The sequence below is a fragment of the Ambystoma mexicanum genome, chromosome 10 (assembly GCF_040938575.1).
Source record: "Ambystoma mexicanum isolate Mex_15411 chromosome 10, UKY_AmexF1_1, whole genome shotgun sequence".
Classification (NCBI taxonomy): Eukaryota; Metazoa; Chordata; class Amphibia; order Caudata; family Ambystomatidae; genus Ambystoma; species Ambystoma mexicanum.
The window spans coordinates 749293901-749365989 of NC_090932.1; positions in this window are offsets into that span (position 1 = coordinate 749293901).

Sequence of the window (72089 nt, forward strand, 5' to 3'; positions counted from 1 at the left end):
GAATGAGCATGGTGCCAAAGGCGTCGGGACTGGCTCCATGAAAGCCTCTGAAAACGTTTTGTGGCCTTTAAAGCCCCAATGGATGCCTGCATATTGGCAAGGCTGGTTTGGCCCTGAAGACTAGGCCATGCATCTTATCAATCATGTATGCTAATATTACATTACAATAACGATCCTCACTATTAGTGGAAAGCGCGATATATGTTGTTTACTTGCACCTTAATCACACTGCTTACAATTGCGACAAGGTCTCTATGGTCTATCTAAGAAGAGGTCCGGCTCAAATGAAGCAAGGCTACACCATTCCCCAGTCCCTGCAGCCCAGCCACAGCCTCTACCGCCATCACGTTTTCCCGCTGAGTAAACACGCACACTTTCCTTGCGTCCACTGCCAATGTAATTAAAAATATTAGTTGGATTTGGGTAATAGCTCTACACTCGATATTCAAGCATAGGAATGAAACAAGTGTCAGATTACAGAAACATTACAACAAAATGATGGCCTGTGTTCAGAAAGCCTCACGTAATGTTATGTGGGTCAGAGAGGCAGAGGCAGCACCTGTTGCCCTCTACTCGCCCATGGGCAATCGCCACCAACAGTGAAATGTCTCCTCCCAGGGCAAAAGCGCCCCACGGGCAATTGAGCCCCAGGCAGCTGCTCACTTCGCCGGGGCCAAGAAACGGGCATGGATCCAACCAAGGGTTCCAATCATTCAGGTACTCACATACAGCCCTCTGACAGTGGTAATCCTCTGGATAAAAATAGTGGGCTGGTGGTTATATATAATTTCAGTGTAGGGCACCTCTCCCAGAGCCTCAACGACAGAGAAATTGCCGCTCCTGGCATCAATGTCATAAAAGCCACTGCAGGACCTCAGTGTTAGAGAAAAAGCTTCTCCAGAGCCTTGGAGTAGTTTTTAGGCGAATGGCACTGCAGCTCAGTCCATCGGATCCTCCATGCGTGGTGAGAATCAGATCACACGCTCCCTCATAGGTTTTACGGCGCCGTTAACCTATTAGAGCCAGGGTCGTAATGAGGCCCCATATGTGGTAGAACTGGGAGAATTAGCTGATTCACACAGCCGGGTTGCTTTAGTAAGAACGCAAGCAGCTAATTTAGTTTGGAACCATGACACAGTCTATGGGACTACATTTGACACTCTGCAAATTCACATATTTAGTTTGGACCATTGTGACACCTATAATAGTCTAAACCATTGCATTAAAATACTGAATCATGTGTACATGGGGAAACGGCTTCTGACAAGCGGTACACAAGAATGACATTTGAGGAGGGACAGAGAGTATATTAGGTGTTGTTTGGTTATTGATCCCTCCCATTCCATGCCCCTCGCCATGCAAATCCATATGGCTAAACCCAACCATTCCTGCCCATCTCAGAAATCTTTGAGCTCTGAGCTCTTCCATGCTGGCAGCAGGAGTGTCTCCTGCGGGCCCTTGGAACTTCGTGAGCATCTTGGGGCTCAGTGTGCAGCTTAAATTGTTTCAAGTTTACATGTGGATCGATATTTAAACTATGAAATTAACTCCAATAAATGTGACCTTGAATGGGAGGGTGTCTGCTTCGCTCCCCGTTCTGTCCCTGCATTCACTGCCAAGAATTTCCATGCTAAAGGCTTTACTTCTTTTTCATTCGTTTCTTTTTTAATAAGGGAGACCAGCATTTTTAAGTTTAATGCAAAGTGTTTAAAATGTGACCCTTCATCACACTATGAATGTGTTGGTTTCTGCTTCGTTCCACCTAATCTCCCTACACTCACTGCTTTGCATTCACGGTTCACTACGTTGCTCCTACGTGTAACACACCCCTCCCCCATACCTCACTGCTCCCCACAAAAGGTGGAGTCTGTGTTTATAACATACTGCTGTTGCATTTGAAAAAGGCATCAAGAAGACGACACGGAACAGTTTGGTCTCACAATAAATGGGAAGCGCACCTCTTAAACTACAGCACTCTATACCATAGCCACCCCACATTAAACGGTAAAAGCAGACGCCATAGCAGTATACGTGACTTAAAGGCTCTGTGACTTCAAATGAGGGTATTTAAATGGACCAAGGTGCAGTTGTCTGATTGCAAGGTGTTGAACACAAACAAAGAATGCCTGAAGAGATTAACAAGACACAAATGCCCTCTGATCTCTTCTGGCCTCAAAGTATTAATTACCCAAAGAGCACTACTTCTGCCGAAACAGCAGACAGAGGCTGCAGCCACGCAAAGTGGCGCACAGCATCTGCAGCCAATGCCCACAAAAACCAAAACCACACGGGTCCAGATAAAATACATATGAGTAAGAGTGTGATATTTGATAAGAGCAGCCAGAAACCATAGAGTTGCCAAAGAGTGGTGAGCCCCATAAACACTGGGGATGGTCTAATTGTTAGACCTGTGTGCATTAAAAAGACAATGCGGCCGTAGTAAATTCCAAATTCGCCCGCCCATCTCGTAATGCAATCTTCCCATTATTATGTATTCCCTGTAGTACCTGGCTGAAGCTGTTACTACAAAGTAAGTAGAGAACAAAGTGGGGATTTCTCCATAATGGACAAGCTCAGAACATCTAGAAAATGAGGTTTCCTCCATTTGTCTGGATATCCTCTGGCTGCCACATAATCACCCTACAGTTTTCAGGCCAACAGCCCGATGTCATTTGGGAGGTGGGAATCTTGTACTTTTGTAGTTTGGGCTGTTAGGTGGAGCTTGCAAGCTGAAACTATTGAATTGGAGTACAGATAGGAAGGAATGGCATATGAGGAGGGATACTAAGGCCATTCCCACTCATTCCTGCATCTGCCCTCCCAAAACGCCTCCTCATGGGAACTCTTTGACCTTGCTTTACTCAAGCCTTACCATCAGACTTTGCATTCAAAGTGCCTGCCAGTGTTTGTTCAAAGCAGTCTTCTGAGAGCTAATGACGTAATTGGAGTTTTAAACATGCAAATGGTGTAATAAAAATGTCTTACCAGGCCTAGCCTCAGCCACTCGATTTATAAGCACTCTGCGGGTCCTTCACTGAAGTCCTGTTAAAAAAAGCATTGGCAAAGCCACAGAAGTCCCGAAAAGCCCAAACTGTTAGTATTGCCTATGCTTGTTATGATTCATTCATGGATCTGGAAAGAAAACCAAATAACAAGCCTGAGCTTCTTCAAAGAATAGAAGCAGACAGCTTGCAAATAGCTTTACCATGACACAGTAAATCTGGCGAGGGCCATACAACGGGGCACTTTGGCAACTTTTCCAAATTCGCATTTTTTGATTGTTTCAATATTGTGCTGCTGAAATAAGTCAATGTCCCATTTTTTGCAACAATGTTTACTTTTTCATGGTTGTACCATTAAGTGGCACCATGAAGAGTTTTTGTCACGTATCCTCACAACACTGTTGTGTCCTATGGTAAGCATTCAGGGCCACAGGGGTAGTGGTTTCCCTTGCAATAAGCACTGCACTCCCGTTCTCCCTAGAGCTTTACCTTGGCTACAGTACTATTCTCAGCGGCAACACCAGACACAGCCCCAGGGTTTGCATGTAGACTGCAGTAGGACTGGAGTTTGGGCTTGGTCATGCAGGGTATGATGAAAGTCATAACAGTGCATACCTTTCTTCCGGTACTTATATAGGTTACCTTCTTGTGAAATGAAATCTCAAATATTCGTAAATGGATCATGCCAAAACAGTTTTCAAATGATTTCCAAGTGATCCCATTTCTGACTAATGCTTTAAAAAAAATATCTCCTGAAGGGCTGTCGTGGAGATTCCAGTGGAAATGTTATTGTAGCAATCACATTTTTCCAGATTTTTTACTGCACTTTGAATCACCAAAAAAGTTGGATCATGTCTAGATCTGCTGATCTGAATTTGGCAGGATCCCTGGATCCTACAGGACCGGGAATCGGTGGCGGTAGCCCAAACTCTCTGTTATCCTGGCAGGCACAGCACATATTCTGGCTACTGGTGCTGAAAATATGCCCTTGCCAGCTGCGGAATTACCCTTTTTAGTCTTTTTCCACAGCATTCTACTACACCGGATCTACGAGTCTCAAACCTGACCCACATATCAAATCTGGGAGATTTTTAAAAGTATTTATGGAAACATCCGTCAATCAAAATGCCACACATATGGTAACACGGGGGTCCACTTATATATGCGGATATCCTTGGATCTGTGCCAAGACAAACAATTGTGTACTTTCTAGTTTCAAATTCGGATCTGAAAGCGTAACTGCCAAAATGCACATAAGTAGAAAGGCTCCACATTTTGTTTTTATATATGAATGTATGATTCAGAAATCCCACTGGAGCAGTAATCAGCATTTGCTGCCTCATCCTTTTCACCTGAAAACATGGTGCCTGTTAAGATGGGTTTCTAAAATCTACCCTGGCGGGCAGATTTTAGGTGGCCACCTAATTTATGGTGAACAGGGAGGCTCTGAGAGTTTAGGCAAAACCCAAAGCTAGAGCGGAGGGCAGTCAAGACTTAGGGCCTCATTACGCGTCAGGGGGAATGGGTTAACAGGGTCCGCTAATGGGTGCGGACCCGTTATTCCTATTCCACCGGATTACGAGGTCCCCTCGCGGGACTCGGTAAGGTTGCCTGGTAAAACCAGGCATTGTTACCGGGTCCCGCAAGGGGACCAGGGAGCTAACAACGGGCCGGTCGTAATCGGCCCGTTGTTAGCTCCCTCTCCCATTCCCATTGAGCCCTATGGGGGCTCGAATGGGAATGGGGAATGTCCCGGCCCGGGTTCCTTGAGGGAGGAATTACCTGGCCCTCCAAACTCGGAATGGCTCAGTAATTCCCCATTCAGAGAAGCCCGGACCCGGTTTTGGAGGCAGCCATGCCGGCAATAGCAGCATGGCTACCGCCAAACCCGTAATGAGGCCCTTAGTCTCAGGAGAGTGGGAGCAGGGTCAGGGGCCCCAATGAGTCTACACAGAATAACACACAATATAATTCAGTTTATACAGTCAGTCATAAACATACTGTTATTTAGTTAGGCCTTTAAGAACGCACTAAGAAATTAAACAGGTTGGTAGTATTATGACACACAACCATATAATAAAAACATATACATTCACCAGTAGGTTTACTTACAATAAATCACTTAATAACTAACCAAGTGAAACAGGTAAGTACTCAGATGTAGGAGCAATTAATAGAACCAAGAACATGCACAATTCCCTCCACTGAAGAAGTCCAGCCCTAAGATGTAAGGGGCTTAGTGCCCAAAAGTCACAGATTCCAATACAAGGTTTCTCCAGGGTTGCAATGGGCCCGTGGTGATGTTTCAAAACAGTTTAAAACTATTTCAAAGTCCAATAACAATTTGTCTGAAGGCAGGTACGCTCTCCTGCCTCTTCCAGACTCAAGGATAACACAGGGGCAGAATACTTGACCCAGGGTCGATGAGGCAAAGAACTTTGCACCCAATGTTATCCTATGTAGGACAGAAGGGGACAGGCACAGGTATGCTTACTTTCCCCCTGACTTTGATTTTCCCAGGGTTTATGGTGGATCATCTGGGGTTTTCTGGGAGTGCAGTCTTCCATCCTTTGTTTGGTTGTTTGGTTGAGAGGCGCCCATGGGTTGCAGGTTTGAGTGCACCAGGGATGTGGACTGGGACTAGACAATCCTAGGCATCTTCCTGGGGCACACATACACAAAGGCTCACTAGCCTGTGAAAGGAGTAGATTTACAGGCAAGTGCATGACCTTATATGTATTTCCTGTGCTGTGATGGCAGGAAAAGGGCCAAACTACAATATTGCCCAAGAACAAGAAGAAAACCTAGTGGTGCAGCCATTTTAGGGTGCTATCCACCATTAGCAGCCATTTGCAGTAAACTCGAACGTGCACAATTCTGATAACACAAACATGGTAAAAATGTAACTGCTGCCACCCAGTTGTCTTTAGGCACATATAAAAGTAACTAAAAACACATAATATAAAAAGTTAGGGATATACAAAAGTATCCCCATTCCACTGTACTGTAAGGTGTAGCGTGCAATTAAAAAATATAAGAATTCAAAAGCAAAACTAAGTTTCTCGATACTGACAGTCTGAAGAACTAGTCAGTTTCCCTATAACAAAGGAGCAAGTGGCAAGGGAAGTGAAACTGAAGTTATTACTTCCCTTAATAATTTCAAGGCAGGATCAAAAAGAAAGCAAAAATAATGGGGTCCCAAAACTATGGATGGAAAGTTGTAAAAAGAAAATCTTTCTTAACACTCACACCACCAGACTAGGGACAGGGTAATCTAGTCCACCCATGGATGGGTTTCCTGTTCCAGTTGATTATACATCCTGAGAACAGGGCCCTGGCAAAGGGAATCCTTCAAGTCTTGAAAGTCCTCCTCACTCTCCTCAGACCAAGTACATTTCTTTGGTTTATTTAGCAGCAGCTACGGTGTCATAGTCTGCCATAAAATTCCTGTAATACTCAGTGAGGCCTAGCAAACTCTAACCTGTGTTTGGGTGGTGGGAGGTGTCCAGTCTTGTGCAGCTTGTACTTTGCTGGGTAGAACATGAATCTTGCCCCCAAGAATCTCAAATGTGAATCTTGCACAAGGTACGTCCCTGACCCTTGAACAGTCTGACACTTAGTAGCCTTTCTGGTCAAGTCAGCCTGCTGAAGGGCTTGCATTATAATTCCTAGCTGTCTCACATGATGTTCCTGAGTAGGGCTGAAAACTGCAATATCGTCCAGCTATGCCATGCAGAATTCATCTGTCCCATTCAGGACATGGTTGCCTAACCTCTGTAAAGTGACAGGTGCATTCATTAGACCAAATGGCATTACAATGAACTGGTAAAGTCCCTCAGGAATTGAGAATGCTGTCTTCTCCTTGGCATTTTCTGTCTGGTCCAAGTAGAGCCTGAATCTGTGTTCCACTATTACCAAACAACTGACAAGTAGTGCAATTCCTACAGTCTTTTTCTTCCTGAACTCCCATCGTAGGTCAGTAAAAATGCATGCTTAACCTCTACATTATCTTCTTGATACCAAGATGATCTGCAAGGGGGGCTTCATGCACCGACAGCAAGAGGAAAGGCCTCACATGCTGAGTGACCACCAAGCTCCTATGGTCTTCTACAGTGGACTCTGTAGATTCATGTCACGACCCACACTCTGAAGACCCCCTGGCCAACCTATGGGCCAGGGAGAGTCTTGATTCCAGTCCCCACTAAACCCAAGAAATTGCAGCCTAGGCCTTCTTGGGGCCAGTGCTGGGGCCTTTGGCACCAGGCTCATGTTTGAATATGGACTTGTGCTTGGGAACTACTTTTCATTAATGCCAGTCATGTGGAGGCATCCTCATAACCTGGCTCCTTGAAACCAGGCTTGCAGTGTAGTGTTTTTGGGTGTGGTACCATGGTGACTATTTTACCTGGACTTCTTTCTTGAAGCTATTTAAACCACACCCGAACAGACTGGCACGCTTCACGTTAGTTTGCATTTCTGCAACGTAACGCTCACCGTGTTCAGCTTCAGCCATGAACCTTGGAAGAACAGCACCTGCAAAAGAATGGAGAAGACATCATGAGAAAAGGCAGCAGCTTACCTAAACTTCATCGCCAGCGGTCCGCAGCTCTCCCGACCATCATCCTGGAACTAGCGCTCCTTCGGATCGACAGACCTGTAAAAGAGAAGAAACAAGGCATTAGACATTGTACAATTAACGAACTGTGCCGAAAGGCTTACCTCGCCAGCCACTCCTCAATCAGCATCACTACGGAAATTCCATACTCCGGCCGAGTACTGCGACCTGTGGAGAGGAAAAGATAACAGTTTAGCAAAGGCAAGGTATCTTAAGCGCAGCGCATAGCGCCTACTCACTGCATCAAGGCGCTCCAAAACCGCCCATACTTACCGGCAAAATACAGATTCCGCCTTGCCACATATTGGACTTCCGCGTACCTAGGAAGAAAAAGACATTTTTAAAAGGCATGCAAGAACAGCAATATTCACAGCAATAAGACCTACCTGAAAGACTCAAGACGGGCCGGCATCAGTGAAGCAACTCGATCGCCATTGCCCACCAAGCACAACGCGCCCCTGCCAAGACAGCAGGATGGAGAACCCGCCAACATCTAAAACAAGGTGAGGAGAAGTCCAGAAGGGTCGCAGACCTACAGGGAGGTGGGAGGCTGTTTACCCTGGTTGCCCAGTCCTGAACATAGCTTGCCTGAATTCCAGGCAGAACTCTTCCGCTGGTCGCATCTGGGCATCGCAAGTAGGGACATCTGAACACCAACTGCTGGGTGGCGCTCCCGTGGAACCAGGTGAGCGTAACAGAACGCGAAGCCTCCAAAACTAAATCCACCTGGGCGCCATGGAAACCTCAGAATTAGACCAATTGGCCCAACTAATAGGAGAACTGCACGCTGAGGTTCATTCTGCCCGTCAGGAGACTAATGCTCTCCGAAGAGATTTAATAGTGACTAAGGAGAGCACTGAAGACATTAGCAGACAATACTTGCAATCACAAGCGGGCCAGACCCCCCTACCGGGAAGCAACCCAACAATGCAGAATCCTACCGTTCCATCCACCTCTTCTACTCCGGTGCAAGTCATGCTACCAGGAACAGTTGCCTTGGCCCCACCGGAGCGATTTACAGGTGATCCACGGAAATACGCCACATTCATGAATCAATGCCGCCTTCACTTTCTTTGTAGGCCTGGAGCATTTCCAAACGACCAGGCTCGGGTTGCCTTTGTCTTGTCATACCTGAGCGGTAGCGCAGCAGACTGGTCAGTTCCATTGGTGACACATGATGATCCTTTGCTACATGACTTTGGGGGATTTCAGAGGGAAATTGAGAAAGTTTTTGCTCGTCATATCCGAGAACAAGCAGTGGACAATGAACTCCTTTCCCTCTGACAGGGAAATCAGGACCTGTTAACGTACATTGCTACTTTCAACAGATTGGTCGCTGAAGCTAGGTGGCCTGAAAACAAAAGAACCACGTTGTTTCTTTTTTTTCTTTTTTTTATTTTTTTATTTTGATTTAGCTGTAAAATACAGCCTTTCAAAAAGAGAAACAAAAGAAACTAGAAAAGGATTATACATTACATCATTAGATTACAATGTACAAAAGTATTTGATATGCCCAATTATTATTAAAACATGTAATAACATTAGAAAATTAGGAAGTTCAATTTAGCAGCAAATCACTAAAACATGTCCACATCAATCCATTTCATTATGTAATACCACATATTGAAACAGCATGTTGGACCACTTGTGTCATTTAAAATTAAAATTAAAATTAAAATTGTATCACTTTAGAGTTGAGATTAGTAGTATCACTTCAGTCTGACAAGGCTAGTGATTCAATAAACATAACACTTGCAATGTTCAATTTAGCAGATTGACTATTAAACAAGATCTTCCAGAACATGTCTTCACTCAAGCTGGACTCACTCTCGAACAAATGTTTAAACATTTTACATCTTTGTTGTAATAAGGCAGGGCATTCAGAGAATAAGTGTTTTAGTGTCTCCATTGCTGTTGTAACAAGACAAAATCTACAATTGGCATTGGCTGTTTTCTTTCTCATGAATTTCACTTGATTCGTATGGCAAATATTCAATCGTATTCTCATATATGTATACCTGGATTTGGCATCTGGGAACTTTGTTAAGTAGTTTTCCATTACATGAAGTTTTTTGGTTGCAAAAGCTTGTTGTGTAAACACTCGTAGTTTTATACATGCCTCTCGAGTTCTTATCCAATCAAACAATTCATGTTTCATTTTTGCCCTCTTTGGGTTGGTAATGAGTAGCTCAAGATCAATACCAGATATATTCATTAGTTCTTTTACCCACTTTCTCCATTTCTCAATTTTGGGGTTCACTGATTCTAACATATGTCCTCTCATTGTATACATTATTCCATTTTCTCTAGTAGCCATGTTATATTTACGATACAGCATCAAGATTTTCCATGTATAAATTGCATACAATGATACTAGACCGAGTTCATGTCGTATTAAACACATAGAGGTAGACATTGGAAGGCCACAGATTTTTTTTCCAATAACGACCCTCAAGTTTTAGCCACACATTCTCTGGAACGGTCTCTCTTGTTTCAGCACCATAGGTTATTATCGGTGTGACCTTTTGCTTATAAAATGTGATGGCTGGAAGTAATGAAAATTTGCCAAATTTGCCTTGTATTATCTTAGACTGAGCTATACCAGTATTCACCTTGGTTTCGACACCACAGAAATATGGTTTGTCCTGTTGGTTATTGCTAATTATCACTCCCAAGTACTTGTAATCAGAGATGACACCTATATTCACGTTCTGGATTTGCCACTTTCTGGTTTTGGAGATTATTTTTTTTTCTTTGGCTCAAGTATCATGATTTTTCACTTGCCTTGATTAATTGTAAGCAAGTTTGCGTCAACATAATTGCTTAGTGTATCTAGGAGTGCCTGCAAGCCCCCTGGTGTCTTCGAAAGCAACACTAAATAGTCAGCATAGAATAGCCAGGGGACTGCATGCCCTCCCAAACGGGGAGCGTCAGATGTTGTTTTCAAAAAATCATATTGCACTGCCGACATAAAGAAGTTAAACAGGGTACTTGCCAAGATGCATCCTTGTTTTAGTCCCCAAAATGTTTCAATTGGGTCCGATAGGGTGCCATCTAAGGCTAATCTGATTTGTACTGTAGTTTAAGAGTGTAATTCGTTGATCCAGTATATAATATAATTCGGACACTTTGCTTCCTGTAACTTATTGATTAGCCTTTTTCTACATACTGAATCAAAGGCAGCTTGAAAATCAATAAAAGCCATGTATATTGCCTGCCCCCTCTGATACTCTTGTTTCTTTAATACTTCCAAAATATGCAGATTAATGGCTGTCCCCATTCCTGGCATAAAGCCAGTTTGATTTGGGTCTCTAATTCCCGCCCCGTTCAGGCAATTATTGATGTCTCTCAATAATGAACGGGCAAAAATTTTACCCGGTATATCCATGAGAGATATCGGTCTATAATTCTTAGCTTGTTGATTATCCCCTTTCTTGTGGATAGGGATAGTTATGGATTTTCTCCATGAATCTGGAATGGAGTGAGTTGACACAATTTGCCTAAAGATGGTTATTAGAATTTGTGCCCATGCAGTTGGATTTTTTTTTAGCATGAAGTTTGACAAACCATCTGGGCCCGGAGCACGGGATGTAGACAATTTTGCAATGAACAATAAAATGTCGTCAATGTCAAAAACAAGATTCTCTGTCCTGCTTGGTTCAAAATTCTCTTGATATGTAGTAGTGATAGTATCAGCATATAAAGTTTTATAAAAGGTAGACCATACTTCTTGGGGAATAGGGTTCATTTGGTTCACTATGTGAACTTTTATCTGTGTCTGTTTTAGAAGTGACCATATTTTAGCTGAATTTTTCTCCCGAAGATAATTTAACATAACCTCTGCATCATGTTGATACATAAGAGCTTTCCTTGCTCTTATCCAATTCTTGTGTTTGCATTTTAATGTATTCAGTTGTCGTGAGCAGTCCAGAGAATTTTCCTTTATGATTTTCCTTCTATCAGCCCTATATCGAGATTTGTGAGTAGCTACCTCAATGTCAAAGGTGTGCAGATTTTTAGGCTTGCTACTATATTGATCATTTCTCTTAGTCCTGAAGATCTGCATTTCTTCGACATAAGAAGGACAGGTATTAAAGCCATGAACTGTGTTATTATGCTGGGACCGATCTAATGTTTCACATAGGAGTTGTAAAGATGCTGGAGTCCAATGAAATCTATTTTGAGCTGAATTAGTCATTAGGTTACAAGCTAGAGATGAATCGTATAGTTTGTCATCAATTTCCCAGGTCCATTTTATGGACTGGATGTCATGATCACTTATTTTCTGGGATATAATTCGAAATTCAGTTATATAATTGAACAGGTCTCGGGTTATAAAGGTGTAATCAATTGTTGCTGTTTGTGAACCTCTATGCCACGTGGTGTTAGATGGCATGTCACCTTTTTTGGCACCATTTAACAATACAAACATTTGTTCCGCCATATAAGCGTTCCATCTTTTAGCTATCGGCGTCAGAGGTGTTCCCATTTGGGTTATACATGTTAAATTCAAATCCCCAGTAATTATTACATGCTTGCAAATCGGATCTAGGATTGTTAAATTTAGTGTTTCGTCCATAGCTTCAAAGAAATCAGATTCGGATATTCCAGAATGATTCCAGTAGATGTTTAATAATCCAATATCTTCGGTCTTAAATTTAATCCTTACCAATTGTAAAAAGCTGTTAGGAGAAAACCAATGTTCCATTTGCATATTGGGGGATGTTTTTATAGCTACCATTAAACCTGCCATAGGTCTACCTCTGACTGGCATGATAGCAGGATCTAAAATTAACACATGATTGTCCCACACTGGAGCCTTTGCGAGCCAAATTTCCTGGAAAGCCAAAACGTCATAATTCAACAATAGGCTATTTTTGGATTTGGTAAGATGCTTAAAGCCTCTTGTATTCCAAGAGGCTATCACTAGGGTTTTTAGATTTTGGACTAGTTATTTGCTATTCATTCTCAGCTCTCTCTCCTCTACCATTTGCCCATTTGAACTTGAGACATTTGATTGTGAATTACAACTTTGGCCTTTCTGGTATACATTTACTTTGGGCACAGACTGGTTTCTTGGGATAGGTGGTTGTTGTTGTTCCCACAAGGCTGGGTTTATCAAAATAAAACCCAATTCATAGAGATCATCTCGTGCTTCCCATACTGCATTTTTGACAAAGCTGGATTTCATCCATAGCTTTACCATGGATAGGTCGTTTCGGTGAGGGAATTCTATCTGGTCTATGTCACATGAACTTATCCCTTCAAGAGTCTGGACCTCAGCAAATATATTTAGCACAGATTGCCTATTTAAGTCAAAACTTTGACAAGGCTGAGGTCGACATTGCATTATCAGACATTTTGTATTACCGTCTCTGCCTGGCGTTCGATACCCAGCTTTAGTTGCGTAGTGTGTTTTAGGCTGAGGTTGATTGTGTCTTACCATGTTACTCACAGGTATATGAACTCCCCCACCCAAATCAGTTCCCATTGGATTCTCATTCATATTTGCTTTAGCAATGATTCTTTTCAAGGATTGCTCTATTTCTGATTTCCATTCTGACATAAGTATCAGCTTATCCTGCTGCTGTTTTGTAGAGTCATTACATTCAACACCATTGCTAGCCTTATCCTGTTTCTCTCTTATAGGCTGATTCTCAATGTTATTCAAGCCATCATTGATCTGGTTCGCTGGTTTATTTAGTGCATCACTAGCTTCACTACTACTCGCCTCACATAATAACTCTTAATTGGCATTGCAAATTTCAACTTCCTTTTGCTGATCAGCCATTTGAATTAGATTATTTAAAGGTTCATAATCTGCGGGCGTATTTTGTGTCATTCGTCCTTGGCTCGCTTTTTGGGATATCGCTTTCCGATATTTATTTGTGATAGCCGTGCGAGCTACAGCTGCCGCTGTTTTCGGCAAAGTTAGGGTACGTATAAATTGCTTTGTTCCTGTGATTTTAGAGTTACCACCGGTGGGAACATTTTTTGATTTTTTTGTAGTAATTTTGACATTCGTGTTGGATTCTTTCTTTCTTGTGTCAAAGATGTTGTACACCGGCGTATTTTCATTTCCTGCTACCCCAGTAATAAGTTGAGTATCACTATTTTCTTTCTTTATTAGGGGATGCTTGTCAGAGGTCTCCAAGTTTTTTGCATTGTCTTTCTTTTTTTTGGAGCAGAATTGTCCAACTATGCACTCTTCTTTTTTTTCTTCCATACTACTTCTCATAGAGCTTTCCTGATCGTCCACATTGATTAATTTATCAATTGTATGTTCCTCCACTAATTCTGTTGAGCTTCCTGCCTTTGTATTTTCATTTTTGTTTTTTACCCCTAATTGTAATGCAGACAATTGATCTTGAGTACAATCGATTATAAGTATATCATCAACCTGTAATTTCGTATCTTCTGTTCTTGATTCCAGACTTATGATTCGATTGTTGTGTCTGTTCTTTTCCTCCTCGCAGCATCCACAACCGGACTCTTTTGCTGCGGTTTTTTGAAGCAGTTTAATTAATAGGGAGTGTTGGTCGTTCATTTTCATATCTAGTGTATCATAGAGGCGTGTAAGTGAAGAAAGAGCTGCATTCATAGTTTGCAAAGGGGTTTCAAGTCCTATAACAAAGCTTCCCGGTATCGCCTGAATCTTTTAATTTGGGGCAGAGTGATTTCGCCACGGGGTTGGTTGGGCAAAGGAACAGGAAGAGACAGATGAAGCATTATTTGTTGGAGAAAACATCATTGGTGACTGGTATAGCTCCTGCCTATCTATGCTAGCATTTAAGTCTCGTTTAAAGTCAAAAGGCTGGTTTGTTTCTGGTGAGCTAACTTCATTTCTATTAAGTGTGTCATCTAAACTCACCACTTCAACATTTCCGTTCTTCGTATTATCAATAAAAACATCTTGTTCTTTTTCATCCTTACTTAAGACTGGAGTGATTTGTAAGCCCAGTACGCTTTCTACCACCTTGATTTGGGGTTCCACCCTCCCTTCTCCTTGTTGGTCAATTACATCCAGTAAACCTGCCGCAATCAGCGAGTCAGGTAAGGGCACATGAATTTTCTCACAACTCTCTTGAGTATCTTTGTCTGTTAAATCCAGTTTAGTTGACAATTCATCATGCCCAACTGCTTGAGCACTCTCACTATTACTTCCACTTTTATTCCCTATAGCACAGTATTTTCTAATATCGGCTACTGCCGAACAGGCTCTCAAGCTAGAAGTTGATTTGCTAACCCGTGCGAGATTTATCGTTCTTGAGGACGTTTTGGGAGTGGAAATGGCATCATGCACACACACGGTAACGGCTTCCTTTGACGGCATCCTGGTGCGCAGCGTCATTACCATTTTATATCAATATATTATCTTATAACAGTAATATCTTAGTGTTAACTTATGACAATTACTTATGTATGTCCCCTTTTTTTTTTTCCCCTTTCCACAAGAATATAATTCACTTTCACAATAATATGTGCAAATCTATCATTCAGTGCACGTTTTTACCTGAAAAATGACAGATTGCAATTGTAATTGTCTGTAGCCCCCAGCCCTGAGACCCTCAGCCAGCAGACAGCCGACAGCACTTCGCAAATGCACTTCCTCCAAATGCGCGCGCGCCAAATACGCGCGGCCCGCTGTTTAAGAGGATTTTGGGAAGAAGGGGCGGGGCTTAGGCTCGTTACTGTGGAAATAAGTAGAACAAGAGGGTATAAATAACAATTGGCACTAGAAATAGTGTCCTTAATAAGTCTCTTCTTTCACAGTATGTTTACCAAGTTAAAGTTTGTAGTTTCTTGTCCACAGAAAAAACGGGCATTTGGGCTCCTCCAAGGCCGACAGCACTTCGCAAATGCACTTCCTCCAAATGCGCGTGTTGTTTCATCGGAGTTTACGAGGCGAATTAAAAGATGTTCTAGCTCAAGTAGTGGACCCTCCTAAAGACTGTTCGGAGTTCATAAATCTGGTTGTACAATTAGACCACCGGCTGCAAGACCGAAAAGCAGATCGCTCCAAAATGGATCCACGGGCGGTGTATGTTTGGTCTAGAGACAATGTAACTCATGCACAAGAAAACCCTGCTGGGCCCATGCAACTTGGAGGAGTGTGACCCCCATTAACAAAACAAGAGCGAGATAAAAGAAGGCAACAACAACTTTGTCTGTATTTTGGAAAATCTGGGCACTTCCTGAAGGACTGCCTGGTGAAACCCCCTAGGAAGGTCGTTGGGGCCACGGAAAAAGATCAAGAGAAAGAATATCAATCGGAAAACTACCCAGCTCGGCAAACGTAGAGGTCAGTTTGTCGAGTGAGGGAAAGGAGCCACCGACCTCATACTTTGCAATACCAGTGATCTTGATCAATAACCAACGGTCATCCAGAATGCATGCCATAGAAGCTTACATCGACAGTGGGGCGGTCAGGAATTATATTGATCAAGATCTGGCTGCAGAGATGGAACTTCCCTTATGTTCCAAGCCGATTACAGATAAGACGACTACAGTGGATGGGACTGAAATCACTTCCGGACCCGTAACCCAATGCACAGCTGAGATAACAATGCTGTGCCAGGACGGGCATAGGGAACTCAATTCGTTCGACCTCATCAAGGCACCTCAATTTTGGCTTATACTAGGGATGCCATGGTTAGTCGCTCATAATCCTTCAATTAACTGGTGAGCCAGGAAATTAACCTTCCCCAGTGACTGCTCTCCAGCCTGTTACTATCAAGAGCAGAAGACTGCTTTCAGTAATTCTACGACTCCCGGAACCACAACATCTATCTTAGGTGTAACCAGTACTTTACCTGAGGAATACTGCGATTTCCAGGATGTATTCCAGAAGGACCATGCCAATACCCTGCCGCCCCACAAGCCCTACGACTGTCAAATTGACCTTGTTCCTGGTGCCCAAGTCCCCTGTGGGAAAATCTATGACTGAACCTGAGAATCTTCATCTGAAGTCCTATCTAGACCAGTACCTCGCAAACGGATTCAGCCATCCATCGAAGTACCCGGCAGCCAGTCCTTTGTTCTTCGTGCCGAAAAAAGAAGGGGACTTAAGGACCTGTATTGATTACCGGGCATTAAACCAGATCACGGTGAAGAACCGTTACCCTTTGCCACCTATTCCGGAAATGCTGGACCAGGTCAAGGACGCTCAAATTTACACCAAATTGGATCTTCAGGGAGCGTATCACCTGGTTCGGGTCAGAAGCGGCGACAAATGGAAAACCGCTTTCCGTACTAAATATGGGTTATTCGAATATCAAGTCATGCCCTTAGGGTTATGCAACGCACCGGCAGCATTCCAATACTTCATGAATGATGTCCTGATAGAGTTAATTGATGTCTGCGCCCTAGTGTACATAGATGATATCCTGGTGTACTCAACTTCTAAACAAGATCATATCAAGCACGTCCGTTCAGTCTTCGCCAAGCTCTGTGAACATTGTTTATTTGCCAAGCTGGAAAAGTGCTTTTTTCATGTAACCGAAGTGGAGTTCCTAGGCTTCATCCTTACTCCCAGAGGCATCAGGATGGACCTGCACAAGGTCGACGCCGTTCTGCAATGGCCATCACCGACGTCTATAAAGGGAGCACAAAGTATTTTAGGCTTTGCAAACTTTTATCGTCGATTCATACCAGACTTCTCCCAAATCGTACACCCAATCACTGTGTTGTTACAAAAAAATAACAAGAAATTCACCTGGACCGAAGTCGCAGAAAAAGCCTTTCAGGAACTAAATAAAAGATTCACCTCAGCACCGATCTTACGACATCCACGTCCAGACCTCCCATATATCGTAGAGACGGACACTTCCAGTATAGCAATGGAAGCTGTCCTCTCACAAAGAAATCCCGAAACTGGCCAGATACATCCAGTGGCCTTCTGGTCAATGAAGTTTGCACCTCCAGAAATTAACTACGCCATCACCGACAAAGAACTCTTGGCAATCAAATCCGCCTTCAAAGCCTGGCGACACTACCTTCTGGGAGCCAGACACGCCATTACAGTTATTACCGACCATCGAAACCTGTAGTATCTTAAAACAGCAAAGGCCCAATCTTCACGCCAGCTGCGATGGCTGTCTTCTTGGCTGAATATGATTTTGTCATAACTTTTCGACCAGGCGTCAAGAATGGAAAGGCTGATGCACTTTCTCGTACTGGAACAGATGACTTGGTTTTTACAGCCCCAGATCCAGTCCCCATCATACCTGAAGAAAAGCTCTTAGGCCTGACTACACCCTTAACACACATGGAACTGAAAAAGGAAATTCAACAAATCATGAATCCGGATACCTTCCTTGCATGGCAAGCGCAAGGAGAGCATTATTCCATCCAAGACCGCTTACCCCTTTGTAAGGGCCACATATACATACCCACCAAGAACCTACAACAGCAAGTCATCTCAGGTTACCACGATTCCCTAATCGAAGGGCACCCTGCAATCACCAAGACCTTAGCCAAGGTTAAACAGAACTTTTTTTGGCCTACCTGGTGGAGAGATATAATCCAATACATTCAATCTTGTGGAGTCTGCGCACAAAACAAATTGCAAAAACACAAACCATCTGGTCTTTTGAGACCTTTGGACATTCCTCCAGTGCTATGGCACACCCTTTACCTCGACTTCATCATGGATCTGCCTACCAGTCAAGGGTTTAACACCATTCTTGTAGTCGTGGACCTATTCTCGAAGATGGCCCACTTTATTCTACTCAAAGGACTTCCAGATGCATACACTCTAGCCAAGGTATTTCTGGACAACATTGTTAAAATACATGGATTCCCATCAGTCCTGATCTCTGATCGAGGTAGTCAGTTCATTTCCAACTTTTGGAGAAAGTGTTGTGTAATGGCGCAAATTGACGTCCGGTTATCCACTAGCTATCACCCCCAAATGGACGGTCAGACCGAAAGGACCAACCAGAATCCTTGAGCAATACCTACGGTGTATGTTGCATCACGAGCTGAGAGACTGGAAGGACTTACTATGGATATCTGAGCACGCATATAACAACTCGTTACATTCCAGTACTGGGCAAACACCTTTTTATACCTTATATGGTAGACACTCGCGTACCTCAGAATTGGATCTCCCAACCAATTTGGAAATGCCTGCGGTTAAAACCCTTCACACCAGCATCACTCAGGCTTTCAAAAAGGCCAGAGAACATCTGATTCACGCCAAAGCCAAGCAAAAACAATTCGCCGACCAACACAGGACAAATTCCCCCGATTATCAAGTAGGAGACAAGGTTTGGCTAGCCACCAAATGTATACCCATCAAAGGAACTCGGACCTTTCAACCCAGGTATTTGGGACCCTACACCATCAAGACGATTATCAGTACAGCAGCCGTCAACTTTACCATCCAATTTACGCATCCATCCGGTATTTCATGTGTGCCTTTTAAAACCAATGCAACCTGGTACACGGATTGAAGCAGCTCCGAAACCCATTCTTGTCGACGGAGAACTTGAATTCGAAGTTAAAGGCATACTGGATTCCAAGTACTCAAGGGGGAGACTATACTATCTAATAGATTGGAAAGGTTTTGGACCCCAAGACAGATCCTGGGAACCCTGTGAAAATGTTCACGCACTGCGTCTGATCAAAAGCTACCATCAAAACTTCCCAACTAAGCCTAGGCCGGACAGAAGGAACACCTTGTGAGGGGCCTTGGGGGGGAGTTCTGTCACGACCCACACTCTGAAGACCCCCTGGCCAACCTATGGGCCAGGAGGGTCTTGATTCCAGTCCTCACTAAACCCAAGAAATTGCAGCCTAGGCCTTCTTGGGGCCAGTCCTGGCGCCTTTGGCGCCAGGCTCATGTTTGAATATGGACTTGTGCTTGGGAACTACTTTTCATTAATGCCAGACATGTGGAGGCATCCTCATAACCTGGCTCCTTGAAACCAGGCTTGCAGTGTAGTGTTTTTGGGTGTGGTACCATGGTGACTATTTTACCTGGACTTCTTTCTTGAAGCTATTTAAACCACACCCGAACAGACTGGCACGCTTCACGTTAGTTTGCATTTCTGCAACGTAACGCTCACCGTGTTCAGCTTCAGCCATGAACCTTGGAAGAACAGCACCTGCAAAAGAATGGAGAAGACATCATGAGAAAAGGCAGCAGCTTACCTAAACTTCATCGCCAGCGGTCCGCAGCTCTCCCGACCATCATCCTGGAACTAGCGCTCCTTCGGATCGACGGACCTGTAAAAGAGAAGAAACAAGGCATTAGACATTGTACAATTAACGAACTGTGCCGAAAGGCTTACCTCGCCAGCCACTCCTCAATCAGCATCACTACGGAAATTCCATACTCCGGCCGAGTACTGCGACCTGTGGAGAGGAAAAGATAACAGTTTAGCAAAGGCAAGGTATCTTAAGCGCAGCGCATAGCGCCTACTCACTGCATCAAGGCGCTCCAAAAACGCCCATACTTACCGGCAAAATACAGATTCCGCCTTGCCACATATTGGACTTCCGCGTACCTAGGAAGAAAAAGACATTTTTAAAAGGCATGCAAGAACAGCAATATTCACAGCAATAAGACCTACCTGAAAGACTCAAGACGGGCCGGCATCAGTGAAGCAACTCGATCGCCATTGCCCACCAAGCACAACGCGCCCCTGCCAAGACAGCAGGATGGAGAACCCGCCAACATCTAAAACAAGTGAGGAGAAGTCCAGAAGGGTCGCAGACCTACAGGAAGGTGGGAGGCTATTTACCCCGGTTGCCCAGTCCTGAACATAGCTTACCTGTATTCCAGGCAGAACTCTTCCGCTGGTCACATCTGGGCATCGCAAGGAGGGACATCTGAACCCCAACTGCTGGGTGGCGCCCCCGTGCAACCAGGTGAGTGTAACAATTCACTATACAGTAACCCACCTTCCCAATAGACTCTATGCTTCCCAGGGGATTCATCCTCCAACTGGGTACCTGTCAGTCTCTTGATGCCTTCAAGTGATGGATACTCATATTGACTCATATGGAACCCATCCTCAGAGGGACCACCTTCTGCAAGAAAACGTTACAGTTCAGGGTGCTCATGGTGACTGACAATTTCTGACAACCCTTCTTCCTCTTCACGTTCTAACGTTTTGTCAACTACCTCAACCTCAGTCATATGTATGAGAGGAGGAGACTCTTCTTCCACTTTCACCTGTTTAGCCTTGGGCTTCCCCTTTGGTTTAGGCTGGCTCTTAGACTTGGCTAAGGCAGCCTTGGTTTGGGACCTACTGTGTGGATGTTCTGCAGTGTGCCCCACAGGACCTAAGTCTCTGAGGTCCCTAACAGAACGTTCCCATGAACTTGCCTCTGTACACTGGCAGGTATCCTGATCACCCCTCCATTGACGGCTAGAGTGTCAGGCATAACTGGAAAATTGAGAGGGGGGCATCAGCCAATTTGGTGGGCATCAGAGGAGCTCTGGCCGGAGCCTCTGAGTTTACCAATGTGGAAACCCCCACAGTTTGACAGGCCCAAGTGTCCCTGATATCAGAGATGTCTACACCATTGGCTAGTACACTACCCCTAAAAAAATGCTTGGTGTTGGCAGGTTTGGAAGCATAGACTTCAGCAACACTTGGTACCCGGGATCCCAGTGAAACTAAGACTATTTCAGGTCCAATGCCACTGGGCAAGGAGTCTTAAGAGAAGGATGCACAGAATGGACCCCAAAGGTCTTACCCTTACATCTGGGATCGCCCTTCACATGATCACTTGCTCCACAGCTTACACACGATCTACAGGACCTGTGTATGTAGGGAGGCTTATAATATCCAACTTCTTGCTTTGGATTTTGAGTCCCACTACCCTAAACATGATCATGTGACTTACCACCTTTATTAACATTTTGTGGGCCTTTTGGGATGAAGATTTATCAGAAATCCCATCTCATTCTCTTTTGCTCTTTTCCCCTCCTCGTACTTACCAGAAGCATTATTGTACTTATGGAACACTCTATGAGATACCCAAAGGTCAGCAGCAATTGCCATTTTCTTAGGATCTAACTCGTCTGCTGTCAAATGCTGCTTCAAAACTGTGTTCAAGAATCACCAAATTTCTCATGCCTTCAAATGTGTTTTTTATGGCCATTAACCCAGCCACACAAGTTCTTCAAAGAGTAATTCACAATTGTAACCCAAATATTACCTTCTTTCTTTTTGCAGTCTCTGAATCTCTTTAAGTACTGGGAAGGAGTTTACCCAAACTTTAAGAGAAGAGTCTGCTTGAAGTTTTCAACATATTTCCTCTCAGGCTTTGATAACTCCGTAATGGCACTGAGGCCAATCTGGGGAAGTCTGCTGGGCAACCATGCAGTCTTCTCAGACTCGTTCACCTTTTCCACCTCACAGGCAGATTCAAAAGCAGTTAACCAATCTATAATGTTATTTGTTTCATCATGCATATTCAATAGATCCTTTGGCAATCTAGGAGGAGAGGAAGAGCCCTAGCCATTTCCAGACCATCTAGAGGTGTCTTGAGACCTTTGAAGCCTGACCAACTCCAGTAGGAATTTTTTGTCCTTGTGTTTCTCAAATCTAATCACTTCCAACTTGGCTTTGTTAAACTCAAGTTCTTTTTCTCTGAGCCTCAGCTTTTCCTTCTTTAATTCAAACATAGCCTCAGCCTCAGATGTGGAAATAGAGGCTTGAGAACCCCCCTTTTCTTGCTCCCTTGGGTTTTCACTCAAATCAGTTACAGCAAGACCATTGCTATTACTAGGCCCACCCCTAGCATTAACTGAATCACTAGAAACATGTAATTTTGTTATCCTAGATTCTTGATAAGCCATCAGTCTCTGTACAAGATAAGCATTTACACCACAGGAGGTCAATCACCTCTCAGTACACATCTTTTGTAAGTAATCCACCTTGAGAGTAGCACAAGTGGTGCTAGTGTATGATTGCATTATATGCTACAGGTAGGTCACTTTTTTTAAAGAATTAAACTGTATTGGCATTTGAATTATAATAGTACAAACATTTGATTAAGCCTGACTGACTTGCTCTGACCTGCCCCACTATTTGAACTCGAGTCCAAAACTGCACCTCAGGCAACATTCAAAGTTCCCACAAACTTCCCTGAGTCCTTTTCCATACCCCTGCCTGCCTCACCCCCCCTGGTCCCCATAACCACCTGACCCACTGTGCCCTAGCCCCACCCCCCAATGCAGCTGCTGGACACCCTCTTCACTAGGCTCCCACCCCAAAGGAAGCCCTGCACCACACGCATAGTGTTGTGACGCCATAGCCGAATCTGCCTTCATTCCACCCTCGGTTTATGTTTGACCCGGGTTCGCCCCGTTCATGTCATTCCGGGGCTGGATGATGAAGGATTCCGCAGACAGGTGTCCTCAAACCCAGCCATCTTTCCCCTCCCATCACTTCACAGCCCCCCACCTCTCATTGTTCATACTTTTTGAAGAAAGGCACCCATAGGCTCTCAATATTGGTTCGGGACTCGTCAAGTAAATGTGTAAGGAACTCCATGTCATATATGGCTCGCACCTTGGTTACCCAGTCCTTCTTAACCGGCACCCTCAGACTCTTCCACACCTGAGCCAGGCAGCACCTGGCTGCTACCAACATTACCTTTACCATGTGTCCGACCTCCCCTTCGTCAGCCTCCAGTGTTACCCCGAAGAGGAGCAGCCACTGGGAAAATTCCCAATTCATTCCATCGACCCCTTTGATCCATGACAAGACTTCCAGCCACTATGTTTGTACCTTACCACAGCCCCCGTCAATATTGATGCAACCTTTGAATGATAAGAGTAACCTTGTTAAACCCCCTCCTGTTCCCCTCAAGTGTTGAGCTTCTGAAACTTTCTGGTGCCCTGAATCCCTGAATCCTACGGCACCCCTGTGGCATTCCTAATATTGACCTTTCACCGGCCTGGCTGGGCCTCTGCTCTTCATTGGTCCTGCCGCTTTCTGGGTCATGCCCCATAAATTCCTCTGTGGCCCACCTAAGGTCCTCCTCTGTTACCACCTGGTCCCACTCACCCTCCCACTCGAAGATAAGTGCAAAGGGGTATCCCCATCTGTACTTTACTCCTTTGAGCCATCTGGTTAAGGGCCCACATTACTTACGCCTCAAGAGCGTCTGGGTTGAGAGGTCCTGGTAAATAGCCACCTTTGAGCCTTCATATTCAATGTAATTCATGCTTGTTTGTTTGTTTGTTTATTAATTTGTAATGCGCACCGGACACTTAGGTAACTGGGCGCCACAGCATACAAGGTTACTTCAAGCTTAGTTACATGGTGAGGAAAGATACATACATACAAGCAATACAAATTCAGCGAGTCTAGGTAATGAATAAACATGAATAAACATATGTACATATATACATAAGGATGGATACAAGAGGGAACAGTGGTTTAGATGATAGCTGGTGTAGTGTACATTTGTTAATCAAGGAGGTCGTTAGAATGTAGGCATTTGAGGATGTTACGTCTGAAGCTGTAGTAGGATTGATCTTTTCTCAGGTCAAGTGGGAGTGCGTTCCAATACTGGGCCACCTTAACAGAGAAGCTACTTCCTCCTGATTTTTTTTGTCTAAATCTAGGTATCTGAAGAGAGTGGGAATTGGCAGCTCTGGTGGGGCAGGTCGACAGGGTCGGACTGGGACAAGAGATAGGCCCGGACACCCAAAAAAAAGTGGCCCACCGCTCGCCTCAAAAAGTGGCCCACCCCTCGCCTAATCAAAAGTAGCCCTCAAACCATCACCCGTGAATCGCGTCAATTCACGACTTTATAGAAAATGCTACTTATGGAGGGTTCATGTGACTGTTGCATGTTATGTTTTGTGTAAACACTTGAAAAAGTGATAACATTCCTTTTGTTCTTTTTTTAAAAAACATCATCATCACATAGCTTAATACTTATTTTGCAGAACAAAACTCAAAGCATGTCTACTCATTGCCACCAGTAATGAAAATAGAGTTGCATTTAATAAGCAGTACTATGTACTGGAACAACTCCTATCTTGTATGTAATAAAACATTGACCTTTCTTAACATCCCCAGTGTGAAGGGTTCATTCCCGTTGCTCATGCATAATGTGACAAGACAAGACTAAGAAAAGCGAATGAAGCTAGCTGAAATTACTAATGCTGGTACTGTGCCATCAAATGGGAACTGGACCTGTTCGGAATTCTTGTTGGCTGCACGCACTTGATTGGCTGCACGCACTTGATTTACGTGCACTGAGCCACCCGCTGGCTGCACTTTTGAGTTACCTGCACTTCTCCCTCCACCCCTTGCTCAGAACTTCTACCCTTCCACCTCCCTGCACTTGCGCGATCTGAATATCACAGGGCCTATTAACATCATTGTTTTGTCCTCCCTCAGTTTACCCCTTCTTGTCTTGTCGCACCTAGAAACACTTATAAATGCCATATCATGTGTTATGATCATATCATGTTGAGACTCCATCAGTAATCAGTCCCTGTCAGTATCAGCAACCCTACCTTTGGCTCTCCAGTGGTTTTGGACTGCAACTCCCATCACCCAAAGGCCATTTAGACAATGGTGAGGGATTATGGGAGCCATTGTCAAAAATATCTGGGGAGCCACATGTTACAACCCCCCTGCCTCTGGGTGCCACGGATGTAGGACTGGGCTTCACTTCCTCTGTGAATAGTATGTATATGCACCTCACTGTGCATTATTCTAAATGGCACATATGATCTGCTACTGTTCCCATCCCCCACACTCACTGGGTCTGGGATGTTAGCTAATATACATGGCATGAAGAATTTCTGAAAAATCGACATGTTTTATCAGTGGCAGTTGGGCAGCAATCTAAGACTGCAGGCCCTCATGAGTCCGTACTGTGTATTACTACTGTATGAATGTCATGTGGAAATCAAAAGCAGTCAGAGCACACATCCGCAAACCTAGTCACTGGGGAGCGGAGCTGTCTCGCAGTCTCCTAGGTTACACCCAACTAGTACCAACCAGGCTCTCTGTGCAATTATTTGCCCAGCCCAGGATGAGGATCACAAGACTGCACTGCACTGTAATGCATCCCAGTACATAACTCCCTGAATGCCAGCCCATACCTTGCAAAAAAAACCTCTTATTGACTGGCATCAAATCCGGCTTCCACCACCCACGAGTGACTCCATAATCGAACGAACGTTACGCTACTTGTGCAAATCGCCCCGAAACAGGAGGCAATTCTAACAACATGCTGCTTGAGTGCCCCACAGGTGCTGAACCAGTGAAACAGCACTTGTAAGGACTGTGATGCAGGTGGGCACTTCAATAACACATTCAAGAGTGCCACAGTGCTTGCGCCAAAACAATATTGTGCTGCAATTTGAGCGTCGTAATGCCGCATATTTTAGAGTGTGCCGTGTAAGAAGGGCTGACTAAGCTGTGAAGTGAGTGCAGTAGTGCTGCACATATAGGAGTCCCCCATATGCACTCCCGACAAGTGTCATGCTGCAATATAGGCACTGCAATGGCGCATACAGAGGAGTGCCCTATAGGTCTCTTGCCTGGCGTAGTTTAGCAGCGTATAGGGTGCAGAACCAAAATGTCATGGTTTTCATCCACGTTGTAACGTGACGTGAGCCCGGCCCTGTGCCCAGGGCTCGTGCAATTTCAAGGAGTGCGCCACCATGTGAACACTTCAATAAAGGGCCGAGCGGCTTCCCGCTCAGCATGCATTTGCCACCAGACTCCTACCTCCTCACATTACTTCACCAGCACCATACTGGGGGTAGAGAGCGCTTGCCCTGCAGAGCCCTTCAGCAGCAGGGTCCAGACTCCCCGAGCCCCACAGCAATCCCTTGGGAAAGACAGATAAGGTGTAGAGGTGTAGAGGAAAAACAACCTAGTACTCCCACATTATGCACACTGGAGGTATAACGGTACATTGTTTATAAATGCTGAGAAAAAGAAATGCTACACCGGTACAGATTGATTTATAGTAAACCTGAGGCCATCACTCTGTGGCACCACTACAGAAGTAATAAAGTGGAGATGGATGGAACAGATGTTCACAGTCTTGTCATATTCACATTCGGAAGTATCGTGGGTGGGGAAAGAGGGTAAGAGTCAAGCAGGCACAGGCCCAAAACAAGACTATGTGCCGGGGGACCCAAGAGACCCATATTTCATATTTATAAATAAAACCAACTGAATACTCACACACAGTACACCAGCTTATTATCTCTGTGTAGTTTGGTTGCAAATAAAGTAATTGCCTCTCTCTTAGTAATTACAGGGCGCCTGTAAGCCGCTTACATTGCAGGTGGAGGCACAATTTACAATGGTAAATTACCTCTGCTCTGCTCCACTCAGATAACATATTTCATCTCTGGGGATGTTGTGTTCCCTCCTCCATTAGCAGAAGGTTAGTGCCCTGAAGCCCCCCCACCCCTGGCATGGAAGTCCCTTGTATCAGCAGCAACCTTTAAACACATGTCCTGCACTATCCCCCATTCAGACCTCTATACGAGGCCTCCTGTAGACCCATTGCAATACGCCTCTACAAGGCCCCATATGAACACTCTGCATTACACCCTTATCTCCCTCTACAAACGCTGATCAATCCACTCTCTCTCTCTATACTCCTCCCGTAGGGAAACGTACTGAGTAACACGGGTTAAACATGACAGTAGTAGAGGCATTTGTGGCTGGCTGCATCTGGCATGGCATGTCTTACCTCGGGTCCAGTGTGTGTGTCCAGTTAGAAGAACTTCGTTCTCCAGTCGAGTCTTACTCTGAGCCTGGGTCAGCTCTCAGGACAGGTGGTCAGTCTGCTGCTGCTGCTGTGTTGTGTTGTCAGTCCGTGACCCACTGACCGTGACTGGGCTGGCTGCTGCTTGCTGCCTGCTGCCGGTGTCACTGTGGCCAAGCCCAAAATCATCATGCCCAGGGTTTGGAGGAGGCCCAACTCTATCCTCTCTCTCAGAGAGTCATGTCACTGCGGCGACGCTGAGTCTGCGCGCGCGGCCTGAGCTGCACCCCCATTCCCAGGGCCCTGCCCAGCCCCCCAGGCACAAGTAACAAGTTGCTTTCAACTTTACAAAGGAGGGCAACACATTTGTTGCTGCTACTTCCTGCAAAGTTGAAAGCAACATGTTTTGATAAGGTGCCGGGAGGCACTTCAGAGCGAGCCGGGGGCGGCCCGGGCCCGAGGCGAGCACTCAGCACCAGTGTAGTGGCTGCACGGCCGCCACTGCGGCGCGGCCCTCTGAGCTGAGGGCGGGCTGAGCAGCAGCTCTGAGCCTCTAATCATGCACATAAAGCATGATGAATGCAGATGCATTAATGCATGCATGCATGCAAATGATTTATCAAAGCAAGGTAACAAGTGTTAGCTTGCTTTGAAGAATAATTATGCAATGCTGTACAGGCACAGCGTGACAGCCCTGCCCGCCCCCCTGTTGCAGAGTGCGCCATGGTACTTCCTCTGACAGCTGTGAGGCAGCCGCCAGAGGCGAGGCGACTCGCAGAAACAGCAGGGAGAGGCCCAGGGCCCTGCTCTGAGCTCTCGCTGACTCGCTCAGAGTATTTAATATTACATTAATAAAAAATTTAAAAAAAAAAAACCCAGGGCTCAAAAAAACGGCCCGGGTCCGGCTCAAAAAACCAGCCCAGGTCCTCAGATCGTATCGGCCAGTGGCCGATGGGCCGAGGCCACCAGTCCGAGCCTGCAGGTCGATGTTCTTCTAACTATTTTTTCCACGAGTTAAGGTGGGCCTGCATTATTAAGGCACTTGAAGGTCAGCGAAGCTGTTTTGAGTGAAATTCTGTCTCTGATTTTTAGCCAGTGATGTTCTCTTCTCATATTGGATACATGTTCTCTGGTGGGTAGTTTCAGGGCCGTTCCAAAGGCATTATTTTGCAATATCTGAATTTTGTCTGTGATGTATTTATTGGCTCCTAAGTACAGGGCATTACAGTAATCTAATCTGGAGAGTATAAGGGCATTGGCGAGGATAATGCAGCTAGCTTGTGTTAAGAAGGCTCGGCATGCTCTAATAAGTTTCAGGTATAGGCCGTGGAAGATGCTAGAGAATTTACCTGTTTTTTCAGTGTTAAGGTAGAGTCAAGGTAAAAGCCTAACGTTTTCACCTCTTTAGCTACTGTGATTATGTTGCCATCAATGTTAAACGCGGATAACCAGGGTTGAGTTTTTTTAGGTTGGCAGCAGAGCCGAGGAGCAGGATCTCTGTTTTGTCGTCATTCAGGCAGAGGCCATGGGTTGCCATCCATGCCTGAATGATGAAGTAAGTTTTGTTTACCAAGGCCGTATCGGGGACAGAATTGCCCCAAAGGGGAATGAGGATCTGGGTGTCGTCTGCATAGTTAGTGCATCTGGCCTTCTCCAAAAAATCTGCCTTATCTCTGTAAGAGTGCATCCGGGCAAGGACCGAGCGAGACCCCCTGCCTCCACCCCCACACTGTATACTCTGTCCAGGGCTACTGTCTCCCCCTCCTTAGAACCCAGGTTTACCCCCATAATCTCCTGAATCTTGCGCTCCAGCCCAGCCGCAGACTCCCCATCAAGTTCCTGCAGGGCAAAGAAGTGGAGGTTGTTACGTTGCTCTCTGTTTTCAATGTAATCCACGTTAAGCAACAGTTCCTCCTCTCGCCTTTCCACTTCTTGAGGTAGGCCCCTCCTTGTGTCTCAAGGATCACGGTCAAGGTGTGATTTGCCTCCAGGCCCTCCACTCTGTCCTCTAGGGTGATCACCCTCACCGAGGGGTCTGCCACTTTGTTTCCAATATCAGTTTTCATGCCCCGTGGTCGCTTGTATGTCAGCCTTGATGGGACCAATCTCTGCGGTACATGGATGAGGTCCTCCATCCCTCTTTACTTTTGTCATTCCCTCTCTTTCCAGGTACTGAAATCGCGCAAGTTCCTCCTTCCAACTCATCCACTCGGACTGTCCTGCCCCAGTCCACTGGCCCCCGCCTTGCCACGGGTCTCCCCACACTTGTGTCCTCTCCCAGTCCAGGGGGTCCGCTTTACTCAGTCCCCAGCTCCAGATCAACTGTCTCGGTGTCCAGCCAGTGATCACTCTTACTGAGTGGGTGGATCACCCCTGTACCTTCTCAGCTACGTTCAAACAGGGCACCATACGTGTGCCTGGGATCTGTGCCCTCAGGCTCTTCTGTTTTTCTAGTCTCCTTGCACTCCACCAGCCCGAATGTGCTGCTCCTACGTGCACCTGCAGAGGGTTGTTCGGGTGCCTGGGTCATTCACCCGGTGCCCCAGATGGAGTCTAGTCACCGTGATGCCCTGTACTTGCTTTGACTCACAGGAACTCAGAGTGTCCCCAGCTACTATGCCGCCCACAAGGGGTGATAGTCTCAAGGCCCGGCTCCCCACATGGATTCTATGGCTCCTCGCAAGGCCCCCCACCCATCACTCACCCATCACTCACCAGCCGCACCTTGAAGGGGTCACTCTGTGTCTCCTTGTCAGGTCCCCCCTGCAGCTCCTCCGGGGCCCAAAGCTACATCAGCAGCCACCTCACGCTTGAACTGTCACTGAACCCAGCCACATCTTTGCGCCAGTAGCTCTGTCTCCTTATTGGCCCCACCAGCACGAGCAGAGGCCTCTCCTCTCAGCCTGCCCCTCCTGCGGGCACCACGACCATACGACAGGAGGGTGAGAGCGGTCGCCCCCTTCTCGCATTCCTTGCTGCCTCTGTACTTCCCTCATGGCAGGTGGGGGAGCAGCGGCACCTGGCCTGCAGCACCTCACCAGGGCTGCTCAGATCCTCCGGAGCCCCCAATGTCCACCGACTGTGGCACTCCTGCAGGCCGCTTCACAGGCTCCCCATGGCCCTCTCCACTGCCTACATACTTTCTTCGTGGTGGATGGAGGAGGGGGCACAGGATCTATTATCCGGCAACGCTGCTGCGGAAGTGGTCCGCCACCCCTCAGTGCCCCCAGCAGCCGCTCGGGTCTTTCAAAGCGCCTAATTCCCACTGGCTATGGCCCTACTGCACCGGGCTGCTTCATGGGCTGCTCTGCTCACCACCTGCCTTGCGCTACCGGCCTTCCAGCCCAGGGCCAATTCTGCTTCAGTATTTGGGGTCGAGACTCGTTCAGCACCCCAACAGTGGCAGCACGTCTTCTACCTTCCTGGAGCCGTTGTGGTGGTTCCCGGGCATTCAACTCCACAGATGCTCTACGATATGCCAGGGAATGGATCCTAACAGTCAGGCATCCATCTTGGCTGTGCCCACTGGTGGTCACCCGGTAGGTAACTTTTTACAGCTTATCAGCTTTAATTCTTAGTGTTCTTTGTAATCAGAATGATAGTATGCTTCAGTGAATCTACACTGGGTATCCAAGACCTTATCGTGACTGCTGAGCACCAACTTGTTAAGACTGATTTCTAAAGTCAACACTGGTGTGCATATTTAAGGAGGGTACTCTAGTTAGGGTGAACAGGGAGGCTTTTAGAGCTTAGCCAAAACCCAATAAAGGTAGCGTGGAGAGCAGTCAAGGCTTAGTCTCAGGGGAGTGTGAGCTCACGCAGGGGCCCCAATGAGTCCACACAGAATAACACAGAATAATTCAGCTTAGACAGTCAGTTATAAAAAAAATACAGTTATTTATTTATGCCTTTAAGAACACACCAAGAAATCAAACTAGCAATTAGTATTATAAGCCTAACCATATATAACACAAATATATACATTCATAAGTATGTTAATTTACAATACATCACTTAATAGCTAACCAGGTGAAACAGGTAAGCACTCAGATGTAGGTACATTGAATAGAACCAAGCACAAACACAATTCTCTTTTCTTAAGAAGTCCGGCCCTAAGATGATTGGGGTCTAGTGGCCAAAGTTCACAGGTTCCAATACACATTTTCTCTAGGGAAGGTGTTCTCTACAAGGATGCAATGGGCGTTTGGTAGTAATTCAGAACAGTTCAATACGATTTCAAAGTTGAATAACTATGTGTCAGAAGACAGGTAAGTTCTCCTCTCTCTCCCAGACCCAAAGCTAACCCTGTGAACAGAATACTTTACCAGGTTCGATGACCAAAGGTAAATATGAAGGAGCAAGGACACGAAAGGGTTTTGAACCCAATGATATCCTGTGAAGGACAGGGGTGGATACACACAGGTATGCTTACTTACCCCCCAACTATGATTTCCACAGGTGGATCATCTGGGGGTCACTGAGAGTCTAGTCTTGCATCCTTTGTTTGGGTGATAGACATCCAGGGGTTGTAGGTTTGGCTTCTTCTTCCGGTAGGGTGCAACTGAAAGATGCAGGCCCAGCTGATGAAGAAATGCACACTTTTACAATGCAGACCTCTTCAGGATATTTCACAGGATGGAGGAAGTTGAGTTCCAGCAGCAGCCACTGTTTGCAGGCAACAACAGGAACCCTTCAAGTTGCAATCAAAAAAGCAGCCCATGACCGTTTTTTGATGCTAGGAAGCTGACAATTTGGGAGAAGGTGATTTATGACACAAGCTGGGGACCAGCAAAGTTCCGGGCTCCAGCGCAGAATGGTGCCGATTCTGGCGAAGTAGCCCACAAGGGAGATAGACAGTCCATCGGACATCCCAGGGACACTTCCAAAGACTCTTGTGGCATGCAATCTTGAGAAAGCATTGAGACCCGTTGGCCCCATTAATCCAAAGGTGAAAGCAATGACAAGGGCATTCTAAGATGAGGCAGAGGAGCAGGTATTCACCGGGCCAATCACTGGAGAGGATGATGTTCTATTGCAGATGTCATCCTTGGGTCATCAATGGGCTGCTCTTCTTTGAATGATGCTTGGATCCATTGTAGATATCGAGAGGATAGCTCAGGGGCAACATGCTCGCCTTGGAAGCAAGACGATGAGGAGCAACACAGGTTCGATCCCGGGTCTGCGCTTAAAAACCTCTGGGTATTAAGTGTATTATAAATAACACATTTTTGTTGTTGTATGAAGGATGGCTGCAGGAGTTCTCCTATTATCCGAAATCGGAACTAGATGCAAGTCCAAGCCCACCAATGGAAAGGATATGCTCCATTCCACAGCCAGTAGTTGTCCAGTTAGGGGCAACTACTGGTTTCACATCTGCCCCACCAACTGATTTTGTGGCACCAAGGATGTGGACTGGGACTAGACAGTCCCAGCCCCCTTCATATGGCAAACACACAAGGCACAACAGCCAGCTAAAGCAGCAGCTTTACCAGGAAAGTAAATGACCGTATATGGCATTTCATGACCTTTAAGGGCAGGAAGAAGGCCAAACTAAAATGTAGACCAAAGAACAAGCGAAATACCTTGTGAGACTTTCATCTTTGGGTGCTAGCTACCTTTAGTATCCATTCACAGTTAAGGTGAAAGTGCACCAGAAAGATAACATAAAACTGTAAAAATGTAACTGCTGCATTTTTTTAGGCACTTATAAAAGTAACCAAAAACCCATATTATGAAAGGTTTGGGAGATACAAAAGTATCCCCGTTGCACTGCAGTGTAAAGTGGTGTGTGCAATTTAAAAATACAACAATTCAAAAGAGAAACAAACTTTCTCAGAACTGACAGTCTGAAGTAAGTTTCCCTACAACAAATTAGCAAAAGGCAAGGGAAGTGAAACTAAAGGCTTTACTCGCCTTCAAAAAGTCAGGTCAGGTCAGGATAAAAAACAAAACAAAAAGAATGGGGTCCCATATACAACTATGGAGTGGGAGTTGCAGAAAGATAATCTTTCCTTACAGTGCCCTAGTAAATATTCCAATTGATTGTCCAAAAAGCTTCCATTGGATCCTTTCAGGAGATTGATTTAAAACACAAAAGCAAATGTGTGGTAGTCCCTAAACAAAATGGCAGTATGCATGAACCCTTCACATTTTTCTGCCTCACACCCGTCCCCTACGAGGGCCTTCATGCTCATAAGTTTCCAAGTTTAAAGTAGGATGGCAGTTAGGTCTGCCTTCTCCATGGGTGAACATCGAGCCTGTGGCCCTCACAAACATCTAAGATGATGCCATGAGAATGTGTTTCTAAGATGTTTTATTATGAACATCACTATGTATATAGTCCTCTAACGCTCTGTGTGCATTATGGACTGAGCATGCACACATACCAGTCTGTCCTCTCAGACCCATCTCTTCTAAAACTTGGCTCAACTGGGCATCTGTTCCCCAATAGAAAAGAATGTTTGCAGGCCTTTTACCCTCACATCCAAGCCTCGTGGTTGTCCTAATATGTATATATGGTTCATGGTTACAAACACTTTATTGTTAGGCTGGGTGAGCGTTGTGAAAAATGAAATCAGCACCAAATACAGTTTGCATTTTGTATCTAGTAATTCAAACCCAACCATTTTGTCTCAGTCACATTTGTAAAATTTGAAGAACTTCGGCCATTCTTATGATCCCAAAATGCTCTTTGACTTTATGCAATGCAGTCAAGGACTCTCACTGATGCTATTTGTACCCTTCTGCTTTCTCATAGGGGTATTTTAAAAGAGTTCCAAATGATTGTACAAGATGGTCCATCTTGGAATAACAACTATCTGTCAGAAAATAATGTATGTGGGTGTTCAAGGTTTGATAATGTGCTCTGCCCAGTAAGACACATGTACATGTATTACGACTAAAATACAAACTGGGAGGGATCATTAGATATAAAGACTGTACAATTTCAAAAAGAGCAAGTTTACAATGTTAAGACAATTAGTCAATTTCTTTTTTTAAACAGCTGTTTTTGCAGGAAATACACATCATTTTATCTCAGAAAATGCAATTCCTTCTTGCAAAGGGACATACTCAGATTAAAACAAATTACCTTTTTGTTCAGTGAGAACCAAAGCAAAATGTGCGTATTGGCCATTGATTGCACACACACACACAAACAAAGAATAGAAGATTGCAAATAACAAGTGCAGTTTTAAAGACTGCAGCTGGGTCCTCTGGCCCTTTTCAAGATATCAGTGAGATAGAGCAAGAACTAGATTGGTAAACTATAAAGAGGCTAGAGCTAGTGGTTTTTTTATTTAATTTATTTCAGCCCAATACCAAAGACCACTGCAATTAAATCTCTGTACGCGTACATATCTGTTGAAGTTGCACTAAGTCACTGAGCTAGATAATGGTGTTGAATTCAGTGGCTTACATAGTTCGAATATCAACACCAAGTTTTTAACCCATTAAACTATGATACTGGAAAGGGAGCCGACAAACCGCTGGCAATGTACACATCTCTGCAGTACTGGTTCGTTAACTCCAAGTGGGCTACACATAATCCCTTAAATTGTGCCTCCCCTTTTCCTCACTTTTATTGGCCACTCTTTCTCTCTGCACCAGTTTATCTCTTTGCTCCACACAGAACCCCATTTTAGATTTCAAAGCTTATACAAAAGGCAAAATTATTGTATTTGTATGTGACTGTACTGAAGAACCGGGTGTCAAACAAACATGAGTTAAAAAGTAGGCAGTAGCAGAGAGCTGAGGCATTTCTAGTTTAAGGTGACTTTGCTTAGGAGCATTATTTGATTGAGTGATGTATGCTGGATTGTGAAGAGGAAAGTTGTTAGTGGGACATTGGGAGAGGCAGATGCAAAACCTGTGGTGCACTTAGGTGCAGATCAGAATTACCACATTCCAGTGTGCCAGTTTGTTTTCTTTGGATTTGGCAAAGAAGGCGGTTGTTATTCATACGGAAGAGCCCACGATCTGATAGACTCCAGAGCTTTGGATCTGGTTAGCCACTGATGTACGAGAGAGTGATGAGGCTAAACATGATAGATTTGTTGTGGTTCTGTTAGATTTGATGAGCTAATGTCTAGGCCTGTGGAGTGGAGGCCATCTAAGGGGGGGTTTGTTTGTAGTGTAATGTGTTGGGAGATCTTAGCGGGGAGTTGGTTAGGGAGGTGAATGGAGAATAGGTCTTACAAAATACACAAGGGGCAAGAGCTGGAGAGCATAACACGATTGTGTTGACATTCACAGTTTGAGACCTGTACTTACACATCTAGACATTGCATAGAATGGTCCTGAGGATACAATGCAATAGAGGTGATTTGTGTGTTTTTTTTTGGTAAGACAGTTTGGTGGCCTACTCCCATTTCTTGTAGGTGGAGTTTGAGAACAAGCATTCCAGTGGAGTGGGGCAAGTAAGGAAAAAGAGCAAACATGGGAGGAGGCATAGGGCGGGAGACTTAAAGGCTGGAAATAGATGAGCAGCAGCGAGTTTGAGAGGGAGAGTACAGTGAGGTACAGTTGTGAGGCAGTCGGGGACCAGAACATGGATGGATTTATAGAGGAATAGAACGAAGATTATGAGAATACAATTTTGCATGGAGAGCCATTCATTGTAGTGACAGTAGGCAAAGGTGGACAACGATTTGAGAAGATTGAAAAGGGTGCATTTCACAAAGCTGATGGCTTTTTTGAATGGAGCATAAGAGTAGATGGGTATACCAAGAAGTAGGCTTACACAGTAGTCTAACTTGCTGAGCCAAGAATGGGGATATGTGTTTTAATAAAGTGGTGTATGAGGTGTGGCTGGCTTGTCATAATGCGTAGTAGGATGAGTCTAGATGTGGTCTGGAACTAGAAGAGTTTACGTTCAATGTCAAAGAGAACTGCAACATTGTGAGGCATGGATGAGGGAGTGTGAGGTCAGAGTGAAAGATATGGGAGAGGAGAGATTGAGGTTGGTGTTAGAGAGAGGGAGAAAGATTTTTATTGTCTTTTAGGAGTTGACCAGAAGGTATTGTGAAGCCATCCAGTGGCAGATGGAAGTTAGCCAGTGCATCACAATTAGACAAAGATTAGAGGGGTGGTAGAGGGGAGGTAGAAGGAGATCTAAGTATTTTCAGCAAAGAAGTGATAGTTAAAGCCAAAGGAAGTAATGAGTTTAGAGACAGAATTGTCTAGGTTAAAAAGATGTCGGCCAATGACTGATCCTCGAGGAAGGCTTGCTGGAAGTAGTGTTGGAGAATTTTTCTGGAGTACCAGGAGATTGAGAAGGAATGGTCAGACAGATAGGGAGACACCCAGTCGAGTGCAATGTCCTTGAAGCCCATGAGGCAATGAATTTGAAGTAGGGAAAGGTGATCCACAGTATTGAATGCTGCAGAAGGGTCTGGAAGGATGAGAATGAAGGAGAGGTGAGAGAGGAGGGCAGCGGTAAGAGAATTACTAACAGGGATGACAACATTTCATTGGAGTTTTTCAACTCAAATCCAGATTGTTGGGTGTCAACAAGTGGGTGCACCTCAATATAGTTAACTAGGCAGATGAGAATAACTATGTCAAACATGATAATGTGGTAGAGAATGAGAGGCAAATGTTTGAAAATTCTGGGATTTTGGGGGTCAGCATTTGTTTTTCAGTATGGTATTTATGATTGTGGCTGTTTTGTAAGAGGCCGGTAACATACCAGTTGCAAGAGAGAGAGGTTGCATAAGATGTATAGGTGAGTTGAGTTCACAGGTGTAGGTTTCCTGGCAATTTGTGATGCAAAGGGGTCAATTGGAGTGCAGTCTGGGATTGCAGCAAGAAAGATGGACAGACCTTCAGTGGGGGAGTTCAGGGAGGAGTGGGATAGAGAAGAGAACATGGGGAAGAGGAGGCAAGAATGAACTAGGGGGTAGGAGAGATAGACTTTTGGACAGGTTGACCCGTATTTTGATGATTGTGGTGGAGTGGTGGGATTCAAAGTCATCAGCAGGGAGAGAAAGAGGAAGAAACAGACGAGTTCAAAGGAGGATCTGTGATAGTTTCTGAGAAGAAAGATGATTAGTCTATTATGAGGTTTGGGATATTTCGAGAGGTGGGGGCAGGGCCAGTAGAGAGTTTTTGTAGGCATCAAGGAAAGTGGGGGATCAGTCTTTACAACAGTGGCATAAGAAGCAACACATGTTTATCCTAAGCAGTTTTAAGGTTGGGGAGATTCATGTATGAGGATTCAGCAGGGAAGGCGTAAATTAGCTGCCAGCGTAGTGATCATTGAAGAAGTGGGACATTGCAGAGTCCAGTTCAATCACGTAAGATCAATGTAGTCTTGAGGTGTGAGAGCTTTGAGTGAGATGCTGGGGATCACAGAGCCAGAGGTGTATGTTTCTTTGATGATGGTTATGGTGGAGGAATGGGAGGATTTGGAAGGAAGATAGATGGTGAGGTGAAAAGGGTCACAATGGATAGAGGCCAATGTTGGGAGCAGAGCATAAGATAGGTATTTGAGATCAATAAGGCTGTCTTCAAGGTGGGTAGAAAGGATTTGTAGGTTGACTAATGGCATTTCAGGGAGTATAGAGCCAGGTTGGAGCTGTTGGGGTGAAGAGTTTGAGGATGCCCACTATGATGGCAGGGACATTATCAGAGAGCGTGTCTGTTAGTCAGTAGATGACAGTAGTAAATGGGAAGCAAGAGGTTGAAACCAGTGTTGACCAAAGGAGGAGGGATTGAAATCAGAGAGGGGTATGAGAACCAATGGCATGCCATTGCTAATCATGCGATCTCACCACTGCCAGAAACAAGGTGTGAGAAGAAGAGGCAAAGTCAATGTGAAAGGCTGCCTGTGGATGGTATCATGGGGTACAATATAGGTTTCAGTGATAGTCATCACTGGGAGTTTGGGGTGTTGGAAATCCAAATGATTATTGAGAAAGGAGTTGTTTAGCAGTGGAGTTGGGCATTCAGAGACCCAGTACAAGGTCAGTAGGTGGGTCATAGGTCGAGGAGATATAGGGATGCAGCAAGGGTAGGTGAGGTTTGGGTGCATGAGATGGGAAAGAGATGGGCACCCTGAGTGGCATGGGGAAGGGAAAGAGAGGGGTACCCTGCGTAGCCGGGCAAGGAAAGTGAAGGATGGGAGAAAGGGGAAGAGAATACGTTTGTTTGGAAGGACAAAGAGGGTGGGCAGAGGCCATGGGAGAGTGATAGGGAAAGTACAGTAAGGGAGAGACATAGGGTTGGTAGGAGCATGTTAGGCATAGGACAAGTTGGCAAGTTGCAGGCGGCTACAAGGCCCTAGGTGAACAGAACATGAAATTAATAAAACGCACCCTGAGTACTAAACACTGCATGTTAAATACCGCAAAATGCATTTTAAACAAAATAAATAGAAAAGACAGTGTCCTAGCTGACTGCACACGTTCCTAGGCAACCAAAATCCATTAAAAGAAGTACAAACCCATAGGTGACCAAAAGGCAATTAAAGACAACGGAGCTTCGTAGTTGACATTTAAAATGCAGTTTAAAAAACGTATCCCCTTGTGGCAAGTTAAATACACAATGATCTAAGTGACCAACAATGTCATTTAAAAGGGGAAGATGATAGTGTGGCAATTCACAATTTTGATCAATCAGGTATAGGAGGTTTGTCTCAGATGGTAGTTATGCATGTATGTGAAATGAGATGGTGGGGAAAGGGGCAGAGTTCATCTCACTAGCATCTTCCAGAACACAACAGGGCCAAACAGAGCTTGCCCTTCACTGGGACCGACCGGGGCTTCTCTAATGTGGGCCTCATTATACGCCCATGACCAATCAGGGATTAGGATGATGCAGTTGATGGCGGATAGTAGGATCTATGAGAGCAACCCTGGCAGAGATTACCCTATTCCAAAGTAGCTGCTTTCCATGTTATTTGATAGGCAAGTGTGCAAGCCGTGACTGTGGTTGAGCTTTCTCTCGTTGAAAAAGGGAGGCTGACTAACCAAACTCTTTTCTACCCCTCATAGGCCACTGTGCTGACCTGGCAGCCCTTTGGCAGGGCCTAGATAATGCAGGTGACGAGAGAGGGCAGGATATCTCTACTCAGTCCAGGGCCAGTTTACCATGTGCTAATAGAGCCACATGCAAGGTTATTGAAAGAGTAAGTGTCCAAGCAGTAATGGTGGCTGGGATTTCTCCTGTTGGAGAGAGGGAGCGAATGTTCAACCCAGCTTCTGGTACTCCCAAGCTGCTGCTATGCAGTCTTGGCAGCCCTAGAGTAGGGCCTGGACAATGCATATAAGGAGGCAATGTGGAATGTCTGTGTTCATCCCAGAGCCCATTTTAACATGTTTCAAAATAGCCACCCTCATTCTTATTCAATTGACATGTGTTGGTGGTGTCTGGCATTTCTCCTGTTAGAGAGAGGGAGTGGTCTGCTCAACCCCTCTGCTGGTCCTCGAACATTAATCTGTAGCCCTTAAGTAGGGCCTGGATAATATAGTTGAGGAGGAAGGGTCTGATCTCGTTGCTCAGCCCAGTTCCAATTTTACCCTATTCTAAAATGGCTTCATTCAATGTTATTCAATGACAACCCGCCCAAACTAGGATGGTGGCAGTTCTGGCCCCACATGCTGCTCTACAGATCTGGCTGACCTGAAGTAGGACCTGGATGATTGGGACGAGGAGGGAGGGGGAGAACTTTGTGCTCAGCAGAGAGCAGATTGTACTCAGTTACAAAATAGCTTCCTTCATTATCAGTCATTGGCCAAGTGCCCTTGCTGTAATGGATGCTGAGATTTCTCCAGCTGGAGAGTGGAGGCTGACTTCTTAACCCCTCTTCTGATCCTCACATGCCACTCTGATTTTACTGTGTTCCAAAACAACCACCTTTAATGTTATTCATTGGGTAAGTTGGAATTAGCTTTCCTCTAAGTGGCATTGCTTACTCACGTTAAAGACATTGGTGACCATTGCGAGTTTGCCGGTGACCCACCGGTGCTACCGGCGGGTTACCGGCAAACTCGCCCTACCATTACAAGCGCCCGATATCCCGGTGTTACTGGGATATTATGGGTGCCAGAAACGGTAGTAAGTTCCCAATGCATGGAATCCTGTAGGACTCCATGGAATGGGTTTGCCCCTTTCACTGGCACCACAAGTACCCGCTCCGTTAATAGGGGCAATTCTCTGCCGGTAGGGGCCTGAACTCCTGGCAAATTTGCAGTTACGAAAGAAACAATCACTTATGGATTCAGATTTTGTTGCAAGTCAGTAATATTAAAACATAACTTTTACTTTAAAAGTAATAATGTGTATAGTCAAAAACGTTTCAATATGTAGGCATAGGAAAATTTGAGAGGTGTGGGGGCCAACAGAATTCGTTTCTGGCTTTGGGACATTGTGATAAGGGTTGCAATTTGGCAATACATTCACTGTATTTCCTTTTTTAATTGTTATTATGGCTAAAACGAGTCAACATTACGCAAAATCCAATACACATTGATAGATCATAAACATTAAAAATACCAGAATAAGAATATAAGATAAAACTCACAGTACACTTTTTAATTAATATACAAACTGGATAAACCAGCAGTCTGGGTCTTTCCTAATATAACATTAATTAATTTCATAATATCAAATATTGTAATAAAGTTATTAGTTTTGTGCAAAACCTTCATTAACTTTTCTATCTGTTCAGATTAATCTTATAATGTGAGCATACAACATACCCAGCACAGCATGCTACCGACCACTGTCCCAGTCACATTTTCCCTCACCAACCCCCATGACTTCCTGGTCTTTCGTCATACCACATCATAAGCACACCCTGCCGTTCTATGAGCAGTTTCTGATGTTGGAGATATTCCTTCTAAAATAAATGTGAAAAGTGTTCCAACATGACTTGAAGCTAACTGTAGAGTAAAGCACCCTCACAAAGTCCCGTGGGAAGTCTCGCGGGACCAACTGCGAGATTGCAACAGAGCTTCCCTCTCACGTCATTACGATCTGAGGCAAGCCACGGGAGGCAGGCTGCCCAACGCTCTCTCATGTAACCTCCTGATCAAGGGCCCACACAATACCATAAATACAGAGACTGCCAGCAGGACCCACATTGACAATACCACCAATTACTGAACTGCATGCAACCCTCATGCAAAAGAAAGGCGACGAAGAACATATTATTGCGTTCGCCTCCAGGGCTCCACTACAAGCAGAAAAAAATTACTCCACCATTGAAAAGGACATTTTAGCATGTGCATGGGACGTGGATTACATCTGCACATATGCCTGGGGTACTACATTTCTGCTGGTTACCGATCACAAACTCCTAGTGCACCTACTGAGCCCGGGAGGGACCCGCACAGCAACACCTCGCCTTGCTCGCATCGCAGCCAAGCTGCAAGAATATACATATGAGATACAGCACCTTGCGGGGTGGAAAAATGCCTAGGTGGACTGTATGTCCAGCCTCCCGCAGTTCAAAGATACAGAAACCAGTTTCTTACAGGATGAATGTGTTATCGCATCACTCAACAACCTGAGGAGTAGGGAATTCCTCGAAATGAGTGAGAGACACTGGAAAGAAGAAGCAGCCAAAGATGACGCCACCACCAAAATCACAAAATGAGTCACAAAGGGTAGCCCGATGAGAAGTCTATTCCAGAGGGTTTGCGTCCCTATTGGAAAGTGTCAGATGAAATAATCCAAAATGAGGGGATGCTCATGAGAGGCGACCAAGTGATCCCACCCATAGCTATGAGAAGAACCATCATATGCAGGGCTCACGCTGGTCATCTTGGAAACAACATGAAGCATATTGGTGGCCAGGTATGGACTTGGAAATAAGGACCATGATGGAGCAGTGTCATGAGTGTGTGAATAGCAACAAATGACTCAAAGTAAGACAAGCACCACTACACCCCACAGAAGTGCCAGAAGGAGTGTGTCAAAAATTGGACTTGGACTTCATAGTCCTGCTAGAACTCATGGAATCCAGAAACAAGTATGGCATAGTGTTAGTGTACTACTTATCCAAACAGGTAGAAGTCGAATTTGTACCCAACATAACGACAACCACAGTGATTCAGTTCCTAAAAAACATCTTTCAGAGAGAAAGACTGCCCAGAGAACTGGTTACCGACAACGGAGTGCAACTCATATCAGGAGAGTTGGACAATTTCTTGAAGGAGAACAATGTCAAGCAAATCAAAGCAGCCTTATATCACCCACAAGCAAATGGGTTGATGGAACGCACCAACAGGTTCATTAAGGAAGTCTTAAAGTTAGCCACAGCAGCGAGACTTGACCCGCTCAGCACAGTCAAGGAAGCTGTAGCGGCTGATCGCCTCACCCCCAATGGGGTCACAAGTATATAACCATTCCATCTCCTCAGAGGACGCATGGCAGCCTCCATCCTGGTCCCGCCATGGTTAGTGAGGGTGAGAGAGGATGAACGGGTGGACATGGAAGAATTGGTGTGGCGAGTTAAGAAGAACAAAGACAACATGAAGAGATATAGTGACGAAAGGAGAAAGCCTCAACAAAACACCGTTTCGGGAAGGAGATCTGATAAAGATTAAAATAGTGCATAGAGATCTCGATACTGGGTACAAGTTCAGCAAACCATTGAGAGTGGTGCAGTGAGGGACAAACCACGTACGCACCCAAGAAGGTAAGCAATGGAACTTAGAGAGTTTAGCACTGTATGAAAGGGGGGCAGAAGAAGCATTCATCCCTGTAACACAAGAGCACAGAAGTCAAGATGAGAGCTTGGTCAAAGAGAACCAGACCATAAGAGAACAGTCTGGTCATGCAGAGACTGAAAATCTAGGGACACCTTGCCAAGTAGAAGCCAGTCCCAAGAGAAATGTGATGAGACATGAGAGAACCAGAAGGGGTTGCAACACCGCGAGAAGAGAATGCAGAGAACAGCCGACCACAGAGATAAAGAAGACCAGGAAGGTACACCGACTTTGTGACAGAGTGAGATAAACTTAATCTAACAAAAGGAGGTATATAGAGTAAAGAATTGCAATGGAGCTTCCCGCTCATGGCATTACAAGCTGAGGCAAGCCACAGAGAGGAGGGCTGCCCAACGCTTTCCCATGCAACTTCCTGATCAAGGGCCCACACACTACCATAAATACAGAGGCTGCCAGCAGGACCCAAATTGACAAACCACCAATTACTGCACTGCATGCTGAGAGATAATGTATGGGTTAAGCAGAGTTACATGTGTTGTGCAAAATAAATAACACTACCTCAATCTCCTGCTCAGTATGATCAATTATACGGCCAATCGCAATCAATGTACTTCATGGAATAAAATTGTCCTTACCATTAAATCTTTCTTCTGGCCACTACTAGCGACAAGGAACTTAGCTTCTTATTAATCATGTGGCATTCCTTACATTATTGTAGTTGGGCTCTGAATTACATGGGTACATTCAAACAGCCAGAGGGGAGCAGCTGTATCGGCTTCTCCTGCATGTAAGATCATGAATGCAGTCATGTATTGCTGTATTTGCAATGTGAACATCGTGCAATAATTCACGAGTACTGCAACGCTTAACTAAGTACACGCCCTATAGTACTAATGAGAGAAACATGTGAGGTACGATAACAGTAATCTAGCAATCAGAGAAGCCAATTGTCAGTGACAAGCATATCTAGTGCTGCACATTGTTTAATTGCCCGCTCAGAAGATGGATGTCAGGAGCAGGGCCGGCAGAGTCTAAACAATGTCATTCAAAGTTCATTGCAATTCACTGTGGAACCTGATACTGCGCCGCGGCCATTATTACTGGCCGAGAGTGATGACGGACGTAGAATATTGGTATGCTTCCAACTTTCCCCACGGTCGCAGCCAATCTCCGTCAACAGATGCGCCATAGTTTCTACTGCCGCTTGTTACTATTTCAACAAGTCATACAAGTTGGCTTATGAAGCAAAAGTGTGCAGATGAGTGACAGGAACAAAAGCACACCAGAGGAAACAGATGGTGGATTCATGATTTTATGAAAACTCTATTCAGAAAAAGTGTAGAGAACTTTTAAACGTATTAGTATTTTACATAGGTCCTTCCTAGACTCAATGTAAATTGTTTCTGATAATATGGCAACATATATTGCAGCTATTCACTCTAAAAAATGAAGTCTTTGTAAACAGCTGATAGTAATATTGTCCAATTATCAGCTCACAGGTATCAGGTTGCAATTACAGATTTACAAGTCATTTTTCATTAAATACTTTGGGACTGATTCACACAGATGTTATCAGTAGTCACTCCGATTTACAGCAGTAAAAACAATGTAAGGCAGGAATAAGACCGAGTGAATCAAATAGTCTCCTCACAGAATTAACTAAGCGATTAACATGGGCATGTCTTTGTGAATCTGCCCCGTTTGCCTCAATTTGCGTTCCTTTTTTGACAGTGACGAAGAAGGGTGTGGATGTGAGCCCTAATTATTTGCAACCCAACCACTTTGCAAATTTAGGTTTTGGCCTCATGCCCAACATTTCCTAATGCATTGGCCTACCCAAGCCACATAGCTGGGAGGCATGGGCAAGACTTCCTCCCATGTGGCTGCAGGCTACAAAATGAATGTGACGACTCAGAGCATCAAATAGCCTGTCACCTACATGCTGGTTGTACATTTACAAAACAATGACAACGATGAACGTTAAAACAGATTTTTGCACCGGCACAATTATTGCTTCACAGAAAATGTGTCAATTCTTTGGACGTGACATGACTGAAATTTGCCTTAAAGCCCACCATGATTTGAACAAACAGAACCAAAATTGCCCCGCTGGTCTTCAGTTCTTAACATGATATGGTAGCAGTGCTTGCATCTTTGAAGGTCATACTTGGCGATAAACTGTACCAATAAGTGTGTGTGTGGTACTGTAATGTTTTTTAATTGGCAGTAAAATGGTCTATCTGCCGAAGTGCAGTTCATTCCTTGAAACAGTACTGACATTCTTTTCTAGGAATTCGGTGCTTTTAATTGAACATAATCAAATATCTATACAAAGCGCTACGAGACACACTGGGTAGGGTCAGCGCTAAACAAACATTAAAATAAATAAATCAGTAAATAAAAGCGACAAATATTTTTAATGTAATAGAATAGGAAGATTTGTTGTCTGAAACTCCTCTGCTTTTGCTTGAGCTGTTTGCTTTCTGTGTGACTTTAACAAAACAGAAGAGTGATGGCTAGAAGTGTGTGAATGAATCTGTTGTTGCTGTGGTCAACCCTCAAGACCATTGTGTTTCAGCCGGCCATGCCTTTACAGGGCGGGAAAGACTATATGAAAACAAGGCTGCATCTCACCTCACAAAGGGCAGTCCAGCCCAAACTGCTAGCTCACATCCCATCTGCACAAGACCAACAGCAACCTGAGACATGTTTCAGCCCCATAGGACAGCGTCAGTGAGTTGTTGCTTCGGTTTCTTTTCTTATTTTATCATCATGTGTTTTATTAAACAATTTTCAGCACAATTACACCCGATAATGCTTTTAGCTCTAGATACATTTTTACACATGCAGTGTCCCACTTTCTTAACTGATCTCTGTTACCATTCCATTTTGCAGCAACAACAACAAAAAAAATAACACAATTAGAAAATTCTAATTCCATAAATCTACTCATGCAGGGAAGCAAAGAAGAGGAAACATAGGAAGAGAAGGAGAAGAGGAAAAGTAAAGGAAAGGAAGGAAAATGGAAAGAAACAAACATAATGTCCTTCCACATATCTTGTATTTCCTCTCCTCATATTCTTGTAACATCTTATTTGGATTCTCCTGGGAAGATTTCTTGCACAACCCAAAATGAAATGAAAGGAAAAAGATTGTACAACAATATTTTAAGACAAACTTCTTTACTTATGTGTCTAACTGTGTAGTAACATTAACCACATTACATACAACAACTCGATATTTGTTGCCTTCAGGTTTTCACTTACATCTATCCGCTACGGTCTGCATATTATCATAAAGTAGAGCTGTCTCTAAACACCCAATGTCACCAGCGCAATACCATCTGACTACCTCATTTGACATGACCTTGGGGGTCTCTTCTACATCCCAGCATCATTGAGAGAGCATAATATAGAAACATCCTGCAAGGTAATCACTTGAAAAACAGTCTTAGGGGCTGGTTGATGCTCAGTGAGTAGTTTTACATTGTGGAGGGATTTGCGTGTTTTTTGCAATTGTTTTCTGCCTTGTTTGTGATTTTGTTTTCTGTAGGATGTTTTTTTTGTGGACTCCCACCCTGTTTTCTAAGCTAGTCTGCATCTATGGTGTGCAGTCTCTGTGGTGTAGCCCTTTGTTTGTTTCTGGCTATCTTACTGTCCCCACCCTCTCCCTTGCAATTGGCTGAAAAAGTCAGGTGTTTCTCTACCCGTTTGAATCTCATCGGTCCATTCCACACCTGTGACTGGAACAGCTGTACTTCAAAGGCCCTTCCAGGGTAGACTTGCACGGGCAACCTTCAGCTAAGGGCCCCAAGGCAAAGGACAGCTCCTGCAGAAGCAGCTCCAGATCGTGTCCGCCAGTGTCTGCCAGGGAAGCAGGAAGCCTGCAGAGTTCAATCTGCTTCGACTGACAAAGTAAGTGTGGTGTGGACATGCAAGCAGCAATCACTGCACCCCACCAAACTGACCCACCCCTCAAATTATTCCTATTTTGCTACCACCCCACTTGTTAGCATCTCAGTAAATTGTATTGTTTAGCCACCCCTCACATTTCCCCTGGAAAGTCGCATTTGCACTGCTGCTGTGTTTATAACTAGGCCTTTTTCCCTCTTTTTAGGAAATTCGAATATGGGTGGTTTTGCAATTTGGTTACTGTTGTACTGTGACCTGTGTCCCATTAGGGCCTCCTTTCACTGCCTCAAGACCTTCATTAATGTCTTTCAGAATGGCACTGTCCTCGTCCAGGGCCCTCAGCCTAATCTCCTCCTTTTCGATTGGTGTCTTTTGGATCTTATCAACTTCCTTCCCTCTCCTGCTACTCCTACAAGCACCTCTCTTTCTCCTCTGCCACCTCCTGCCTCTGCCCTCTCTCTGACCCCTCTCTCCTCCTCTCCGGTTACTATCCCACCTCCTGCTACCACCTCTGCCCACTCTCGGGCCCCTCTACCATTACCTCTGGGTGTACCTCAAGCCTGTACCCCACCACAGAATATTTTCAAATGTGGCAACCTGCTCCACGTTGCTACTCTCAACTCTCGCTCTGCTGTCAGACACTCCTCTGATATCTGCCACCTCCACAAAGAACTTGACCTGGATGTCCTTGCTCTCACTGAGACATGGTTCACCGCCAGCCCTGTCAAGAGTTTTAACACTCTCCTCCCTGATGGCTACAATATCCTCTTCGACCCAAGAACCAACCGACCTGGAGGTGTAGTAGCTCTGATCTTTTCGGTGTGGGTCCCTGCTTCTGTCATTCCTACACAGGTTTACTCCTGAATGCCTGATCTGCAGGGTCTCTCCTCGGTGACCTCAACCGCCACCTGGATGCTTCCAATCCCTCCTCTGGGCTCTTCGGCAACCTCTCCGACACGCTCTCTGTTAAACCGGAAATCATATTGTGCCTCCTTCTGTAATATATATTGGCCTAAGCCCAATCGCTCTGCGAAGAGAACCGCATTTCAAATGTGCCGATTTTAGATCGACTTCGCAGCTATTTTGGGATCATCCACCATTTTGATTTCTGTTCAAATGTAACTCTGTGTTCGAAAATGGTGGACTGTGTTTCCAACTTGTAACCGAGCCTTCCCGAACCTTGCACTTTAGTTAATGTTTAGACTGTCCGTTGGCCAAATGTTTAGGCTGAGTAAAGAGACCTTGTCCCATGCTTGACTTGTAGTCCAAGGATTGTCTGCACCAATAAGCCTGATCCACGGACATATATCGACACAATGTAAAGTAAATATCGAACGTGGACACTGGCTGAACTGCATTGTGAAGGGACAGGTGCTAAGGCTTACTGCTAAACCTGGAATACACTGTTGCCATTGTAACTTGTTTGTATGTAATCTGAAGATAATCTGTGTGCATATTGTTGTATGAGCCATAAGTGAACTCAGCACTAACTCTAGACCATGGATTATTAACTTGCAGAGGGGCTGGACATTATTACTGAAAATGTATAAATAACCGAATGTCCAGATGTCCAGTACCTCTCACTTCTCACACTGAAGGGCTGGTATTCACTGTGATGTACTGAGGGCCAGATAGCTATCTGATTTGTTTCTTTGTAAACTGCGCATTAGTAATAAAGATCTGTGAATCTTTATAAGCATGTGTTTGGTGTTGTAACGCTCACCTGATTCCCGCAGAGGCGCCGGTCTTGACTGGGTGAATGCCGTATCTTCAAAGGTGATGTGTAACACACGGTTGGCTCTTTGGGCTGGACCTCTGTGCACTGTATGTCTGACTCGAAGAGTAAGATGTCTGCAGATAGAAAATATGGGATTAATGAACTGGGGTTATTGGGTGCCTCTCTCCTCTTCCCTTTCTCTTCTCCTGTAGAACCCCAAAGGTTAACGCCCTCACCTAGGTAAGTGAACGCCGAGCTCTCCATCTGCCTTGGGGCAGGGTGCCGTAACCAGTTTCTTCACTGGATAAGGGTGCAGGCCTCTTGACCTCAGAGGACTGCTGTCTGTCGTTAACTGCACGAACGGTAAGTTCTGGGCACTTCAAATGTCTTAAAAGTCTTTTGTAATGATATCTCTTGTTTTGCAGGGTTCCGGCGATGGCGGATGGCGAGCTGATGAGAGTTGAGGAACGAACCCGCGTGAGGAATAGAAGCGCCTGGAAGCACGTAAGTAAGCGCTTGTAGCCTGCTTCACGATGCGCACTAACTGTCCCTTTTATCTTGCAGGTACAAGTTCGGAGCTTTAGAGAAGCTGAAGGGTGCTGGAATACCCACTGGATTCGGCGTGGGAAGGAGTAATGGCACGTGAGTAATAAAGTTGCCCAATGTCTTTAAACGCACCTTCTTTTGTCTTTCAGATGCGGGATGCAGCGCCGAAGGCCTCCGGAGCGTGCAAAGAGCTGGTAAGCTTTTGTCTTTCAGATGCCGGAATGCAGTGCGAAGACCTCCAGAGCATGCGAAGAGTAGGTAAGCCTTTGTCTTTCAGATGCCGGAATGCAGCGCGAGGCGTTGGTGACAGCCGATGGACCAGGTAAGAGATGCGCTGCCACTGAAGACCGTAGTGCTAACTTGTTCTTTCTTTGTCTTTACAGGTGCTGCTGAAGACTGGATTCCAGGATGGTAAGCCTTTGTTCCCTTAGGCCCAGGATCAGAAGCAGAAGACACAATGAGCGTTCTGCTGCAGAGAATGCAGAATAACGCAAAGCAAGATTCATCCATCGGGTGTGGTTTAAATAGCCTCCTGTAGTGCTTAGATGTCTCCTTCCACAGCCTCGCCTAGGTAAGAAAAGAGTTCCTGCTTTCCAGAAGAGTTCCAGTGTTCTGAACCTAGGGAGTGGCTCCTGCCCCACCCAACAGGAAAAGTAGTCCCAAACAGAAGAGGATCAGGGGCTCAACTGGCAGGTAAGTAAGCAGCATGGTCTGCTGCAGGTAAGTCCACCCAAGCATTATGAGCCCGGCGCTTCCAGCGCTGGGACTGGGCATCTTTATGAGCCTGGTGCCACTGGCGCCAGGACAGGGTCCAAAAGGTCCCAATTGGGACTGGCTGGCACTCGGAACCGGTGTTATGGGTCTGCTTCCAAAGGAGTCGGGCAAGTCCTGATCTTTTGGAAGCAGAGATCATGACAGCACCCCCCCTCAAGGCCCCTCCCAAACCGGGCTTCTCCGGGGGTTTGGGCTTGTTAGGAAATGTTCGATGAAATCTTTTGATTAGACGAGGGGCGTGGACATATTCTGCAGGTTCCCAGGATCTTTCTTGGGGACCGTAGCCTTTCCAGTCAATCAGGTAAAATAGTTTAGATTTGGAGATCTTGGAATCCAGGATGCTTTTGACTTCAAACTCGAGTTCTCCATCAAGTAGAATAGGTTTTGGAGATTTAGTTAGTCGGGTTTGAGGTTGCACGGGTTTTAATAGAGAGACGTGGAAGACCGGATGTATCTTCATGTGAGGGGGCAAGTCCAACTTGACCGCTACTGGATTTACTATGGTAGTGATGGAATAGGGACCAAGGTATCTTGGGTTGAATGTGCGTGGTCCTTTTAGAGGTAGATATTTGGTGGATAACCAGACTTGATCTCCTACTTGATATTGGGGGGCTTCCTTCCGATGTTGGTCTGCTCTTTTCTTGTATTGTTCTTTAGCCCTTTGAAGGTGAGAAACGGCTTCCTTAAAGGCTTGGGTGATTGTAGAATGCAGGTGGTCTACTGCTGGTGTTCCAAGATCTTGGAGTGGATCCAACTCCGAGGTTCGAGGGTGACTACCGTATAAAAGAAAAAACATGGTCTTCCCAGTTCCCGAGTGGACAGAGTTATTGTAGGCATATTCGGCTATCCAAAGGATATCTTTCCAAGTTTTTTAAGTTTGTTGTAGCATGCAGCGCAAATACTGTTCCAGAGTTTGATTGGTCCTCTCGGTTTGTCCGTCGGTTTGAGGGTGGTGGCTGGTCGAAAGTCTCACATCAATTTGAGCCGACCGACAGCAACTTCGCCAAAAATGAGAAATAAATTGACTACCTCGATCCGAAATGAGAACTGAAGGAAAACCGTGCAGTCAGACGATGTTTTCGAGAAATTCTCGGGCCAGAGTTGCTGCTGTTGGTAAGCCTTTGAGTGGAATGAAATGCGCCATCTTGGAGAATAGGTCCACGATTACTAGGATCGTATTGTATCCGGAGCATGGAGGTAGATCGGTGATGAAGTCCATAGAAAGCGTATGCCAAGGGCGAGGTGGGATGTCAATAGGGCGTAAGAGGCCGGCTGGTTTTTCCTTTTGACTCTTGTTTTGGGCGCATACTCCACAGGACATTATAAAGTCTCTGATATCTTTTTTCCAAGACGGCCACCAGAAGTAGCGCTTGATCTTTTCCGAGGTCTTGGTCATACCGGGATGTCCTTCCATTAAAGAATCGTGATAACAAGAGATTACCTTTTTCTGTAAATCTGTGCTGGGCAGGTATAACCGTTCTTGGAAATATAATAGGTTGTCCTTCACCGTAAAGTCCTTTCCCTGCAGATGCCAATTCTGTATGTCTGCTGGAGTTACCAGTAGCCTGGCTTTATCCTTAACTTTCTCTATGGATTGTGTGGCGATTACACCTAGAATTCTTTGTTCGGGAATGATAGGTACAGGTTTAGGATTGATCAAATGTTCTTCCACTCCCATCCGAGAAAGGGCATCAGCTTTACCGTTTTTTGTACCAGGTCGATAGGTAATTATGAAGTCAAACTCGGCAAAGAATAGTGCCCAACGGAGTTGCCTAGAGGATTGCGCTTTTGCGGTTTTCAAATATTGCAGGTTTCGGTGATCTGTAATCACAGTAACGGTGTGTCGGGCCCCCAGAAGATAATGCCGCCAAGCCTTAAAGGCGGACTTGATAGTTAGAAGTTCCTTATCAGTAATAGTGTAATTGATTTCAGGAGGCGAGAATTTGCGGGACCAAAATGCCACGGATGCAACTGATTGGTTACTGGGTCCTTTTGTGATAGAACTGCCCCCATGGCAAGGCTCGAAGCATCAGTTTCAACGATGTAGGGGAGTTCTGGGCGAGGATGTTTTAAGATCGGTGCACAGATAAATCTAGTCTTCAAATTCTGGAAAGCTTGTTCCGCCTCGGTAGACCATTCAAAACATTTGTTTTTCTTTAACAAGGCGGTGATGGGCTGGACTATTCTAGAGAATTCGGGGATAAACCTGCGGTAAAAGTTAGCGAAGCCTAACATGCTTTGAACACCTTTTACGGAGGATGGCGATGGCCATTTGAGAATTGCATCTACCTTTTTTGAATCCATACGCACTCCGCTAGGTGATAATATGAATCCCAAAAATTCAACTTCAGTCACGTTGAAAACACATTTTTCCAACTTAGCGAAAAGTTTGTGTTGACGCAATCTCTCGAGGACCATTTTCACGTGTTTCCGATGTTCAGTTTCCGATGAAGAATAAACGAGGATGTCGTCAATGTAAACAACAACACACACATCTATGAGCTCTCTGAGGACATCGTTCATAAAATATTGAAAGGCGGCCGGGGCATTGCAAAGTCCGAAGGGCATGATCTGATATTCAAATAGCCCATACTTGGTGCGGAAGGCCGTCTTCCATTCATCGCCCTCTTTTACTCGTACCAAGTGGTAGGCTCCTCTAAGATCCAGCTTTGTATATATGCATGCTTTTCTGACTTGGTCCAGGAGTTCAGGGATCAAAGGTAACGGATATCTATTCTTAACGGTGATCTGGTTCAGGGCGCGATAATCTATACAAGTTCTAAGGTCCCCTTCTTTTTTTGGAACGAAGAACAAAGCTGAGGAAGCAGGGGACTTGGAAGGACGAATAAACCCATTCGCTAGGTATTGATCCAGGTATTGTCGGAGGTGAAGATTCTCAGGCTCGGTGAGGGCATAAATTCTACTACAAGGAGGAGTAGATCCAGGTATCAGGTCTATCTGGCAGTCATAAGACCTATGAGGAGGTAGGGAGTTAGCCTGATCCTTCCGGAAAACATCTTGGAATTCTAGGTATTCAGGAGGTAACTGGGGAGCCTCCGAGGAAATTGCTGCCAGTGCAACACCAGGTCGAGGGTGACAAGTAGAGACACATTCTGGAAACTGAACCGTTCTTGCTCGCCAATCGATCTGAGGATTGTGCTTCTCTAACCAAGGAATTCCTAGAATAATCTGGAACTGAGGGGCCTTGATCACATCGAACACGATCTTCTCATGGTGTCCATCTTGACTTACTAGCGTCACTTCTTGGGTGGTATGCGTTACTGGTTCCGGAGGCTATCTCCGTACCATCCACCGTAGTAATGACGTCCTTTACAGCCTTTGGACAAAGAGTCAGATTCATCCTCAAAACCATTTCATGATCCACATAATTGCCGATGGCACCGCTGTCGACGTAAGCTTCAATCGCATGTAATCGATCCGGATGTTCAGGGCTAATGAGGACCATGGGTATCACGAAATGCGAGGTCACGGTACTGGTTTTAACGCTCGGCAAGAGGACCTCTATTCTTGTCGGGCAAGGTCGTTTCCCTGCTCAGAGTTTGTGACCCTGGTAACTGCCGCTCCTACTGCCTTCTTGGCTGGTTTCACCGGACAGTCTCGAAGAAAGTGCCCCGAGTTTTCGCAATAGAGGCATAATGCAGCTGTTTTCTCCTTTCCCGCTCCTTTTGTGTTAGTGGTCCTTTCAGGCCCCCTATTTGCATGGGTTCCCCGGAGTCTACTCCTTTGGTAGGAGTTGGTGGTTTGGAAAATACTCGAGCATCAAACTTGGAACGATCGGCCTTCCTGTTCTGCAGTCTGTGGTCAATTTGAACGACTAAGTCAATATAGTCCGAACAGTCTTGCGGGGGATTCACTACTTGGGCTAACACATCTTTGAGCTCTCCACGTAGACCTCTATAAAACAGCGTAATCCTTTTGTCCTCAGGCCATCGAGTTTCCACTATCAGTCTGTTGAAAGACGCAATATAAGCCAAAAGGTCTTGATTACCCTGTCGCAATGAAAGGAGCTCATTGTCCAAGGCCTGCCCCTGTGAATGTCTTGCAAACAGTTTTTCCATACTGAGCTGAAAAGCTTGAAAATCATGGAGAACCGGATCATCCTGATTAACTAGAGGGATCGACCAGTCTGCCGCATTGCCACTAAGGTACGAAAGCACGAAAGCTACCTTAGCTTGATCAGTTGGAAAGGCTGCTGGCCGGCATAAGAAGTGCAACCGGCACTGATTAATAAATACTGCAAACCTCTTTGGGTCACCAGAAAATCGTTCGGGCGGAGCCAGAGGTACATTCCCAGGTAGGTTGATCTGCACTGGGTTCGTAGAGGATGTTGAAGGAAGATTTGCCCCTGATGCGGGTAACGGAGTTTGTCCGGCTTGTGACTGTAGCAATTGTCTAGCGAGATCGTCTGTTCGCTCCTTGGAAATAATCAGTTCCCTTCTTAGAGCATTCGTTTCCTGACGGGCTGCATGCACTTCTGCTCTTAGTTCCCCAAGTAACTGGGCTAGCTGGTCGGTATCCGAGGTTTCCATAGCGCCTGGGTGGGAGTTTTGCGGTAGGCTTTGCGTTCTGTAACGCTCACCTGATTCCCGCAGAGGCGCCGGTCTTGACTGGGTGAATGCCGTATCTTCAAAGGTGATGTGTAACACACGGTTGGCTCTTTGGGCTGGACCTCTGTGCACTGTATGTCTGACTCGAAGAGTAAGATGTCTGCAGACAGAAAATATGGGATTAATGAACTGGGGTTATTGGGTGCCTCTCTCCTCTTCCCTTTCTCTTCTCCTGTAGAACCCCAAAGGTTAACGCCCTCACCTTAGGTAAGTGAACGCCGAGCTCTCCATCTGCCTCGGGGCAGGGTGCCGTAACCAGTTTCTTCACTGGATAAGAGTGCAGGCCTCTTGACCTCAGAGGACTGCTGTCCGTCGTTAACTGCACGAACGGTAAGTTCTGGGCACTTCAAATGTCTTAAAAGTCTTTTGTAATGATATCTCTTGTTTTGCAGGGTTCCGGCGATGGCGGATGGCGAGCTGATGAGAGTTGAGGAACGAACCCGCGTGAGGAATAGAAGCGCCTGGAAGCACGTAAGTAAGCGCTTGTAGCCTGCTTCACGATGCGCACTAACTGTCCCTTTTATCTTGCAGGTACAAGTTCAGAGCTTTAGAGAAGCTGAAGGGTGCTGGAATACCCACTGGATTCGGCGTGGGAAGGAGTAATGGCACGTGAGTAATAAAGTTGCCCAATGTCTTTAAACGCACCTTCTTTTGTCTTTCAGATGCGGGATGCAGCGCCGAAGGCCTCCGGAGCGTGCGAAGAGCTTGTAAGCTTTTGTCTTTCAGATGCCGGAATGCAGTGCGAAGACCTCCGGAGCATGCAAAGAGTAGGTAAGCCTTTGTCTTTCAGATGCCGGAATGCAGCGCGAGGCGTTGGTGACAGCCGATGGACCATGTAAGAGATGCGCTGCCACTGAAGACCGTAGTGCTAACCTGTTCTTTCCTTGTCTTTACAGGTGCTGCTGAAGACTGGATTCCAGGATGGTAAGCCTTTGTTCCCTTAGGCCCAGGATCAGAAGCAGAAGACACGATGAGCGTTCTGCTGCAGAGAATGCAGAATAACGCAAAGCAAGATTCATCCATCGGGTGTGGTTTAAATAGCCTCCTGTAGTGCTTAGGTGTCTCCTTCCACAGCCTCGCCTAGGTAAGAAAAGAGTTCCTGCTTTCCAGAAGAGTTCCAGTGTTCTGAACCTAGGGAGTGGCTCCTGCCCCACCCAACAGGAAAAGTAGTCCCAAACAGAAGAGGATCAGGGGCTCAACTGGCAGGTAAGTAAGCAGCATGGTCTGCTGCAGGTAAGTCCACCCAAGCATTATGAGCCCGGCGCTTCCAGCGCTGGGACTGGGCATCTTTATGAGCCTGGTGCCACTGGCGCCAGGACAGGGTCCAAAAGGTCCCAATTGGGACTGGCTGGGACTCGGAACCGGGGTTATCGGTCTGCTTCCAAGGGAGTCGGGCAAGTCCTGATCTTTTGGAAGCAGCGATCATGACAGGTGTGTTTCCTTTTGATGGTACTCAGCCTCGATATTAGGGACCCTCAAGATTGATGCCATCTCGTTGAAGGTTGACGCGGCTATCGGACCGGGATCGGACAGTGAAAAAAGGATCCCCTTTCTTGAATGAGAGGCGATACCTCAACAGTACTGCACGACCCGATCCCTGGATGGTGAGCCCGCGGTCCGAGATGGCATCTTGACGAGGGTCCATATATCGAGGCGGGCAGTTTTGCCAAACCAACCACGTGGGTCCTTTGTGTCTTTAGAAATCTGATAGGACTGCCTTAGTTCTTTGATCAGGTGAGTCTTGACCCAATTCTTAAGTATCCTGATAATTTGTTTTGGGGCATTGCACTCGCATGTACAATTATTGACCAGGTAACACCAGTAATCTGACATGCCTGGGAAATCGTCTGCCTGCTGCAGGGCATTATTCCGCAGTGACAGACAATCTTTGGAATTAGGCCGACCTGTGCCAATGGAGGGATCGCCGGCGTGTACTATGTACTATGTACTGTAAGCATGGCATTGGTAATACAGTGTTTAATGATATTTGGTACAGACAAACTAGACATGCTTCCAAACTTCAGTGGCCAACCAATGGTAGTTTTGAAATCCCTCGTATAGAATATTTAGAGTCTATGGGCCTCATTACGAGGTTGGTGCTAGTCATGACCATTTCTTTTGACTACGAACTGTGGAGAGAATTTGTTGGGGTTGAATCTGTTGAAGGAATTAAAGGCGGTAATTCATTATTCTTCAGATGGAGTGCGTTTGACGATTTCACCACAGCAACTATCTGTCTCTCAGTTCTTGATTAGACCTTTGCCCCTGGTATTTAGTGATGCTCCAGAGTGTTTGTGGGCAATTGATGACAATGATGTCGGTGTTCTACAAATTGAGCCTGTTAAGATCTTTTTGAAACATGGAGTAAAGGCGATAATGCAATTCCTTTTCGTTTCATCATTGATTTAAATGCCATCAACAAGATTGTTGCTCCACAATTTCCTATTGTGCCTGATGTGACGACAATATTAACTATGATTCCAGTTTCTGCTACTTTCTTTAGTGTTGTAGACCTTAAGAATACTTTCTTTAGCATTCCTATACACAAGGATAGCAGATAACTGTTTGCGTTCACCTTAGGAGGACGCTCCTTTACATTCACCCGTGCGCCCCAGGGTTACACGGAAAGTCCGAGCATCTATAGTAGGGCTTTGAAAGAGCAGCTTGACACGCTCGAATTGCCCACCACTTGTACACTGCTTCAATATGTAGACAATCTACTTTTAGCTGTTGACTCAGAAAGCGCCTGTAAAGAGGGCACCGTGTTATTGCTTCTTCACCAAGCAAAACATGGACACAAAGCTTGACTCAAAAAGTTTCAGTATTGTCAACAGGAGGTCGCCTATTTAGGCTATCTCCTGTCAAAGAAGGGAAGAAGTTTGACGCCTGAGCGGATAAAAATAATTTCTAGCATGTCTGTCCCAAATATACAGAAGGAAGTCAGAGCCTTGGTGGGAATGGCTTCTTACTGTAGACAGTAGATCCCAAACTTCTCGTTAACGATTAAACCAATGTTGGCTTTGACAAAGAAGGGCATTTCTTTGCCATTGCCGTGGAACTTGGAACACCAGCAAGCGTTTGATCTGCTCAAGACTGCACCGTGTTCGGCACCAGTTTTGGGCACACCAAATTATGAAAAGGCCTTTGTGTTGTATGTGCAATAACGTGATGGATGTGCTTTGGCTGTATTAACGCAGGAACATGGAGGGAAGAATAGGCTGTGCGGCTAACTTTCTTCCACCCATGATCCTGCTGCATGCGCTTTGCCAAGATGTTTGAGAGCTGTCACTGCTGCTGCTGCTGCGTCTGTAAAACAGAACGAGAGTATGGTCCTAGGCCATGCTTTAACCCTGATGGTACCTCACTATGTAGATGTTCTATTAAACAGAACACAAACGCAACGCCTCACCTCCGCATGATTAACGAGATACAAATTGATCTTGTTTGCTCCGCACATTAAAATTCAGAGGTGTTGCGTTCTGAATCCGGCTGAACTTTTACCTTTCCTGCAAGGTACTGCTTGTAGTGACGAAGCGTCACATGACTGCCTTTACACCACAGAGCAAGAGACTAAAGGCAGAATCGATTTGAAAGATACTCCTTTGAACAATCCATAAGGGGAGCTGTTTTGTGATGGCTCCTGTTTCAAACTTCTGGATGGTACATCCACGGCTGCTTATGCAATCACCACATTGAGCATGATTGTGGAAACCAAGAGAATCACGCATAATTCTGCGCAAGCCACAGAGATTATAGCATTGACTCGAGCTTGTGAACTTTCCAAAGGGCTTACAGTAAATATATATACTGATAGTCAGTATGCTTTTGGGGTGGTTCACAACTTTGTCAGACTTTGGGCAGAACGAGGATTCTTGACCTTACATGGAACTAAGATCCAGTACAGCTCCTTGATAGTACGGTTACTCTCAGCGCTTGCACTCCCCACTCAGTTAGCAATCATGAAATGCGCAGCGCATCAAAAAATCATAGATGATGTGGGAAAAGGGAACGCTTTCGCTGACCAGGTAGCCAAACAGACTGCCACTGATCCCTATTCAGAAATGTATACTTCAAGGGAAGCCACTGATGTTTGTCCTTTGGATGAGGGTATCGAATCTGTAAAGAGTATTCAAGCTGATGCCATATTAGAAGAATCTAAGAAATGGGGTGAGGGTTTGGCAAGATTGGATAATGACGGGTATTGGGTGGACAAGTTAGAAGGGAAATGGTTGTTGCCAGATGCGTACATTACAATGATGGTCGCTATATCTCATGGCCCCACCCAGATCTGTGCAACGAAGGTTACCAAAATGTTACAAAATGTTTGGGTGAATGATAAAATCTCCAAAGTAGCTGAACGTTTTGTTCAATGTTGTATGATTTGTTTGCAGCATAATATGGGAAAGGGCACATTGACTCCAAGGGTAGTTTTGCTCCACCTTCTGTCCCCGTTGAGGTTATCCACTTTGATTTCATTGAAATGGAGCATTGTAACAATTACAAGTATGTACTAGTTGTTATCTGTGCCTTTAGTAAATGAGTTGAAGCCTTCCCTGTCAAAGATGCCACAGCAATGACAACGGCGAAAACCATGCTTAAGGAATATTTTCCTACGTTTGGTTTGCCAAGGGTCATCTGGTCAGACAATGGTCCACATTTTATCGCTGCTGTAATTCTGCAGATATGCGCGGGATTACAGATCGATAAACGGTTCCATTCGGCTAGACATGCTCAAAGTGCTGGTTTGATAGAGAGACATAATGGGATCATAAAGAACAAGCTCGCTAAGACGTGTGCCGGCACCAAACTGAAATGGATGGACACCTTATGGATCGTGTTGTTGTCAATGAGAATGACCCCACAGACTAAGACTGGGCTCTCCCCATTTGAGGTGGTTATGGGTAGCCCAGCTAACATTTGGAACCTACCTAAGCCCTGATCTTTGCGGGACATTGAACATGTACTTCTTTCCGACTACTGTGGCCAGTTAACTAAAAATCTGTATTTGATTTATCAACAGGTGCGAGAAGCCCTCCCTGTAAAGTACGAGGGCCCAGGTCACAGCATACCGCCTGGAAGCTGAGTTCTTGTCAAAGCATTTGAAAGAGCATCCTGCCTCGCACCGCGTTGGAGGGGCCCGTACCAAGTTCTATTGGCCACACAGACCGCAGTACGAGTGTCGGGGCGAAAGCATTGCATCCACGCATCACATATCAAGAGGATTCCCTTCCCTTTGCCACATGATACAGAAGACACAGAAGTCCTTACCTGCACTGCACCCAATGATCACGTAGCATCGAGCAGCATTGAGAGTGTGTCGGAGACTCTCCCTGAGCCTGTGGAGCCTGGGGAAACAGCCACTTTATCTCCACACTCTCCTACACATCCTTTTTCGCCATTGTCAGGGTCTGTCACGGATCCACCACTTCCATCAGGAAGCAACAACACGTTGTTCTCAGATCACGCAGTACCAGGAATCACAATGTACGATCTGCGTCCACGGAGCTAGACTTACTGCACGGTTTGGCTGTGCCACCAGGAAAAATCATCGGAGGGCTTGTCTTTTTGGCCCGTTCTTTTGTACGTAAGGAATTCTGTTGGCTGGGGTTAGGGAAGGTCTAAGAAAATGCGCGATCAGGAGATCACCAGCAAACAAACTCTGGAGTATTCGTTTGAAGAAACAATGCCTGCAACCGCTCCCACTCGTACGGAACAAATAAAAGACTGTGTGCCTGATAGTAGTAATGACAATCAAATGCGTGGGTCCCGAAAACGTATTGTTGTCTTGCGATTATGTTAATCGGCTTCACAATAGTAATAGCTTTAGGATTTTGGTATTTGGAAGAAGTACATCCGCTTGAAATTTTGTTACCCACTGAAAATGTACCTACTGTTTCCACACCTTTTGTGCATCTGCACACTCTATCTCCTAAAGACTCTCAGCACAGACAGAGTTACCACAACAACACTTTATTACTCATAATGAATGCCACACATGCCATTTTTAATAGATCCAATTGTTGGGTCTGCTCGCATTTACCGCAACACATAGACAAGAGGTTGGGTTGGTATATTCATCCTTTACCTCTGACTACTGCATGCTACGCATCTTTAAGGGCACTATTCTTTGGTCGATGGAACAATAGCATCTCAGAGAACTTTGATGGAACTAATTTGAATGATTTTGAGAGACGAGTTCTAATGCCCATGGGATTCTCACTTTTTGCGAATAGGAGCAAGCTTAATGTTGCTTCTATTAGGCCTTCTGATAAATTGTCTCGTCCTTTTCAATCTATGATCTCTTTCAAGATTACTCCTATAGGCAATAGGGATGCCACGCCACCTTCCTACAATGTTAACCACAGCCCTGATTCAGTTTCTTTCTGCATACAGAGGAATGGTACTCAGTAAATGGGTGATTTCAAGGGTTGTGCCAACGTTGCAAATTTGCCCAGTGAGGACAGACCTTTGTATGTTGGTGAACCTCTATACTTTGTTTGCGGTAATGAAGCTTTTCCATGGTTACCTAGGGATTGGCAGGGAACCTGTTATTTAGAAATTCTTTACCCGGGGTATTCATAGTAAGCACCATTGAAATCTCTGAGGCTCGTCCAAGGCGGGATGAGAATGGGGATATTTCAGCAAAAGTTCTGGGTGACGTAGCTAAATCCTTTGTACCATTTTGGGGGCAAGTATTAAACTCTGAGGATATCAGAACACTAGCGAGAGTACTGGAGAGGACCATCAACCGGACCACTGACATACTCTATAATATGTTAAGAAATAGTGACAGGCCACGCACTCTGTTGCCAGTCAAGTTTTCCTGCATTGACTTCTCCTCCAAATGCACGTTTTCATGACTCCATCAATCTTCAGGGAGGCTGTGTTTCTTTTCCTTTCCAGGCGTGTCTTCATTTCCTTTTCAGGTGTAGCAAGTTAATTGACTTTAGTGTCTCTAATGATTCTGGTACTTGTATTTTTCGCATTTAATTTCACTTGCAGGTGACTGGAAACAACTCCCTCCAAAGCACAAATTTTACTCCCGCTGGCGGGAGGGGGAAAGCCATGTTTGTGGCTCTCCATTGTAAAGCATGGTCGCCCTGGTTCTGCAGCCTTTGAGCCCGTGACTCCTGGAACATAATTGTTAAGAAATAGTGACAGGCCACTCACTCTATTGCCAGTCAATTTTTCCTGCATTGACTTCTCCTACAAACGCACGTTTTTATGACTCCATCAATCTTCAGGGAGGCTGTGTTTCTTTTCCTTTTCAGGCGTCTCTTCATTTCCTTTTCAGGTGTAGCAAGTTAATTGACTTTAGTGTCTCTAAGGATTCTGGTACTTGTATTTTTCGCATTTAATTTCACTTGCAGGTGACTGGAAACAACTCCCTCCATAGCACAAATTTTACTCCCGATAGGGGATGGGGGAAAGCCATGATTGTGGCTCTCCATTGTAAAGCATGGTCGCCCTGGTGATGCAGCCTTTTGAGCCCGGGACTCCTGGAACATAATTGTTAAGAAATAGTGACAGGCCACGCGCTCTATTGTCAGTCAAGTTTTCCTGCATTGACTTCTCCTCCAAACGCACATTTTCATGACTCCATCAATCTTCAGGGAGGCTGTGTTTCTTTTCCTTTTCAGGCATGTCTTCAGGCAGGACAAGAATGGCGATACTTCATCACAAGTTTTGGGTGACGTAGTGAAATCCTTTGTACCTTTTTGGGGGCAAAGATTGAACTCTGAGGATATCAGAAGACTAGCGAGGGTACTGGAGAGGACCATCAACCGGACCACTGACGTACTCTATAATATAACTTTAGAACAGAAAGCGTGGTGGAGTATGTAAATTAGTGGGGTCAGCTTGCTGCGTTTTCGCGCCAGATTCCTCCCCAACCATCTTTAAGGCAATACAAAATCTGCACGTCCTAAGTTCAGAAGTGCACATTCCCGAGGGAAACTGGGATCTTAGCGCTTGGTTCTGGGACTTCTTACGATCTTGGGGATGGAAGCTACTTTCAGTCTTGCTGATTATTTGGGGTATACTGTTGTTTTTCTGTTGCTGTATACAGTGTCTTCCTGGAATATGTTTGGTGTTAGGAGGATGTTGTGCACAGGCAATGGGAACGTTAGGACAAAAGGTACGCGCCCCAGAGAAGATGACAAACGAATTTGTGTTGAAAGAAATATCTGTTTCTGACCTCATGACGATCGTTATTTCTGATAGAACTAGTTAAGTACTTGTCTTAAGCCAAAAGGAGGGTTTGTTAAACGGGAAATCATATTGTGCCTCCTTCTGTAATATATATTGGCCTAAGCCCAGTCGCTCTGCGAAGAAAACCACGTTTCAAATGTGCCGATTTTAGATCGACTTCGCCGCCATCTTGGTATCATCCACCATTTTGATTTCTGTTCAAATGTAACTCTGTGTTCTAAAATGGTGGACTGTGTTTCCAACTTGTAACCGAGCCTTCCCGAACCTTGCACTTTAGTTAACGTTTAGACTGTCCGTTGGCCGAATGTTTAGGCTGAGTAAAGAGACCTTGTCCCATGCCTGACTTGTGGTCTAAGGATTGTCTGCACCAATAAGCCTGATCCACATACATACATCGACACAATGTAAAGTAAATATCGAACGTGGACACTCGCTGAACTGCATTGTGAAGGGACATGTGCTAAGGCGTACTGCTAAACCTGGAATACACCGTTGCCATTGTAACTTGTTTGTATGTAAACTGAAGATAATCCGTGTGCATATTGTTGTAAGTGAACTCGGCACAACTGTAGACCATGGATTATTAACTTGCAGAGGGGCTGGACATTATTACTGAAAATGTATAAATAACCGAATGTCCAGATGTCCAGTACCTCTCACTTCTCACACTGAACGGCTGGTATTCACTGTGATGTACTGAGGACCAGATAACTATCTGATTTGTTTCTTTGTAAACTGCGCAGTAGTAATAAAGATCTGTGAATCTTTATAAGCCTGTGTTTGGTGTATTTCCTTTTGATGGTACTCAGCCTCGATATTTCCTCTTGCTTTTACATCTCCCTTTCCATTCTACCGTCTGGTCTGACATACTCGGCCGTACACACCTTGGATGTTCTCATCTCCTCAGACATCTCCTTCACTAACCCTCTCACCACTCCTCTATCTTGGACCTACCACTTTCTGCTTTCCTCTCACCTGAAACTCTCTGTTTGTCCCTCAGGTAAAGCCTGCCCCAGCACTGCCAGCTTCTATGCTCGGTCATTCGACCCATGAAGCCTGTGTCAGTGGATGCCTTTGCCTCTACTTTCTCTGCTTCTCCTACTCCTGTGGCTGACTCACACTCTGACACAGTCCTCTCTAACATGCATCTTTCTATTGAAGGCACGTCCCTGCTAACGCACACTCCAGGGTGAATACAATCCTCTAGGGAAATAATGATACCTTGCAAGGATAACAAGGTTTAATTGTACAGACCACAAAATATCAGCAAAGGAATCTGCTGCTCGAGAATGTTCTGACTCCAGAATAGATGACAGTGCTTTTTGAGGGACCACATCATCATAGGTGACATCACGTATAGGGTCTACTCTAGCACATATCATTGGGTGGACAGTATGCATAATCCTGCTCCATATGGGATGCCAGGCTACAATTGGTTGGTTCTTCCGCTGTTGGCCAGGCTCCACGTGGGTCAGATGGGCTCATCTTGTCTGGTGGAGGTCAGTCTGCTCCTGAAACACAGTATTACATCTAATTTAGCACCCTAAGCCTACTACTACATCACTGTTGCATGCACCTGGGTGGCTCAAGAATTGGTGCCAGGAGGAAGGGAGGATAAAATACAGTCACACTGACCCACACATTCTGGGCTTCGCTGATTCCACTCCTCTCACACACAAGGTCTCCTCCCGGGTTTTGATCTATAATGTACCCCTCCGTGTACCTCGTGTTACAAAGGATGTATTTTATGCCAGTGGGTGAAACAGTCGCACATGCTTAGATCTTTAATGGTCACTTGATTTGTGCTAGGACAGGGGGGTCGCTTGCCTATCATGGAATGAAGGGGGGTGGAGGTTGGGTCAGTGGTGTGGGGTTAGCTTTGGGCTGGCTGGGTGGGGGTTAGAGGCCAACTAGCAGCTTAGTGGCGAGGAATGGGCACTGCACGGAGCCTGGTGTTGTCTCACGCTCTTGCAGGGCGCATTCCTCTGAAAGATACTAACTGTTTGCAACAGTAAAGAGACATGGGAGAAGTGGATTTCCGTGAGAACTGGCAGTGCGGATTCATCCAGTCTTTCTGCTTAATGATGTTGGGCCTAGTGAAATCTTTCCATGGAGCTTGGCTGGTAGAGCACAGTGAAGCAAGCATGTGCTTTTGCCCTAACTATAAAATGGCTTTTCTTTCTATGTGTTGCTTAATGCCATGCATCTGTTGTTCATGCTATATTACCTCTGCACCGAGATTCATAGTGCGGTTCTCTCCCCCTACACACTATACTACTTCATAGGGGATTCATCTCACCTGAAAGTGCTTAAGGGGGTGGCAAATACTAATTTCCATCCCAACACTATCTCCAGCACTCTGGACATCCTTGCCCCTTTCATGAGAATCAGTCTGAGGCCTCTGACCTCACCGCCCTGAAACGCAAGTGCAGGATGGCTGAGAGGAAATGGAGAGCTTCGGGTGCATCCTCTGACAAATTGGCCTGCTGCCTACTACAAAGGCAATACAGACTCTCTGTCCTGTACAAGAAGAGATTCCACACCCAAACCTGTGTCTCTGCGGCCTCTAAGAACATGGCCGAACTCTTTAAAATGTGCAAGGAGCTGGCCAATCCTTCTTCAGTCTCTATCTTGCCTGTTCCCTCCCTGGCCCTCTGTATGGCTCTGGCTTCTCACTTCACCTCTAAAACCCAGAACATCCTCTCCTCGCTCTCCTCTTCCTCTACCTCTACCTTTCCCGGCCCCTCTCTGGCCACTTCCCCCTCTCATCCTCCTTTCTCCTCTTTCTCTCTGTGTCAACACCTGACAATGTTCCTAGACAAGTCTAATCTATGATAGTGTTGTCCAAACAGGTGCTCCCCTGCTCCTCCAGAACCATCAAGGACACCCTTGCTCCAGCCTAGGCCGATTTCTGCAATCACTCGTTCGCCACTGGATCCTTCCTCTCTGTCCTCAAGCACTACCTTGTGCATCCCCTCCTTAAAAAGCCTTATGCTGACCCTACCTGTCCGGCAAACTATCGCCCAATCTCTATCACTCTTCTTTACTGGAAAAACTCCTGTAAAAGCTGGCCATCTCCCAGCTTATTCTCCACACTGAATCTCTTGGTTGTCTCCATGACCATCAGTCTGGCTTCAGAGCAGCCAGATGCACTGTAACTGCTCTCCTGAACACCCATGAAGATCTGCTCTCTAATAATGATTCCAGCCTTCCTTCTCTCCTCATCCTCCTTGAACTTTCCTCTGCTTTCGACATGGTCAATCACGCCACCCTGATCAATCGACTGCACGAGAACCTGGGCATCACGGATCAAGCCCTCGTGTGGTTGACCTCCTTCCATTGGACCGACCCTTCCAGGTCCAACGTGGTCCTTTCTCTCCACCACCTCTCTCTCCACATGTGGTGTTCCCCATGACTCTATCCTCTCACCCTGGCACTTCAATGTCTACCTGGCCCCTTTGGCCCACCTGATCTCTACATTCTCCTCTAACTCTCAGTGTTATGCAGATGGCAAACATCTATCTTTCAGGCTCCCCTCAGCCTCCTCTCCTCTCTTGCTCATTCCTGACTGTCTATCCACAATTCAGGATTGGTGCACCTCCAACGATCTTTGCCTTATGCCAGTAAGACGGAGATCCTTCTCATTGGGACCTCTTTTCATACTTCCCCTCTCTCACTCTGGCCGGCCTCCTTGGGCCCTCTTCGTTCGCTTTCCAGTGAGGCAAAAAACCTTGGTGTCATCTTCAATTCTAATCTCTCCTGCTCTCCTCACATCACAGACCTTGCCAAGAATTCCCACTACCAGCCGCACCTCCTCAGAAGTATTCTACCTTTTTTTACTTTCCCCCAGAAGCTCACTGTCTTCAGAGCCCTGGTTCTCCCTAGGCTGGACTACTGGAACAGCCTCTTTCTCAATCTGCCTTCCTCTACTCTCTGCCCTCTGCAACTAATCCAGAATATGACTGTAAGACTTATCCTCTGACTCAAGCACAGGCACTGTATCTCTCCAGCCTTAAAATCTCTCCATTGGCTGTCGGTGGCTGTAAGGATCAAGTTCAAAACCCTCTGAATTGTCACAAGGCTTTCTGGGGCCAGGCACCACACTGCATCCAACTCTCTCTTCCAAAATACCTTCCCTCTCAAGCCCTTCACTCAGCTACCTCCAACTCTCTGAGGGTCAGACGCTTCTCCAGGCAGAGAGTGTGGGGTAGATCTCTCTCCTCTGCAGGTTCCTCCCTCTTGAATGGCCTCCCTGCCGCTCTCAAACTTGAGCCGGACTCCTTAAGTTCTGGAAACTGCTCAAGTCCTTCCTTTTCCCCTCTGATTTCTCTCTCTCTCTCCCCTGCTGACCTACCTGCCTGCTGTGCCAACTAGTTTCTTGGCTAACCCCAGAGTCTCACTGGGTACCAGGCTCCTCCATGATCATTCTCCCCTGAACTGCCTCCGGGCCTACCGTACGCTTAGGGGCTGTAACTGGAACCTCTACAGCCCCCTGCCTCTGTGCACTCACCCAGAGCCACAATGCCCTGGCTGCATTCACTCAAAGCATTGCTGCCATGATTGTGCTTCCCCTTTCCCTCGCCCTGGCACCTCCCCCTGCACTTTTGCACTGTCGTACTTGCACAATCTGAATGACAAAAGGCCTAGTAAGATTGTCTGTCTTGTCCTCCCTCTGTCCCCCCCACCTTGTCCTGCCGTGCCTAAAACCACTTGTGTACAGGCATGCTATAAATGACATATATCATGCATGCCCGATGTACCCTAGAAGACTGCTTGCCTGCCCTGCACTCTATATATTCATCTCTCATATGCTGCTGTCCTTGTCATCTCCGTCTCTCAGTTCTTTGTGTGGGGCTTAGTCTGCATGACTCATAGTTATTATAGCCTTAAAATGCCTTGTTTCGTCACGAATAGGGCAGTGTTCACCTATTGTGCCTCATAGAACATTAGTCCTCTTATGTGCATCATAATAGGTAGTATACACAGTTGAGGAGATTGTGAGAGCTCATGCCACATTGTTGTCTGAATTTTTCCAAGCGCATCCCCCCAATGTTTTCTTAGTTTCGCACAGGACCATAATATGTGCAGGATGTCAGATTCCTGTGCATTTCATCTCCAGCATGTAGCCTGTCGCCACAGGCCAACAGTTTGCAATTTCTTGGGAATACAGTGCAGAATCTTTAACTGCATCAACCTTAGCCATGCTCCCTGCCCCCCCTTATAATTTTCCAAGATGTCTTGATTGATTCCTCAGATAGCTGCGTACCTTGTAGCTTCTCCCACCTCTCAGGTACTCCCCTTCTAGCGCTTTCCTCATACAATGAATCTGTTAATGTAGCAGACAGTTTTCCCTTTAGGGTTTTTCCCCTTTCCAGTACTTGATTGCGCTAGCTAGTGGAGAACTCCTGAGCATTTGATTTTGATGTGTATGTGCAGTGACTACGCAGTGCACTAGTTACATGTGTTTCCAAACCTCAGAGGGATTGAGGTGGTATTGCAACATAAGAACACTGTAGTCTAGTGATTTACCTCACTTCATCACGTCTTGAAATAATTGTATCCCACTGTTTTTCCATCCTGGCCTCACTATGCTAACCCCTCCTATCTTTACAACTTATTTATTCCACAGCAATGCTTCTAAATACCAAATGCCATGCACTTTGAGTAGGGAATGGCCTCTTTCCCATGCTTTTATGACAGATGTGCAGATGGGCTGCTGTCTGCGACTCTCATTTTCATCATATAATAATGCTGCCCCCTCTCCTTCTCCTATGTGCTGTTCTATTGGAACCCATGTCAGCTTGCTTCCTGATTCATTAAAGAGCACCACCACCTCGGAGAGTTGTCAGGCAAGATAGTATAGTTCTACATTAGGTACATTAAGACCTCTGCCTGTGTAGGTGCTTATAAATTCTCCAATTTGAGTCTCAGTCGCAGGCTGCGCCAAACAAATGTTTTATTCCTTGCAGTATTTTCTTCAGCAGAAGTGGAGGGACCTCAAGGGGTAGCATATTAAATGTGTAATTTAGTTTTGCTATTACTACAATTTTTACAATTTGCACTTGTCCCCAAATGGACAAATTTAGTGAAGCACACATCTCCATCTCCAGACGTAATTTGTTCCATGTTTCTTCTATATTATCCCATAACATGTACACAAATTCCTGATTCAGCTTGATTTTCCTAAATGTGTCATGCCCTTGGTAACCCATCTGTGTAGGTGCTTATAAATTCTCCAATTTGAGTCTCAGTCGCAGGCAGCGCCAAACAAATGTTTTATTCCTTGCAGTATTTTCTTCATCAGAAGTGGAGGGACCTCAAGGGGTAGCATATTAAATGTGTAATTTAGTTTTGGTATTACTACAATTTTTACAATTTGCACTTGTCCCCAAATGGACAGATTTAGTGAAGCACACATCTCCATCTCCAGACGTAATTTGTTCCATGTTTTTTCTATATTATCCCATAACATGTACACAAATTCCTGATTCAGCTTGATTTTCCTAAATGTGTCATGCCCTTGGTAATCCATCTGAACTGCAGATGCTCTATATTCGGAATATGTGTATTGTTGTTTAATGACAATACCTCACGTTTATCCCAATTTATTTTATAGCCCAAGAATATTGAAAAGGCATGATAACCCTCACTGGTTCTTTAATGGAAGAGTTAGGGCTGGCCAGGGATTAACATTATGTCCTCCACGTATGAAAGGGCTTTTAAATCCCCAAATGGTGTTGGTATCTCAGTTGTAAAAGCAAGAGGAAATATCGAGGCTGAGTACCACAAAAGGAAATACACCAAACACGGGCTATTAAAGATTCACAGATCTTTATTCTATATATGGACCCTCTTCAAGATGCCGTCTCGGACCGCGGGCTCACCATCCAGGGATCGGGTCGTGCAGTACTGTTGAGGTATTGCCTCTCATCCTAGAAAGGGGCCCCCTTTTTCACCATCCGATCCCGGTCCGATAGCCGCATCAACCTTCAACGAGATGGCATCAATCTTGAGGGTCCCTATTCGGGTGCCATCTGTAAAAGCAAGAGGAAATATCGAGGCTGAGTACCATCAAAAGGAAATACACCAAACACGGGTTTATGAAGATTCACAGATCTTTATTACTACTGCGCAGTTACAAAGAAACAAATTCAGATAGCTATCTGGCCCTCGGTACATCACAGTGAGTACCAGCTCTTCAGTGTGAGGAGTGAGAGGTACTGGACATCTGAACATTTGCACTTTTATACAATTTAGCAATAATGTCCAGCCCCTCTGCAAGTTAATAATCTGTGGTCTAGAGTTCATGCCGAGTTCACTTATGGCTCATACAACAATATGCACACGGATTACATTTGGTTTACATTACAAACAAGTTACAATGGCAAAGTGTATTCCTGGATTTAGCAGTAAGCCTTAGCACATATCACTTCACAATGCGTTACAGACAGTGTCCACGCTCGACATTTGCATTACATTGTCTTTGATGTATGTTCGTGGATGAGGCTTGTTGGTGCCGACAATCCTAAAACCACAAGTCATGTATGGGACAGGTCTCATTACCCAGTCTAAACATTCGGCCCACAGACAGTCTAACCATTAACTTGGGCACAAAGGTCGGGAAGGCTCAGTTACAAGTTGGAAACAAAGTCCACCATTTTAGAACACAGAATTACAAATGAACAGAAATCAAAATGGCGGATGATCCTAAAATGGCCGCAAAGTCGATCTAAAATCAGAACTTTGCAACGCGGTTTTCTTCGCAGAGCGACTTGGCTTAGGCCAATATATATAAGAAAGGAGGCACAATATGATTTCCCATTTAACAAACCTTCCTTTTGGCCTAAGCCAAGCGCTAAACTACTTCTAGTCACTTTACGATTAACTCCACGTCTCAATGTCCATACACCCTGAATCACTATCATCAGAAATATCAATCGCCATAAGGTCTGAAACAGAAATTTCTTTCAACACAAATTTGTTGTCATTCTTTCCGGGGCGCGTACTTTTTGTCCTAATGTTCCCATTCTCTGTTCACAACATCCTCTTAACACCGAACATATGCCAGGAAGACATTGTATACAGCAACAGAAAAACAACAGAATAACCAGAATAATCAACAAGACCGAAAGTAGCTTCCAACCCCAAGATCGTAAGAAGTCCCAGAACCAAGCGCTAAGATCCCAGTTTCCCTCGGGAACACGCACTTCCGAACTAAGGCTGTGCAGATTCTGTATAGCCTTAAAGATGGTTGGGTAGGAATCTGGCGTGAAAGCGCAACAAGCGAACCCCGATAATTTACATACTCCAGCACGCTCAGCCAGGATGACATTTAATGCCATCCGGTTCTCAAGTGCCACTAACCTTATCGCTTTCTGTTCTAAAGTCATGTTATAGAGTATGTCAGTGGTCCGGTTGATGGTCCTCTCCAGTACTCTTGCTAGTCTTCTGATATCCTCAGAGTTCAATATGTGCCCCCAAAAAGGTACAAAGGATTTCACTACGTCACTCAAAACTTGTGATGAAGTATCGCCATTCTCGTCCCGCCTTGGACGAGCCTTAGAGATTTCTGTGGTGCTTGCTATGAATACCCCGGGCAACAGAATTCCTAAATAACAGGTTCCCTGCCAATCCCTAGGTAGCCATGGGAAAGCTTCATTACCGCAAACAAAATAGACAGGTTCGCCTACATACAAAGGTCTGTCCTCACTGGTCAAGTTCGCAACGTTGGTGCAGCCCTTGAAATCACCCATTGACTGAGTACCATTCCTCTGTATGCAGAAAGAAACTGAATCGGGGCTGTGGTTAACAGTGTAGGAAGGTGGCGTGGCATCCCTATTGCCTATAAGAGCCATCTTGAAAGAGATCAAAGATTGAAAAGGATGAAACAGTCTATCAAAAGGCCTAATAGAAGTAACATTAACCTTCCTTCTATTTGCAAAAAGTGAGCATCCCAGGGGCGTTAGAACTCGTTTCTCAAAATCATTCAAATTCGTTCCATCAAAGTTCCCCGAGATGCTATCGTTCCATCGGCCAAAGAATAGTGCCCTTAAAGAAGCATAACATGCAGTAGTCAGAGGTAAAGGATGAATATACCAGCCCAGCCCCTTGTCTCCGTGTTGCGTTAAATGCGAGCAGACCCAACAATTAGACCTATTAAAAATGGCATGTGTGGCATTCATTCTGAATAGTACAGTATTATTGTGGTAACTCTGTCTGTGCTGAGAGTCTCTAGGAGAGAGAGTATGCAGATGCACTAAAGGTGTAGAAACAGTAGGTACATTTTCTGTGG